Source organism: Cryptomeria japonica, chromosome 5, assembly GCF_030272615.1.
Source record: "Cryptomeria japonica chromosome 5, Sugi_1.0, whole genome shotgun sequence".
Taxonomy (NCBI): Eukaryota; Viridiplantae; Streptophyta; class Pinopsida; order Cupressales; family Cupressaceae; genus Cryptomeria; species Cryptomeria japonica.
Genome location: NC_081409.1, coordinates 845,698,805 through 845,768,830, shown reverse-complemented (window position 1 = coordinate 845,768,830; position 70,026 = coordinate 845,698,805). Strand labels below are relative to the sequence as shown.

The 70,026-nt window shown below is 35.5% G+C and overlaps 1 protein-coding gene across 2 annotated transcripts; it reads right to left on the bottom strand.

The window, feature by feature from the left end:
- Positions 1-12,354: 12,354 nt before the first annotated feature.
- On the bottom strand, positions 12,355-41,124 carry LOC131062728 (disease resistance protein RUN1-like). Of its 2 annotated transcripts, none has more exons than XM_057996451.2 (2): positions 40,832-41,124; positions 12,355-14,806 (listed from the first exon to the last, which is right to left on the bottom strand). In XM_057996451.2, exons 1-2 carry the CDS (start codon positions 40,939-40,941, stop codon positions 12,439-12,441), a joined length of 2,478 nt encoding a protein of 825 aa, XP_057852434.2. In that variant the 5' UTR covers positions 40,942-41,124; the 3' UTR covers positions 12,355-12,438. The 2 variants fall into 2 exon arrangements, with proteins under 2 accessions (XP_057852434.2, XP_057852433.2); XM_057996450.2 differs by lacking the exon at positions 40,832-41,124 and adding an exon at positions 16,374-17,155.
- Positions 41,125-70,026: the final 28,902 nt, after the last annotated feature.

Sequence of the window (70,026 nt, the reverse complement as noted above, 5' to 3'; positions counted from 1 at the left end):
ATACACTTACATGTGTATATATATGTTTAATATATTATTGTATATAAACATATTATATATACAATGTCATATTATACACATATTATATATTACATATATTATATGAATACTACACATATTATACATAGAATATAATATTATACAATAGCGCGTGCACACCGTTTATAGTAAAGATAGCGTGTACGCACTGTTTAATGGGAAACACGCATGTACGTGCTTCTTACACTATAAATACCCCGTATGCACTTTTTAAACCATAAGTACCCTGTACGCGCTTTTGACTTTTTAGGCTTGGAAATAGGCCTGGATGACAAAGCTACGGATTGGAAGTTTGATTTCCCTCCATTTTTTCTCATTTTTGACGTGTTTTATTTTATCAACTTGGTTTATTGACTTTGTCATCATCAGGTTTACACTTCATAAAGTGGGTATTTCTAAAATTTTCACCATATTTTCACCCGTCTTCTGAGCTTTCTAACCATATAATTTTTTTTCAATTTGAACAACAATAACATATTATTATTGAATTTCTTTTACTAGTGTCTCCATAGTTCTCACAGACATAGGTGCACCATTTTTTGAACAACTTTTGATATACGTATCCAAATTTAAAAAACTTCATATATTATTGTAGTGCACTTGATTCTTTACAATTTAAAAAAAATAAATTATATTTTCGATTTGTTTAGTGCAACTTATGCTTTGCGCATGAATAGGTACTGAATTTTCAGGATGTGCTCGATTGGAAAAATCATAAAAAACAAAATACTCAACAAAAAATTACAAAAAAATACAAATCTTCCAGTGCTCACTCTTAACTATCTTTCTTCCAAAGGATTTGTCAAAATACTAAATCTAACTATGAATTTTTTGATGCGCACGTCAGACACTATGTTATGTTTTTCTAGAAAAAAAATAGGGTCATTTTTTCATGCGTGAAGGATTTGACCCCCTTAATCTTATCCAATTTTTGAAAAATTTTAGTAGTTTGGAAACTAGATTCAGAGTACTACAATATTTTTTCTTTGATTATCTTCATATCTTGAGTGGATGATGTTCAAATTTTGCCTCTAAGTTCTAGTTCACCTGATTTCAGAAAAAAAATGTCCACTTATACCCCCCTTTTTGACCACCATCTTTGTGCACTTACCCCCCTCTCTGAATGATAATCTTTTTTTTTCAGAGCCATTATTGTTTTTTTTGCCTCCATTCTTCTCTTGTGACAGGTATTTTTCTTGCAGGTGTTCTTAGGATCTCTGAAGTTGTATTTCTCAACTTCTTCATTCTTCAATGTCTTCAAAGCTCCTAATTGATGTTGAAGATGATTGATGAAGGCTTCATAAATTCTTGATTTTCTGATTGTAGACTCCACATAACTTGCGCTTTCACTTTATAAGAGGCTCTTTCCAAATTACTTGATACCTCAAATCAGGAAAGGAAAGGCTATATGTATGAAACCCTAACTTTTTTTTTGAGTCATAGACCGACCTAGAAATAATATTTTTTGCCAATCTCTTGGATTTGAATATTAAATAACACCAGAACACGCTCCTGCAATTCAAGGAGAAAAAATCGGGACCAGGATGCTAGCTACCTGGTCTGAACACACGGTTCGACCAAATTTTTGCCAAATTTTCAAGGAAGCAAGATATTGTGATTTAAGAGCTAATTCCAAGAGTTTGTGGAAATCTAAGACGTTTAGATAGGCAAAATTGGTCCTTGAAGGTTGAAATAGGACATAATTAGGGTATTTGATGAAATCATTTATTGAGGAATAAAATAAAAAAGGGTACACTTAATGTTACAAAGGGCCCAAATTTATGATGTGTAGAGTGATGAAAGGAGACTTTAGATTTAATTAAATTAATTAATTAAAGCTTAAAGGGAAATTGAAATGTAAGATGCAAACAAACTGAGGTGGGTGCTAACCTATGTGTGTAATTGTACCACACAATTAACGGTGTACAAGTTATGCTGCTACATATCCCTAGAAAAATAATGGATTGTGACCCAATTGTGAGGAACACAACTAGCATAATGTGGTTGATTCAATGCCCATTTTTAGACTTATGGGGTGCAAAAAATTCTTTGAAACATACTCAAACCTGAACAAACCATTTTTCATCATACTTTTCTTCTTTATCGACCCCACATGCAACATTAGTGTAATGATTAGATTTTGTAATTGGTTAGGAATTCAATGATTTTATTTGAACATGCAAAGAAAGTATTAAGAGTTGGACATTTTAATGTCCCTTGGAAAATAATTATTAGATTTGAGAACCCTTTGAAACTTATTATTTAGGATTTGCAAACAATAGAAATTTTACAAACTTGGGATATCAATTGAATTCTAAAAACACCACGAACTTTAGCAAAATTTCATGGAATTGATATATAATTGTTATAACAGATATAAATCATGCAAATAGATCATTTTTCTGTCATAAATTTCTGCTAAGAATAAATTACATCTGATGCAACTTCTCACAAATAGGAAGCAAAATGAAACCCGAACACACATTGAACTTTACACACTTGTAAGAATACTCTCCAAACTCAACATCAAGGTTTATTATGATATAACAATACTAAATACAAATAAATATCATCAAAATAACATCCACAAGGCTTCCAAAAACATTTATAACAAAACGAGCATTCAAATCCCAAATTGCCGCTTCAAACCCTTGCCCTGCAAACCAAAACTCTAAACCATTTAAATTATCGAATCATTGAGCATAATGATATTCTTTGAATTAGATTATTTTATAGTAATCCTTCACTTCCATCTTAGACCACATAGTAATCCTCTGAATCCTATCCTTATCCTATCCTTAGATCACCTGGAAACCTTCAACCACCCCATTCTACAGTCTTCTTCTCCACTGGTTTATCAACCACTGAAGAAACAAGCATAAGATTTGATAAAATATGCAAGATGAATAATGAGAAATGAAGCCAATATCATGTATAATTAAAGCGCTTTCAAATCCATTTTTTGGCACCAAAATCCCACTCCCAAGAAAGGAAACTTTCCTTCTATTCTCCAAACCTCTACAAATTCCAAAGAAACTTCCATTTCCCAAAATCTCTACAACTTCTAAGAAATTTTTCATTTCTCAAAATTGCCAAAAAACTATTAGCTTCCAAAAAGATAAGTCAAGTGAAGTTTCCCAAATGCTCATGCCAAAATGAGGGAAATATTAAGTTTAAATATATTTGGCATTTGAATAATATTCAAATCTCAACCAAACTACCAAATTTATTATTATTTTCTAAACTATCAATTGATCTTGATTTTCTATTTTGGGATTGCCCACTTACTATTTTTAGTAAGCTGCAATTTTAATTTTTTTGAAAAAGGGACATGACAATTCCTCCCTTCCAAAAATTGCTTGTCCTCAAGCAATTTAAACATAATGCACCAAGTTCTTGATTCCCAAAATATCTCATCATTTGAAAATGCAAGTTCTTGTACCTCTTTGATGTTGCTTCTTCCTCTAAAACATTTCTTCAAAAGTATACTTTTTCTCTATAATATTGCGAAGATTAAATCCAATTTGAAAAATAATACTCCACGTCACCTGAAGTTTTATTTACAATTCCTTCCATCTTCTTCATCCATTAACCTCCTTTTATCAACTCCTTTCCAAGATTGAATATGTGCAATGTTGACATGAATGCTCAAACAAAAAATCATGCAATCTTCATCAAACATATAAATCAAACTATTTTAGCCAAGAGGGATTTCTAGACTGAAAATTAAATCTCCATCCAATTGAATACCAATCTTGGAAGTGATTTCTTCAATTACCTTGGAGTTGTGGAGACACTTCTTGTAGGTTATATCACCAATTGCTCCAACTTTGGCCTCTATTTGAAATATATTTGTTGCAGTTGTAAGATTTGATGTGGTATAATAATAACACGTGCATATTAGCCAATGACCATACCACAACATCCTAAACTCCACCAAAATTTGGAAGTTGATTTTGGAAAACAATGGCCTTTATGATAGAAGACTATGCACTTTATGAATCCTTCCACAAGTACAATGTGATCTCCACATAAAATGAAAGTAGAATTTAATTTTATTGCAGCCTCTACCATATGATGTGTCTCACAAATATTCTTGATAACTTTCACCTTGAAACTCTTCCAAGATAATCTCATAAGTGTACAAGACAAAAAGTCTTCTAGATTTCTAGCTAGAGTAACACTGTAATCAAGGAAGTTGTATCTAGAACTTATGATGCAATTGGTAATATCATGAATATTTTTTTTTCTATTATTAGGACTATCATAACAGCCATTGAGTCTTCTACCACAAAAAATGCATCTTTTGGAAACAAATCTTCTAGTTACCTCTACATTGTTGAGATGTACATCATGAAAATGCATAAGACAAGATCCCATCATTCCCTCAACCTGAGAGAAATCTTCTTCAACCTCATGGACTGATCTACATGATCCAAAATGTAGCAGTAGGTGATCATTAAGTAGCAACAATAGTTCCATGGCACTCTAAAAATCCATAGGATCAACAACTTATCCAGTTGGAAGACAATTAACTCCTTAGAATCATTCTTTGGCACAAACTTGTGATTCTTCAAATTTCCATTTAGAATTTTAGTGGCTAAAGAATCATCCACAAAAACATCCATGATGAAAATACCATATCCTCTTTGGAAATAAAAATACCAGGAAACCAAACCCAATCATTCATTGTACTTGATCAAATGACTAACATGAACTGATTTATACTTGAATATTCTGAAAGAAATGCTGATTTTAAACTTCTTATTGTACCTTGCTAATCTTTCCTTTGAAACTCTGAACTTCATGTTGTCAACTTTCTTGATCTCCAATATTTGTGATGAAAACCAAATAATTCTCTTTCTTGTAGCACCACAAAATATAGTAGCTCCATGTGATAAACATAAAATATTATCTTTATGTAGAGAATTAGTTATGTTTTCATCTTCTTCCAACTCTTGAGAAATTCTTTTGAGCAAGCTTTAAGCACCCAAAACTTGTGCCAAGAGTGTAATGTCAATCTCCCAAAAATGTTCCTCAATAAAAAATGCTTGTTGCTGAAATACATCAATAACTCTTTCCATATTTTCCAAAGCATCTTCCCAACCATCATTGGAAGTAAAAATATTATCATCACAAATGAAGTTAGGATTTATCACCTGATTTTCTATGAATTGCAAAATCAAGTCATAAGGCAAGATCTTGTGCCCCATGTGCTTCCTACAAGTGGATGAATGAGAGTAGCATATCATAAACTTAAAATATGTGAAAACGTTATAGATTTTGCAACCAATGACATGTTGGTTTCTCCATTCCAAAGATAAGCCAAGAAGCATATTCTTTAAAACTCCCATTTTTTGATTTGGAAGTAGTAAAAAATTAAAGTGTGATCTATGATACTCATCAAACAATTTTAGAACTTACATACTCCCAATCAACAAACATTTTCCTACCCACTTAGCTTCCACCAGAATACCATACTCTTATATACAAGGATGGATAAAATTAGGAATAAGAATTGGGCAAGTGCAAGGTAATGAGTCATAAATTCACGGAAGTCCGCACGTTGGAAAACGCACTCTTATAAACGGGGGCCCGTTTTCAAAAAATGGGGGCCCATTTATGCTTCGGGCTACCGAGCCGAAAGGTAACGGGGGTCTGAAATAAATGGTCCCCTGTTTTGTTCTAAAATGGGGGCCCGCTTTTAAACAAAATGGGCCCCTGTTTTTTAGAAACGGGGGCCCATTTTTAAAAATGGGGGGCCATTTCTAAATCGCATTTTTCCTTTTTTTTCCACAAGCCGCCCTTGTTTGAAAACAAGGGCCCGTTTTATGGAAGTTGATTCCACAACCCGCCACTTGGCTCAGGATTAGGCCCGGGATAGGCCTGGGATGGCCACACCTGAGACATGGACCTGAAAATTCAAATCTCCATGAATGAAAGCACAAATATGAACTTCTGAAATAGTTTACGTGCCTCTAATCAGAGAATTTTTATATGAAATTAAAACCCATTTCAGATTATACTGTCTAGATTCTAAATATGTAAATTTATTTAAAAATTAATTATTTTAACTATTTTTCATTTAATTTATACTAAATCGGGTCCATAAATTTGAAATATTAACTAATTTTGTTAATTTAATAACTTTTTTATTTTAAAGAATTTTGGAAAAAAAATTATATGTCATCAATCTACACAAAATTCTTTTGTATTTAAAAAAAAATCAAAAAATGTTAAGTTTATATCAAATTATGTGGGTTGTACACATCAAATTTTAAAAAAGATAATTACGGCCATTAAAAATTTAATAAAAAAAAAATATTGGAAAAAAATATAGAAAAATATGCTCATCAATCTTCAGTGTGTTACAAACCATTTCCCAAAACGGTTTGAGAAAATAATTTTAATTGTGTCAAAAAGTGTGGGTCGTACACATGCATGGTATGGTCCTAAAACAGGCATTTTTAAAACATAGTTTTCAGAATTCCATTCAAAAAGTTATTTTTTATTATGTGGGTATTAAAATAAATTACATATTTGGAAAGTACACTCAGAGGGATATCTTTTATATTACTGACTTTTTCCAAGATTCAATCTCTAAGTGTTTCAAAATTTAACCTCAAATGAGACAAAATCTAAAAATCAGGGAAAACACTTCCACTTTTTGGCCAAAAAGTGTACTCATCTTCTTGCACTGACCCAATTGCAAAACTTGTGTTGCTTACCTCCATAGAATCCTCTAATGTCTTCAATGTCATAAACTCTTTCTTGACAAGATTTTGGATGATATAGGTAAAGTATGAAAAATCTAAAACCCAATGTTCATTCAACCACATCACCTTTGCAGCTCCAAAACCCATGATATAGAAGCCTTTATCAAAATTTTGTCCACTCCAAAGGGGGAAAATATCATTTTCTTTTCAAATCTATAATTCTGTAGTATTGCCCTCTTCATGAAACCTCTTATTTACAGGAAAATTGACATCCAAAGCACCAAAGAACATTCAGTCACAAAATCTTGAAAACCAAAAAGATACCAACTTTACTTACCAAGACAATGCTTCAAGCAACTCAAGTTGGTTACCCCCTTCTGGATATCTGTTTTAATTTTATCTCCAAAAATGAAACTTGGATCCCATGAATGTTCAACAAGTTGTGGACATTGTCCCTTCACCATGTGGTTAGAACGCATTAAAGACCCCATGTTAAATCATTTGCAATAGGAAGAGAAATGAACAATGGAGCCTTTTTCAAACGTAATCTTCAAAACATCACTTTGATCCCATATATAAGAACACTCTAAAAATTGAAACAAGTAATAAAATTTACATGTTGATTCTCTTATTATGTCACCCAATTTTATGTTCTCTCCTTGATAGCACCTTTTTTGAAAATGAGAAGGAAGAGGAAATAAATCTGAAATTTGTGAATCTTGAACATACCTTGAGTTACCAATTGATAAGACATCCTTTTCAGCATTACCATGTTTATGTTGTGCTTCCATAGTTCTAAAATTATTATGATCAACTCTCTTTTCTATGAGAGATATTATTGAGATAACCTCAGCCTTTTCATTTGTGTGTCTCCAAACTTCCAACTTAGGGTTGTCCAAAGCAATCAGTCCATCTCCATTTTTGGAATCATCAAGATCTTCTATTGAAACTTCTAAGAGGATAATTTATTCCTCTCCTTATCCCATATATTCTTGCAAGATAACTTTTTCATCCTTATCCTCATCAAGGGTAGATTGAAATAAATTATTTTCAGAATTTGAATTGATATCTTCATTGAAAATATTTTTACCTTCCATTCAGTGGATGCAATCTTCCTATTCTTTCTCTTTGTTTAGCCCAAAGTTTTCCTAAATCTCAACCTTAATCTGTTCTTCCGGATTTTTAGTATTTTCGGCCTTTTCCATCTTAACCCTCGTTTCTTGTTCTCATGAAGTAATCTTCAAATGGTACTTCAAATTTTCCCTTTGAAAGATACCCATCAAAAGCTATGAAAACCTCTCATTTTTGAAGTACATGTTTCCTGGTGAGCTCTGCATATTCATAAAACGTGAGGACTTCCTTAGAAATTATGCATTTGATAAAATATTCATCAAATCATTTTGATATTTTGGATACTAAAATATCAATTTCTAAATCCCCATAAATAGATCTGTAGAAGTCTCCCATGATTGGCATCTTAGAACCCTGCAAGCTAGCAAGATCTTAGATCTGATACCACTGTAATGTCCCTTGGAAAATATTTATTAGATTTGAGAACCCTTTTGAAACTTCTTTTCTAGGATTTTCAAACAATAGAGATTTTACAAACTTGGGATAAAATGAATTCTAAAAACACCACGAATGCTAGCAAACTTTCATGGAATTTATATATAATTGTTATAACAGATATAAGTCATGAAAATACATCATTTTTCTGTCATAAATTTCTGCTAAGAGAAAATTGCATCTGATGCAACTTCTCACAAAATAGGAAGCAAAATGAAACCCGAACACACACTGAACTTTACCCAACTTGTAAGAAAACTCTCCAAATTGCACATCAAGATTTATTATGATATAACAATACTAAATAAAAATAAATATAAAAAAACCACATCCACAAGGCTTCCATAAACATTTATGACAAAAAGAGCATTCAAATCTCAAACTGTTGCTTCAAACCCTTTCCTGCAAGACAAAACTCTAAACCATTGAAATTGTCGAGTCCTTAAGCATGATGATAATCTCTAAATGAGATTATTCTATGGTAATCCTTGACTCTCATCTTAGACTACCTAGTAATCCTCTGACTCCCATCCTTAGACCACCTGGAAACCTTCAAACACCCTGTTCTACACTCTCCTCCTCCATTGGTTTATCAACCATTGAAGAAACAAGAATAAGTTTTGATAAAATCTGCAAGATGAATAATGAGAAATGAAGCCAATATCCTATATAAATTAAAGCACTTTCAAAATCCATGTTTTGGCACCAAAATCCCACTCCCAAGAAAATGAAACTTTCCTTCTATTCTCCAAACTTCTACAAATTCCAAAGAAACTTCCATTTCCCAAAATCTCTACAACTTCCAAGAAATTTTCCATTTCTCAAAGCTGCCAAAAAACCATTTGTTTCCAAAAAGATAAGTCAGGTGAAGTTTCCCAAATGGTCATGCCAAAATTAGGTAAATATTAAATTTAAATATATTAGGTATTTAAATAATATTCAAATCTCAACCAAACAACCAAATTTATTATTATTTTCCAAACTGTTGATTGATCTTGATTTTCTATTTTGGGATTGCACACTTACTATTTTTAGTAAGTTGCAATTTTAGAAATTTTAAAAAAGGGACACGAGAGACATCCTTAGAGTATAAGTGTGAGCAATCTCTGGACATGTGTATATTTGCCCTGATTTGAGAATGTCACATTGTAAAAGCATAGGATCTAGTCTGATGGTGTTTCTTTCTTTTCCCCTTGCACCAAAAAAAATATTACTAGAGACACAAGTAAATAAACAAGGCAAATGACCCATACTTTCATTGAATCACATTGAGGCCTTCGTGTGTTCTTCCCAATTGCCTGACTTGAATGGTCATGACATTAGCAATTGCCTAATTTTTTTTTGGACCCTTTAGAAGAGAATGCAACTCCAAAGTTATCAACATGAGAATTTAAAATAGAAGCTCTAAATTTAGCCAACATGTGTTGATAGTCTCTGAGTGCAGTACACGTTGGAAAAGGAAGGATACTTAAGTAGAGAAACTTTCTCCCTCCTAAGTGTTGGTTGAAAACTATTTGATGAACATCCTCTAGAGATCACCATCAAGGTGGGCGTAAAGGATCTTGCAATATATAGATTGATAATGGGAAATGAAATCACTAAGTTTTTTGCGTGGTTGTTTCTTATAGTGAACATGGTCATCAATAGTGACCTTGTTTCCAATATTTTCTTGAAACCTTAAGAGAATACATCCATCAACTAATTGAAAGAACGGATGGAGTTATTAGATATAGAATAGTACCATTCTAGCACAGTGCCTTAAGGCAACTAAGAGAATAGCTTAGCCAATATGTAACCCTAATGATGGAAATCACTATGTAGAGTGTAGTAAAAGAATTAATATGCATTTATGGATCAGTATCACCATTGAAATTATCAAACTTCGAGATCTCAAACCCTTGGGGTAGGAGAGTATTTAGAATATGGAGCAAGAGATGATCGATTAGCAACATTAGTGAGATTAGCAAGTTGTGATTGCAATTGCCCCATATTTTGCATTATGGTGTTTAGGATTGCAATGCCAAGAGGAGGTGGATTACCCATACCAATAGAAACTTGAGTAGTGGAAACATTTCTAGAACCAATGCCAACACCAACTACAAAAGCATGAACAATGGAAGTAGGAGCAGTGTAGCTAAGAGGTTGAGGTATGTTATAGCCCAAGGGAGTCTGACAAACATTGATACTCGGAATAGTGAAAGTATTGTTTGGATTACTAGATAAATGATCAATAATAGGGCATGTGTCAATCATGTGGACCAATATTCCAAGTATCTTGAAATCCAACTTGGCACTAGCAAAAGTGTACAATCATTATCCCTAGCTAGAGTTAAAGGAGAGCTAGAAGCAATATTGTCTTATTAATGGTTCCTTCACTTTTGTAATAATCAGAGGGCTGGAAAATGGTTTTACAATGAGGTTGTCTATGGAGGAAATCACTAAATTGATAATATGGGAAAATTGATATATTCAATTTAAGACATTTTCCTACATCAAAATTGCTAGTTTTCACAATGAATCCTACAAGCTTCCTCAACATCCAAGCGACAAGTTCATTTTATTAGATCTTTATAGACAATTTGTAGAGATCCAAAGGATGGTGCCAAGCAACGATAAGTCTATATATGTTTTCCTCATTAAGGTGGGGGTATACTCTTGAGCTAACATGTAAAATGCCAAAAGAGAATTAGAGATGGCCCCATTGGCCATGGACTACCTTAATAACATAAGAGCCACCAGATTCAATCTCATTAGAAAGATCAACACATTGATAGGGGCATATAATAAGCATATGTTTTTCTTTGAAGATCACTATGCCAATTTTCTTGATGAACATGAGGTTAGAATCAAGGACCACTATAGGCTAACCATGGAGATGATTAGAGATTATGAGTTAAATATTTTTTATAGAAGGTATATTTTCCTTTACAATATCTTCCAAAAAAAAAATTAAGGTGCAACATAAAAATGTAATTTAGATGGAATTTTTTTGATTAGATATTTCTACAACATAATTATTTATTTTAAATTTTTTGAACAGGAAAATTAAATAGATTTTTAACCTTTTAAATAATTTTAGGCTAACAATATTAAGTCAACGCACTAATCAATATTAATTAGATTAGATATAACAATTGAGACATAATGAAATTGAAATAAATATTCATAAATAAAATGAAATAAATAATGATATTTGAAATTCAAATCAAATATGTCATTACAAATGTCTTAAAATGGCACACAAATGTATAAAAATTTAGTGATGCTTAAAGGAATGCTCTAATTTAAGGAAATGTGTTGTCTATTTGTCTAAGCCATTTTGTATGTGCGTGATCAATCATACACCTATTGATCTATCTTGTGCAATTGGTATATGCTATGGCTACTGAGCTTTGAAAAGCTCTCCATTAAATATTTAATATTGTAGACACATGTTTTAAATCTATATAAAAACTTTTTTGTGTGGTTGGGAGTTTACCAATAAGAGTATGTTGATTCCTTTAGTCAAACTCCTTGAATATTAAGTCAATGGCTTTTTTAAATATTCAAAGACAATATGCAAACATGTGAGAGATGCCCTAAATGTTAATGTTCTAGTAAATGTTTGAAAGATAATTCTATAAGATTCTTCCACAATTACTAGATCTCTCAAAATGAATTAGAAAATTAATCAACACACAATAATAATTTAATAAAGATATAATAAATCCAAATTAAAATTTCTCTTTCTTAATTATCCAATTATATTTATTTTTTATATAATTTTATAAATAAATAAAACTTATTCTTAATATTGTAATAATTTAACATGAATTTTAATCTCTTTTAAAAATATCCTCTAAAAGATTATTTAAGGTTGTTTACTGTAAACTCCTATATGATGTTAAGCTCAAATCACAATGTTAAAAAATAAAAATAAAAAGTAGCACAAAACATGTTCCAGCAATTTGTAATTTTTTGGTGGACGCATGGTTTGCAAAGAAAGAACTAAAATATCATGAATCATTCCAGAGCTATGCAATACTCCCTCTGCACTTAATTTTTATGAATTAAAATATTTGATATTTACCCGCTCTGTAGGACTAAGAATATTTCAATTTCTGTCCATTACAATCTTTCATAATTGTCTAGGAAGCCTACAAACACCAGTGGAATCGTCATAAGACAGCCTGCCAATTCTATCAGGAAGATGGTCAATTGCACTCCAACGTAAGCTCAAGTACCGCAGCTGTGACAGGTTGCCGATGCTATCAGGGAGAATATTTAATCTCCAACAATATGACAAGTCCAACTGTTGCAGCTGTGACAGGTTGCCGATGCTATCGGGGAGAATATTTAATCTCCAACAATATGACAAGTTCAACTGTTGCAGCTGTGACAGGTTGCCAATGCCATCAGGGAGGATATTTAACCCTTCACAATATGTCAAGTCCAAGTGCTGCAGCTGTGATAGGTTGCCAATTGTATCAGGGAGCATATTTAACCTTTTACAATTTGACAAGGCCAAGTGCTGCAGCTGTGACAGGTTGCCAATGCTATCAGGGAGGAAATTTAACCTTTCACAACATGACAATTCCAAGTGCTGAAGCTGTGCCAACTTGCCAATGCTCTCAGGGAGGAAATTTAACCTTTTACAATTTGACAAGTCCAAGTGCTGCAGCTCTGACAGGTTGCCAATGCTATCAGGGAGGAAATTTAACCTTTCACAATATGACAATTCCAAGTGCTGAAGCTGTGCCAACTTGCCAATGCTCTCAGGGAGGATATTTAACCCTCCACATACTGACAAGTCCAAGTGCTGCAGCTGTGCCAGGTTGCCAATGATATCAGGCAGGGTATTTAACCAATCACATCTTGACAAGTCCAAGTGTTGTAACTGTGACAAGTTGCCAATGCTATCAGAGAGGGTATTTGACCATCCACATCTTGACAAGTCCAAATGTTGCAGCTGTGGCAAGTTGCCAATGGTATCAGGGAGGATTCTTAACCCAGGAGATTGTGACAAGTACAAGTACTGCAGCTGTGACAGGTTGCCAATGCTATCAGGCAGGATATTTAAGCCCCAACAAAAGACCAGTTTCAAGTGCTGCAGCTGTATATTAGGAAGTGAAAATAAGGAAGAGATAGAAGGACCGTCCAGATCAATGCAATTTATTACTTCCATGATCTTCAATTGCCAAATGTTACCCAGAAATATGGAATGACGTGGTTTCTTCACCGCTCTACTAATCCCGATTTCAAAGGTGCAATTTTCCAACCTTAACCATATCAAACCTGGAGGAAGCATGGCTAGTGTGTCTTTAGTCATGTCTTCAATGGACAAATTTTGCAAATGAAGATAGCGAAGACGATGACTGTAAAGCAATTCAAGCCTTTGTGGACTGCTTGCTTTGATTCGAAGACGAGAGAAATTGTTGTAGTGTAGGGTGCTTAAATGGGTAGTCTCCCATAATCGGGTACCCTCTTTTGCTGTTTCAGCAATGGTCCGCCCCATATCTCGTAAATGGTCATGCATATCAAATTTTCCTTCGTCATCAATCTTTATCAATGACTTCATTGAAAGATTAACTATGGCAGTGTCTACCATCTTGTACAAGGATTTCCAGAAAACAATGGGAAGTGTTTTGACCTCTCCATTGAAAAAGCAAGCAATGTCCAAAAACACTTCTTTTTCTTCCTCACTAAGACCATTATAGCTGATTTTGAGCCTTTCGTGAATGCCTGGGTGCAGAGTAATGTTGTGAAAGGCTTCCACCCAGCAACCTGTGTCATCCTTTTTATCATACAAGAAGGATCCTATCACTTCCAGTGAAAGAGGATGCCCCTTACAAGCTTCTACAATTTTTTTGGACAGATCCTCGTAACTGGGACTTGGACATGCTTTGAGAAAACCATGCCAGCTGAACAACTGGAGACCTTCATCTATCTTCAATCCACTTATCTCGCGGATGCATTGGACCTGAGCAACATTGAGAATATGTTTGTCTCTGGAAGTTATAATAACTCTACTTCCAGGAGCCATCCAATCCCCAACCAAAGCACCCAATTGTTCATCAGCATCCACATCATCCACAATAACCAGCACACGTTTTCCTCCGAGACGATCCCTCAACAAAGATTTGCCTTCTTCAACGCTGTCTACCTCTCCACCATACTTGCATAAATCTTTAAGAATTTTTCTCTGCAAATCTCTAAACCCTTTGGGCCCTGCTGCGGTCGTGCGGACATTAAATACAACAGAAGCAGCTTCAAACTCAGAATAAAGTTGATTGTACAAGGCCTTGGCAATTGTGGTCTTGCCAATACCACCAATTCCCCATATTCCAAGTTTAATCACCTCATTTGTTGAATTTAGACGCAATTCTTGCATCAGTTCATTCTTCATGCTGTCTATCCCAACTGGATGCTTGGAAACTTCTAATGGCAGTCTATCCAATGTCTGAATCAAGTCATACACTACCTTCTTTACTAGGCGAGCTTCAAAGCTGCAAAAATAATAATGAGATTAGGAGAAGCGCTAATTATTGTCCTCGCCCAGAGATTAGGAAAACACAATATTCATTTTATACATAACATTTAAGAAATATGGGAAAACACAATATTCAATTTATACCTATTAAAGATCATTTGTAAAAAGTAGTTAGTGGTAAAAATAATAAAATTAAAGAAATCAAAAAAATAGAAATAAAAAAAATTTAATCAAATAAAAAATGTAGAAATTAGATATAAAATAAATTATGGTTCTTAATCAATTATGTAAAACTTTGAAAATAATTTTAAACAAATAGTTCTTAAAAGATTTTACATTTAATTAGAAGTGAGAAATTTTATTAACTGATATCATCATTATATATAAATTAATTTTAAATAAAAAAAAGAAATTTAAATAAAAAATATATTATTTTAAGACTCTTTAATATGATTAATACATTTAAATTATATTTGAAGTTGATATGTTTTCTTGAAATGAAACAGTAATATATAATTCTGCAAGCTTAAAATTTTTTCAATTGAAAGAAAACAAAAGGATGTAAAGTAACATAAAGCATTTCAGAATTGATAGTCTTCTAAAAATTTAAAAAATAATATAATAATATAAATAAAATGATTTTTTTTAAACTTTATCTAATCTAATCAAATGAAATATATAAACTTAATCATTCAAATGGAAAAACTATGAATAATTCAGCAATTAATTTTAATTTAAAACAAATAAATGCTAAAGTTTTAAAATATTGTATGAGAAAAATAATTTTATTAGGGACCCATTTATTAAAAATTTTAAATATCAGTTCTTTTGGTAGTGGTCTAAAAACTAACCTTGCCTTTTTATAAATTTATTGGAAAAAATTAATAGCAAATGAAACAGAAGATAAATAAAAAATAAAGACAAGATTATTACCAAATTCTTACTTTTACTTTAACAATGACTATATCATACATGTATTTTTTTTCACCTTGCTAAAAGTCATAGTTTAAGTATTCATTGCTATGCATATGTCATTTGTTTTAATATCCAAATTGAAGAAATAAATAAAAAACAAAAAAATATTTTTGAAAAAGTATAAATAAAGAATAAAATTTAGAAATTATGAAATATATATATAATTTCTTATTTTTACATTATAATATTTTAATAATAATTTGTTTTTCATCATTACTTTAAAAATAACTAAAAGTTAAATATTAAAAAATAGTTATAATAACTGATTGTCAAAATAAAAGGAAAACTCCGATCTTAAATAAAATTCTAATTGTTAAAAATTTAAAAATATTAACAACCAATTAAAATAACTGATCATCCAACCAAAAATAAAAATAAAAAAATTGTTACGCACTAAACCCCCTGAAACTATTTTTATAGGACAGATTCATACTATTTTATTGATTATTAATTATAATTTATTGTTGAAAATAAATCCAAGCCCCTTCCCTCAAACCCTAAGCCCTGGGGGTATATCGATCACCTATTATCCAGTGGTAGCCATGAAATAAGTAACAAAAAAAGTATGGAAAAGCGAGCATGAAGTAAAATTCAAATTCGTTACATACCCTTGAGTGATATCCATGGACCAGCCTGAGCGTTCACAGATCTGTAGAAGGGCATGCTTCCACCTGTCAATCTCTTCTGTTGGGTACCCATCGGACCGGCTATAATGTCTGAGAAAGGATTTGTTATAGGGACTGGAGTGATTGAGAGGATATCTGACATGAGTTGGCTCCACATAATAAAAGAGAGGAATGATCAAACCAGGAGTGGTCACCATTGCAGCAGCCTCCTTGAGACACCAAACTGAGTCTGCATAACCTTTGGAAAATATAGGAATGCGTATGACACTGCCCTCCACCGCTCTTTCCAAGTTGAACCCAATGTTTTCCCCCTTTTCCAATTTCTCGCTATCTAAGAAGACATTGAGTCCTGCTGCAGAGAGAGCTTCATAAAGATGATCAACCAGAGACTTTCTGACATCTGGTCCCCTGAAACTCAGAAATACATGATACCTCTTATCACTGTGGAAGGCAAGCTTAGTTGTGGGAGGCCTGTATGACTCCATCTTAGATCATCTGGATCTGAAGCGAGGAAAGCTTACTAGTGAGTGATAGAGAGAAAACAGAGGAGAAGATTTAACCCAAATTTTTGAGATGTACAACTCAACCATACAAATGTGATTACACATTGCCATGTTATATGTAGTTTTAGATTGCAGATGACAGCCAAAATTGTTCACCCCAGTCAATTGGGGCAGGTAAGTATTTTAGTGCAGCTCCCCTGGCCAGGACAGGGTCAGTATTTTAATGCAGCTTCACTGGCAAGGGCAAGTGTGCTTACTTATTACCACGTCATTTTTGTCCTTCCTCTAGATTCTTTGACTTTTTCAATAGAGGGAACTTTCCTTTCGTATTTCCCTTCGGATTATAGTAAAAAAAAAATAGTTTTCTTTTTATTAACTTTAAGACCAACATATATATATATATATATATATATATATATAAAGAAAGTCCATAAATATCTTAAAAAATATTTTTTATTTTATTTTTATTATCATTTTTAATAATATTTTATCTTTATTAAATTTGTTATACAATTTTTTTTTTCATATAAACAAAAATATAAATTAATTTGAATTAATTTTATCATCCCCACTCCCGCTCTGCAACTTTTGAATTTTGAACCTTCCCTGTCCATGATGGCTCCTGTGGGTGGGGATCATCCCCCCCCCAACCAGCTGACCCTGATCCCCTTCCGGACGCTGCAGTGCTGACATCTACTGTCGCATCCCTTTCTGGCCTTTCGGTGGGTGCGGTTGTAGTTGATAAACTGCTTGTTAACTCCCCCCGAAGGAAGTGACTGTTGACTGTCCTAAAACCGTGGCGGTTTCAAACATACCTGTGGATTCCATCCCTATACCCAAGGATTAGGTTGCTCATGATGAGCTAAGAGATAAAGGGACCTCTGTTGATAGCACGACTATCAAGGGATGGAAAAATGTGCTGATAGGGAAAGCTTTAGGGGAGGTGGACCCCAATCTTGTCCTAGTTTGCTTATAGATTGAAGAAGGAACGGCTATTGAGCTCCCTAATAAAGTCTTGGACCGCATTCTGCTAAACATGAGCAACACTCTAGTGGGAAAAGTTTTCTCCCTCTGACCTACAGTGCAAATGGTTAGGAAATGGGTTTTGGACATAATGGAGATTGAAAGGAAGTGTCTCAATTAGTGCAATGCCTGGGGCTCTCTTCCTATTCAAATTTACTGCAGAGGAAGACGTTGTTATGGTCCTCTCTGGTTGTTGGACCTATGGCAGATGTAACCTATCTCTCTATAAATGGAAGGCTGATTTTGACTCGACCACTGACCTGCATAAGTTAGCTTCGGTTTGGGTCCGCCTTTCGAGGCTCCCTCTTGAATATTGGTATGAAGTCATTTTCAAATGGATTGGCAATACCTTTGGGCACTATGTGGGTGTCGACGAACTAACTAGAACCAAATCCAAACTGGTCTATACGCACTTCTATGTGCAGGCTACGGTCAACGAGAATCTTCCTAACTTCATTACTCTCAAGTCTAGGTTGGGAAGTTGGACCCAGGGCCTGGTCTATGAAAATGCTACCCTCTTTTGCCACAAATGCCACAAGGTGGGTCATATAATCTCTCAATGCAAAGTTTAAGACCCCAAGACCCTACAGTTGAGGAAGGTACCAGCAATGACGTTGCTTCTATGGAGGATCCCGGGACTAGTTGTGAGGACTACCCCTTTACAGAGAGTTTAAACAAAATTCTCTACTCACCTGCTAAAGTAGTTGCGGGAGCCCCCAACCCCTTGTCGAACAAGGTGATGTTATTAGCTCCAAAAGAGGTAAATTTTGAACTCAACCCCTCAAAGGTTCTTATCTCCACCCCTCTAAAGATTATCTCCTCTTGGGAGGAGGGTGAGATTGCTAATGGCTCCATATCCATGATAGCCCATGGGTCCATTGGGTCCCCTCCTGAGATATTACTCCTGAAAGGTTCTTCATGCCCAACTTCTCTGTCGGTTACCCCTTCCTCGGGCAAGGGTTTCTCCTCTCCTGGAGCTTCCTCTAGTGGTTGCCAACTTCCTATTGATGATGGCTAGATCACCCAGAGACGTAAGACTAGGAATGTGAAGACTGATGTTGGGACAGACCTAAAGACGAGCGACTCATCACAAAGACTATCTAGACAAAAGGAAGCAGCAAGGGAAGCTGCTAATGGCATATAGCGGGCCTTGGAAACGACAATAAAAGGTAAGAAATGAAGGCGCTCTCATGGAATATGAGGGGCCTAAACAACCCTCAAAAGCAGTATGCTCTTAAGAATTGTATCTTTCAAAATAAAATTGAGGTCCTCCTCTAGGAGGTCAAAATGACTAAAGCTCCCTTTTCTTTCATTGCTGGGAAAATTTGGCCTGGGGCTGAGTTCTTCATTAGTGATGCTAGCGGAGCCTCTAGCAGTTTAGTCACTATGTGGGACCCAACTAGGTTCTCTGGCAGCCTGATTACCTCTTCTGCCAACTTTGTTGTCTCCAGGCTCTCTTCTGCTCTGGGATCTTGGTTCCTCATTAATGTTTATGCCCGTAATGTTAGATTGGGAAAGCTATCTCTTTGGAATGATATTTATGTCCTTTATAATGATTCCAATTCTCATTGGACGATTGCGAGGGACTTCAATTCTCTGCTTTTCCCCTCTAAAAAAATGAGAGGTACTCAGGAGTACTCTGACAGCATGAAAGACCTAGCAGATTTCATAAGCAAGAATGGTTTATTTGATGTGGATCTAATTGGTCAAAGATTTACCTGGTCCAATCTTAGAAAAGGAAAGGACCTTATCCAGGTCAGATTGGATAGATTTCTTATCTCGGGTAATTGGGGTATTGGTTCTAATGTGAAACTGTCGGCTCTCCCCAAAACGATGTCTGACCATAATCCCCTTTTCCAATTTCTCCAATTGTCATAGGAGAAGTTACCCCTTTAGATATGAAGTTATGTGGAATACCCACCCTGAGTTCAAAGACTGCATTAAACGCTGGTGGAATACTAATTTCCCTGGCACACCTATGTTTCGTGTTGCCTTGAAATTGGACTTGATCAGGTGGAATGTGAGGGGCTAGAACAAAAACACTTTTGGTGATATTTTTGTTCAAAAATAGGAAATCAACAACAAATTGGCGACTATCCAGGAACAAATTGACAATGGGGAACTCCTTATAGAGACCCACCTAGAGGAGGCCTCTTTGAGAAGGAAATGGAAGGAGAACTCTACTAGGGAAGAACCATACTAGAAACAAAAATCTCAGGTCCAATGGTTAAAAGAGGGAGATAAAAATACTGCTTTCTTTCATAGATCAACTAATATCCACAAGAGAAGGAACCACATTTCTTGTTTAAATGATGACCACAATCAGGTTGTCAAAGATAAAGAAAGCTTGGGAAACATGGCAATTGACTATTTCTCCTCCCTGTTCCAGGATGACTATGGAACTAGAGACCCTATCCTTGATGAGAACCTCCTTCATTGCCTCCCATCCCCCCTCATGATGGAAGACAATGAACTTATCATGACCCTGGTCTCTAAGGATGAAGTTAGGAATGTGGTGTTTTCTATGGGGGCATTCAAAGCTTTGACCTGATGGCTTCCCTCTCGATTTTTTCCAAGACTTTTGGGATGTAGTTGGTGATGATGTGGTTCTTGCTACTAAAGATTTCTTCAGATCTAGAAATCTTCTCAAGAAGTTAAATAACACCTTCATTGCTTTGGTCCCTAAAATCCAAGAGTCATCTTTCCTAAAAGACTTTTGCCCAATCAACCTTTGCAACACTATTTACAAAATCTTTACCAAAGTCTTAGTCAATCGACTTAAACCCTTTCTGGACTCCCTCATTAGTTTGAGTCAAAAGGGGTTTGTCCTTGACAGACAAATCCTTGATGCGGCCATCTCCACTCATGAGATCATTCACTCTATGGACAAAAGTCGTAAACCTGGTATGATACTAAAATTAGATATCTCTAAGGCCTATGATAGAGTGAAATGGAGCTTTCTTTTTAAAGTGCTGCAAAATCTTGGTGTTGGGGGTAAGTTGTTGAACCTTGTTAGGGAATGCATAACTACAGTTAACTATTATGTCCTTTTGAATGGGAGCCCTTAGGAGACCTTTGGGGCCTCTAGGGGGCTGAGACAAGGTGACCCCCTTTCACCCTACCTCTTTATTATTTTAGCTAAAGTTCTGACAAAAAAATTTAACTCTATGGTTTACAGAGGGGCCCTCTTGGAGATCAAACCTGCTTCCACTGTTCCTCGTACTATTCTATATTATTTTGTGGATGACACCATTCTCTTTGGGATCTCTTCGATGGTCAAGGCTAAGGGATGGAAATCCTTCCTCAACTAGTATGTGGATGCCTCAGGTCAGCACATTAATTATGATAAAATCAATATCTACTTTTTTCACACTATTGACAAACTTCAAGATAAAATTTGTGTGATCCTTGGTTGTCAAATGGATTCCCTCCTAGGTACTTACCTTGGGTTACCTCTAACTATCAAGGATGTCTCCAACTCCTTTTGGGTGACTATATTGGAAAGATTGCAGAAAACATTGGTTAGGTGGAAGGGAAGGTTTCTCAATAGTTCGGGGAAGCTTCAGTTGTTGGCTTTGTCCTTCTAGGGTATCCCTATCTACTTCCTTTCCCTCTTCAAAATTTCTACTACCATGTCTGACAAACTAAAAATTATCCAAAGAACTTTTCTTTGGACTGGGATGGAAGAGAAAAAAAGGCTTTCTCTTGTGGGTTGGGATAAAGTCTGCTACCCAAAATTGCAAGGGGGATTGGGTATTTGTAAAATTACCCACTTTAACAAGGCTCTCATGATCAAAACGCCCTGGAAGCATGTTCACAAGGACCTAGATTGGGGTCATATGATGAGGGCTAAATACCTTGGCAATGGTAGTTTTCTCTCAGCTTTAAATGGAGATGGACTCCCGAGAGAGTCTAAAATTTGGAATAATATTATCAGTTGTAGGGACCCCATTTCCCAAGGCATGAAGTGGTTTATTGGAAATGACAGAAATATTCTTTTCTAGGAGGATTGTTGGCTTGGGGAAAAGCCCCTCTTAGCTCCCCCCCCTCCGTTAGAAGGATTGAGGTTACTACCAAAAGATTATTTTGGGAAAAGGTCTCTAACTACTTCCTCAACAGTACTTGGAAGACTATGGTGGATTGTTATTTTGACCAACCTCTCCTGCTTTTGGTTTCTAGTGTGCTGTAGAAGCTGCTGGCTAGGACCTTTCTCCCCCTCTTTCCTAGGGAGGACAAATACTTTTAGAAATGGGACCCCTCTGGTGATTTCTCTGTTAAGACTGCTTACAACACCCTACTGCATAAACTTGCCTCGCTTATCAATTGGAAAGAGGTTTGGAATCCTCAACTCATCCCTATGATCAATTTCTTCTAGTGGACTACTCTGCATAACAAAATTATGACTCGGGACAACTTGGCTAAAAGAGGATTCCAGGTCCCTAACAGATGTGTCCTTTGTAAAATGGATGTTGAAAGCTCCCCCCATCTTTTCCTGCACTATGTCTTTGCCAAGGACCTTTGGGGGATGGTTTGTCACAAGCTTAACATTTGCTGGACCATGAATGAAAACATGTTGTATTTGATGCAAGAATTTGGGGGCACCTCTTCCAATCCTCTCGTCCACCAACTTTGGAGACAAATTCCCCCACACCTCTGCTGGAGCATTTAGAAGGAAAGAAATAATAGGATCTTTAGGGATAAGGAGGCCTCTCTAGAATTTGTTTTTGTCGGTTTCCTAAAGCTCATCCTTGAGAATATTTTTGTTACTAGGGTTAAAGTGCCATCCAATCCTCCCTCAAATCAAGACTGGTAGATCACTCGTAGATGGAACCTCCCTAGCTCCTTTGCTCACTTTGATGGCACTAAACGTCTCCTAAGGTAGAATACCTTTTGGTTCCCCCCTATTCTCGACTGCTACAAACTCAATTTTGAGGGGGCTGCTCATCTAGGCCTTGCAGAAGGGGGCGGTGTTATTAGAATTCATAGTGGGGCCTTAGTTGTTTCCTATGAAGTGAATCTAAATGGCCACTCTAGCAATCAAGCAGAATCTATGGCCTTCGCTTGGGGGGTCCAGTTGTCTCTCTCCATGGGCATAAGGAATCTGGAAATTGAAGGGGACTCTAAGCTCATAATTGATGTTGTCGAAGGGCAGAATAGATTCAACTGGACTATTGAAGGTATCGTTAGAGATATTCTTAAGCTCATTTCTAGGTTTGACTCCTGCATCATGCATGTGTATAGGGAAGGCAATGGGGTAGCTGATACCCTGGCAGCCCTAGGATTAGTGAACATGGGCCTAAGATGTTGGAGGAACCATAACTCCTTGCCTTCCCATGTTAACTCCCTCTTGAAAGCTGAAGGTAGTAAAATTCATCCCTATGATGATGCTCTTCTTTAGCCGCCTTTTGTTTTTCCTCTTGACTCTTTGGGGTCTTGGGAGGAATTATTTTTTGAATTTGAATAGGGCAATATGCTGATGACCACTGCCAATAGTTGGATGAGAAGGAATGCCAACATGGACACCAAAGGTGAGGTGTATGAGGCAATCATTTTTTGGTATGCTTTTTGGGGTCATCCCCTTATGATGTTGTGGAAGGGTGATGATATGTTAGGAAATCGGCCTCGCTGGATTGTTTTCAAGGCTCGTCATATGCAATTTAAGCCATGTGCCACCAATATCATTATTAATCAAACTAGCTTCGATTGCAAGATTATTTCCTACTTGCCTAAGGTCTTGTCTCATGTTATGATTAATGACTTGCACAATTTCCCTATTTCCAAGGCCATTAATGGCAATAATTCCATTTTTTTGTGCTTTGATATTCAAATCAGGCTTAATTTATCCGACCCTTGTGAAATAGTTATTTCTATTTCCTTTGAAAGTTGCATTCTTTGTGTGGCTCTACTTATGTCTTCTGCTAATCAAGATTTCTCTGTCTTGGCTATGGGGGTGATAGAGTGCGATACGAACCTAATAAACCAAACAACTTCAAGAATGATTCTTTGGTTTGGAATTGTTGTCTTGAAGGAGGGGTTTCTAATTTCATGGAGTCCCTTTGTGGCCATGATGAGCATCTCTCAACTCGGTTTGCAACCTCTTGGGTGGGGAGAAGGGTCACGATTAGGGGTGTCTCTTTTGAGGTCTCAAAAGACTCAATTTCTAAAACAACATGCCTTTCACTAGAAGGGAGAAGGTGGAAGAGGACCAGCCATGTGTCCAATAGTGAAGGTCTGAAACATTTCTTCAAAAGCAAGGAGGAGCAGGTGAAAATGCAGGGTGGTTTTGCCCATGAGGAGCTAAAACACCCTTGGAATCAAATATGCCTGATGATAATGAAATACTTTATGTTGGAAGGTCGTTTCAAGGTATTTTACGACTACCACCTGCCTTTACTCAACCACTTGCATAATAATGACTTGATTTGTTTACCATTTTTCTTACTGCATTCTCTAGAAATTTCTATTAGAGAAGCCATGGACCCCAAAAATGGTGATAAGCCACCTATCCCGCTTCACCAAGGCCTTATTTACAAGCTCTATAACTTCCATTTGTCTCTCTGCCCACCTAGGAACCTTATGCTGGTTCAACCCTCTATTTCAGCCTTGCACCCTCTTTCGGCCTTCTCTTATGGCCTTGCTATTCCTAGGTTTTTCCAATTCATGCATGATGCCTTTGTGGCCACCCAATTTCCTCCCTCTATCGCTATAACTAAAATTACCCACTTTGTGCCCTTTCCCTCCACTGGTTAAGAGAAGTTTCATACTCCTCCCAAGGGCAGAGGGGAAACTTCGATGAAGCGCAAAATAATTGTTATTGATTACATCTCTTCATCAGAGGAAATGGAGGAGGAAAACCCCTCTCCAAACATGGAAGGAAGGAAGAGATCCCGTAGACTTACGAGGTAAGTGCACAAAGATGGTGGTCAGAAAAGTGGACACACCAAAAAAAACACATGAAAAACACCAAAACGCGTATGGGGTATTTCAAATTTAAAGAACCCCGTACGCGTTTAGGCTCATTTTGCCGAGCCTAACCAAAGCTAAACCGTGTGTGTGGTTTAAAACATACTAATTGCGTATGCGGTATAAAGAATACTAACCGCGTACGCGGTTTAAGTAAAAACTAAAACCGCGTATGCGGTTCTATCTGTCAATAAAATGCAATTCACCTAGCATTCCATTAGGTTTTTCAGTAGGATATATACATAAAATATAACATTTAAGTATAAGTGATATACTTTAAGTTATATTTTATGTATATACTTTCAAGATGTTTGAGAGTGGTTCTCGATCTCTCAGAGTTATAATGGAGATTCTAGTTTTTTGAGTATTCTTATAAATTTCAGACTTAGTCAAATTTCAGTAATCAACATGCTCATATCAGCATTATGTCTCTCATCTCTTCCCTACATTCCCCCTCTCTCTTCCTTAACCCCTACCTTTTTGTCTCTTAGGCATCTCCCTCTCTACTTTCTTCCCTCTCTCGAGTATCTCTCTGTCTCTTTCTCATCTCCCTCACCCTCTTTCTCTCTTTCATATATCCCTCTCTTTCTCTCCCTCTCTCAAATATCTCTATCAAGTTTCTCTCCCTCTCTCAAATATCTCTCCTCTTCTATCAAGTCTCTCTCTCTCTCTCTCTCTCTCTCTCTCTCTCCATACCCCTTCTTCTCTCCCATTCTTTCTCTCTTAAGTCTCTCTCCCTATCTGCCTCTCTATCTCTCTATCTCACTCTCCTCCTCTGTCAAGTGTATCTCTTTCCCACTCTCTACCTACCTCCCCCTCCCCACCTCTCTCTCTCTCTCTCTCTCTCTCTCTCTCTCTCTCTCTCTCTCTCTCTCTCTCTCTCTCTCTCTCTCTCTCTCTCTCTCTCTCTCTCTCTCTCTCTCTCTCTCAAGTCTCTCCCTCTCATCCTCATTCTCTCTATCTCACTCTCTCCTTCTCTCAAGTGTCTCTCTCTCATTCTCTCCCTCTCCCCTCTCCCTCCCTCTCTCCCTTTCTCATTACCTCTCTTTCTCACTCTCTCCCTCTCTCCCTCTCTTCGCACCTCTCTCTCTCTCTCTCTAGTCTCTTGTAATATCCTTCCACCCCTTCCTCCCTCTCACTCAAACTCTCTTTATCTCTCACCCTCTTATATCTCTCTATACCTCCTCTCTCTCTCTCTCACCTTTCCCCCCTTCACCTCTTAGGTCTCTCTTTCTCTCCCTATCCCTCTATCCACCTCTTAGATCTCTCTATACCTCCTCCCTCTCTCTCTCTCTCTCTCTCTCTCTCTCACACACACACACACACACACACACACACACACACACACACACACACATTTATCTCGTCTCTCCCTCTTAGTCTCTATCTCTCTATCTCACTCTCCTCCTCTCTTAGGTGTATCTCTCTCCCATTGCCTCCCTCTCCTCCCCCTCTCTCCCTCTCTAGGGTCAAAAGGTATTCTCAGGCATCATATGATATCCTAGGGATCCATGCATTTGTCCAAAGGGGTCATAGGACACCATATGACTCCTTAGGACACCATATGACCCCTTAGCACACCATACGACCCATAATGACACCAAATGGTATCCTAGGGGGTCATAAAACACTATATGACCTCTTAGGACACCATATGATCGATAACGACACCATATGGAATCTTAAGGGGTCAAATAGTCTCCTAAGGGGTTGTAGGAGACCATATGACCCCTTAGGACACCATATGACCCCTAATGACACCACATGGTGTCCTAAGTGGTCATAAGGTGTCCTAGGGGTCATACAACACCATAAGACACATAACGATACCATATGGTGTCTAATGGGTCATTGGACACCATATGACCCTTAGAATGCAATACGACCCCTAACAAAATCTAAGGGGTCATAGGACACTATATGATCCCTTAGAATACCATAGGACCTATAATGATGCCAAATTGTGTCCTAAGGGGTCATAGAACACCATATGGCCCTTTTGGGTACCATATGGTGGTGTTATGGGTCGTATGATATCTTGAGGGGTCATATGGCATCGTATGACCCCTTAGGACACCATATGATGTCGTTATGGGTCGTATGGTGTCTTAAGGGGTCATATGGTGTCCTAAGGGGTCATAGGACACCATATGACCTCTTAGGAAACAATATGACCTCTAATGACACCTAAGGGATCATATGGTGTCCTAAGAGGTCATAGAAAACCATATGACCCTTTAGGACACCATACAACACATAACACCACCATATGGAGTCCTAAGGGATCATATGGTGTCTTAAGGGATCATAGAACACCATATGACCCGTTAGGACACCATATGACCCATAACGACATGTAAGAGGTCATATGGAGTCCCAAGGGGTCATAAGACACCATATGACCCCTTAGCACACCATACAACCCATAATGACACCAAATGGTGTCTTAAGGGGTCATAAAACACTATATGACCTTTTAGGACACCATATGATCCATAATGACACCATATGGAGTCCTAAGGGGTCAAATAGTGTCCTAAGGGGTCGTAGGAGACCATATGACCCCTAATGACACCATATGGTGTCCTAAGTGGTCATAAGGTGTCCTAGGGGTCATACGACAATATAAGACACATAACGATACCATATGGTGTCCTAATGGCTCATAGGACACCATATGACCCTTAGAACACAATACGACCCCTAACAACATCTAAGGGGTCATATGGTATCCTAAGGGGTCATAGGACACTATATGATCCCTTAGCACACCATAGGACCTATAATGACATGTAAGGGATCATATGGTATCCTAAGGGGTCATAGAATACCATATGACCCTTTAGGACACCATATGACCCATAACAACACCATATGGAGTCCTAAGGGGTCATATGGTGTCCTAAGGAATCATAGAACACCATATGACCCATAATGACACCTAAGGGATCATAATACACCATAGGACCCCTTAGTACACCATATGACCCATAAATATTATCCAAACAACACATCCACACAATCCAAAGAAACCAATACGTTCATTTTCTTCAAATGTTCTACTTTATATCCTATCTTCTTTTAAAAAAAAAAGAAAACCGACCACCTTGTCAATCTTCTTATCACCTTATATATATGCAAAAAAAAGAAGATATATTGGAGGGAGAGGAAGAGAGAGAGAGAGAGAGAGATGGGGTATGGAGGAAGGGAGAAGGGGAGAGAGGTAGAGGGAGTGAGAGAGAGAGGGGGAGAGGGAGAGAGTGGGGGAGAGAGAGCGAGAGAGAGAGAGAGAGAGAGAGAGAGAGAGAGAGAGAGAGAGAGAGAGAGGCACCTTGTATGTGCTTGAGAGTGGGAGAGAGGGAGACAATACACATAGATACACACATATGTGTGTATATATATACTTAATATATTATATATTATTATATACATATATACATATATAAATATTATATATTATTATATACATATATATAAATATTATATATTATATATTTTTATATTATATATAAATTATATATTATATATATACACATATTATATACAATATCATACTATACACACTCCCAAAATTTAAACATTAAAAGCGCGTATGCGCTTTTTATAGTTAAAATAGTGCGTACGTGCTTTTTATAGTAAAAAATGTGCTTCTTACACCATAAGTACCCCATACGCGCTTTTTATACCATAGGTACCCCCGTACGCGCTTTTGACTGTTTAGGCTTGGAAATAGGCCTGGATGACAAAGCTATGGTTTGGAAGTTTGATTTCCCTCCATTTCCCTCCTTTTTGACGTGTTTTATTTTATCAACTTGGTTTCTCAACTTTGTCATCATCAGGTTTACACTTCATCAAGTGGGTGTTTCTAAAATTGCCAACATATTTTCACCCATCTTCTGAGCTTTCTAACCATATAATTTTTTTAAAAATTTGAACAACAATAACATATTATTATTGAATTTCTTTTACCGGTGTCTCCATAGTTCTCACAGACATATGTGCACCATTTTTTTAATAACTTTTGATATACTTATCCAAATTTTTTAAAAATAATATATTATTGTAGTGCACTTGATTCTTTACAATTAAAAAAAATAAAATTGTATTTTTGATTTTTTTAGTGCAACTTATGCTTCGCGCATGAACAGGTACCTAATTTTCAGGATGTGCTCGATTGGAAAAATCATTAAAAAAAAAATACTCAATAAAAAATTACAAAAAAATACATATATTCTAGTGCTCACTCTTAACTATCTTTCTGCTGAAGGATTTGTAAAATAATAAATCTAACTATGACTTTTTTGATGCGCATGTCAGACACTATGTTATGTTTTTCTGAAAAAATTAGGGACTGTTTTTTGTGCACGAAGGATTTGACCCCCTTAATCTTATCCAATTTTGAAAAAGTTTATTAGTTTGGAAACTAGATTCAAAGTACTACAATATTTGTTCTTTGATTATCTTCATATCTTGAGTGGATGACTTTCAAATTTTGCCTCCAAGTTTAGGTTCACCTGATTTCAAAAAAAAAGTGTCCACTTATACCCCCCTTTTTGACCACCATCTTTGTGCACTTACCCTACGTCTAAGGGCTCCTTCGAGAAAAAACCAAAAACTAAATGTGTCTCTGATACCCATGAGGAATGTATTGATGACAAGGAGGGGGGAGATCTTAAGGATGTGGACACTTCTGGCCCCCTATGGATATCGGAAATGCTAAGTTGGAAAGGGAACCTATGGGCTCGATCAATCTAGTGGACTCAGAGGAGGTCATGAAGATGGAAAAACTGGAGAATATGGGAGCCCAAGTTGTTAGTGCTCTGGATGAGGAGGTGGTGAAGATGGATGAGATTACCAAGGAGGATATAGTGGATCTGGTTGCGGATCTGGTTGCGAAGGCTGTGCATAACCATGAACAAAACAGGGAGGGTTTTGTTGTCGAGACTGGAATCCCCTAGGGGACCCCTACCTTGGAGCGAATCTAGAGTATCGGCACGGAGGTCAGGACAATTCTGAAGCGGATTGAAAGCCTAGGGGCTGCTCATGGATGTGAAGGCTATCACTAATGAGGTCACAAACATGAAACATAGGATGGAGGTCTGTAATGCTCAGATTTTCAGCATTAACAATTTTTGCTTGCAAGTCCTTCACAGTTCAGCTTTGACTCTCTCCCTCTTGAGAGAGCGCATTGCAGAAAATGATGTTGATAAAGAGGAGGCCCGAGAACTGTATAAGTTCTTCTTGAATGAATAGAACAGGGTCATAGAAATGACAAGGGTTCACAAGTCGACCCCTTAGGTCTTGTTTTGTTGGTCTTTGGTTGGACTGGTGTCCCTACTATTTTGTTGTTTAGAACTCTTGCTATTTTTTGGTGTTGAAAGACTTTTAGTATTTAAATGTCTTGTGTTGTTCTAGTACTGTAATGGTGTTGTTAATAGTCATGCTATGTAAAGGGTTAGTGACCTAGTTTTCATTGCTTTCATTATAAAAACATTATATAATAAATAAAATAATATACTTATATTTAACATAATAAAAAACATAATATAAAAAATAAATAATATACTTATATTTAATAAGAGTTGCAAAGCAGCGCAGTTACTGCCCAAGGATGCAAGGACTGAGTTTGCAGAAAGGAGCTGGATAATGCTTCAAATGAAAAACTATAAAATGGGTATGTTTTAATGAGTACATATGTTTGCATAATGTTTGTTAGAAGTAGTTTTATTCAGTTTTTCGAGAAGAATGCTGAGGCTTTGCCACAACAAACTCAAAATATTATTGCAAGTGTTTTTCTATTGCAGGGAAGGTTGTCCTTGTTCCAAAGAGAAGCACAAGCAGCCCAATCTATGTTTTAAGAAGACTATTAAGGAAATACTTAATATTGTTATCCAAGTGAATAATGTCATCCTGACAAGGAATAATAATGATTGATCACCGAAAGAAAGTTGTTAAAAGATATAGTCTGAGATGACATATATGGTTACTTGTTTACTGTCATAATGATTGATCACTGAGAGAAAGTGGTTGTCAAAAGTTACAGTCTAAGATGACAAATATATAGTTACTTGTTATCTTTATGACTTCTCAAATTCGAGAAGAGCAATATAGATTTGTTGTCTCATAGTCAAAGAATGCTTGACATTTTTTGACAAAATTCAAGATGGGGGATATAAAAGTTGGCAAAATTACATGTGATCGCGTTATAGAGTTAACAAAAGACACAAGGTACTCTAAGTTTGCATTTTCACTCAAGTGAGGAGGTGAATGCATTGTCCATGGCAACGTAGATTTAGAACAAGTTGGAGGGCTTCAGGTTATGTTTTTTGTATTGAGGGATTTTTTAATCTCATGGTCTTTGAAGAAGCATAATAGTGTTTTAGAATCAATTGGTAAGATCATGCATTTCTAGGGTGAGTTGACCAGCCAATAGCAACTAAACTAACTTGCATCTTGGAGACAATTCAGAAGAAAGTTGTGCAAAGCTGGAGACATTGTTAGCAAAGATGGAAGTAGCAGGGTATGTGGTTGATACAAAATTTGTACTTGATGGTGACCTCTGTTTGAATCTTTGAGGACATAAGCTAAGAATTGATATGACTCATTGTATCAAAAGTTCTTTACTTTAGAAAGGTAGTTAGATTACTAAATAACTATGAGATTTTGTCAAGATCAAGAGCTCAATAAAAAGTACAAAATAGAGAGACAAAATATAGGACAAGAATAAACTGTATTCTCATCAATAGATAAATGATCAATAGTTGTTGTTACATACAATGTAGATGAGCCTGCATATGTAGGAAAGGTTATATGGATAAGTGAGCACACAAACATGATACGTGGCTCAATAAGAAACAAGGGTAGGTAGGAAATAGGTGTGGTAGGTAGGAGAAACAATAAAATATTCCACATGAGATGGATCACCCACCAAAGGTGGAATTATCACTCCACAATAAGTGGATATGATAGTGTAGTAACAAGATCAACACCATAAAAGGTGGAAATCCTCCTACACACACTATCCCAATGTGGCACAAACACCCAAGTGTCTCATACCCAAACTACTATGAAATGCATTTCCTAAGTAAACTTAAGTATAGTGTAATAATATCCAACATGAATAATTATTTACACCAACACCCCCCCTAAGTGCAACTTAGGGGAATGCACTTAAGTCTACAATGCAACTAAGCAATGCAAGATGTGATCTGGCTGCGAGTCCAGGTTAGGTACCCATGTACAAATGCAAATGCATGAAAACCAATGCAATGAAATATCTCACAAAGCAGGGAAAGAGAGAAAAACCCAATGGGAAAAAACCCTCCCCCAAAAGAGATGAAAGCTATACAAGAGAACTCTCATAGAAGTATGTGAGGAACAAAACCCCATGTGAGGAAAAAGTCCCCCCCATATGAGAGAAGAAGAAAAGCTAGGAAGCCCCTCCTCAATGTAGAATCAACACCAATGATAGAAGCTCGAGAATGAATGAAGAAACTACTCCATGAATGTCGAACAACATTATTCCCCTTAGGAAGAAACAAAACCAAAGGTGTATCCATGAAGTCTCCCCAATCATGAAGGGAAGATGTATGGAAAAAACTTATGATTAATGAAGTCTCTGAAAATTGCTCAAGTGTCTCCATGTCGAAGATGAAAGATACCCCCTCCAAAGGTGGTGAACTTCTCCGCACTGCTGAAAAAGGTACTCCAAGATCTACTGGAGAATAAATTAGAACAAGTCCCAAAGACTCACATGTCTCCTCTAAGCATAAATAGACCTCCTCTAACTGTTGTACATAAGTATCCACAATCATGTCAACCTCGAAAGAATGATCATGTAGAGAATGAACAAGAGGGTCAGAGTGTTCCCTCGCAACAATCGAAGAAGGATCATCTTCATCAAAGAGAATTTTAATATTATCAATTATGTCTCCTAAATGTGCAATGTAGGATTCCACAAACAAACCTGCAATGTCTGTCAAGTACTCATCCCATGAAATTGAAGTTGGAAGACACTGAATATCCTATTGCACTGAATCACATGAAGGCAAAACTATCACACTATCTGCATCATCAGGTGCAATAGGTGATGTGATATCAATAGGAGGAGATGAAACACAAGGCTCAAGAACGGGGTCACATGTAAGAATCCCCAAGTTCAAGTACCCAAAGTTCTCCTCAAAATCTGAATCATCACAAGTGTGATCATCATGTGTAGAATCATCATACGTGAAATCATTATCATGAACAAAATCTGAAAAGGAGTACAACCGAGATGCATGATCAACTACCCCAGTCGCAATGATAGCTCTAGTCTCCAAGTCTCTAATGAAAACCAACTCAAGTGTGAACTCCACAATTCTCTTAGTTGCGCCATGTGTGATTTGATAAATGGAAAGGAGATTGTTTGTCAAATGGGGTACACACAACATATCATTGAAGGAGTTATCCCCAATGGCAATAGATCCTTTCCCAATCACATCCATGTATGTATGATTGCCCATCAAAATCTATGGCATGGTGCAAGGCTCAAATGTAGAGAACATAGATTGTGAAGATGCCATATGATGAGAAGCCCCTGAATCTAGAAGCCATCTCCCTGAATCATGACTTGTAGTAGCACAAAGAGATTTTCCTTTTCTTGTCCCAAAAGAGTGAGTCTTCCCGCTTGTAGAAGCCATGAATGCTTTCCCTTTCCCTTTTGATTGTGAGGAAGTAGAAGTTGATGAATCATCCTTCTTGTAGACATTAGGCAAATCAATGTTATGATTTTTGAGGATATGTGTGAGCTCATTAATCTTCTTAGAATGGCAACGACGCTCCTCATGACCAAACTTTTTACAATAGGCACAAGTAGGTCTATCCCTCTTTGGTGAATTGTCTCTCTTGGAAGAGGATGAATCTCCTTGTTGTGGTGAAGATGGTTCTTTGTCCTTAGGCTTTGATTGCCATTTCTTCTTGTTTGAGTTGTCCTTTCCTTGATTTTCTTTGTTCCCTTTATTTGCCACTAATGCTTGAGACTTAGAAGTCTTGAGAATGCCCATGCTTATCAACTTAGTTTGTTCCATCATCAATATTTCGTCGAAAGCATCAAATGTAGGTATTGTGTAGCTTGAACCCGTTGTCATCCTATGGGTTTGGAAACTAGAAACAAATGTTGCATATTCTTGTGGAAGTTTTCCCATCAAATTGAAGATCAATTGAGTATCCTTCTTATCAATGCCACAAGAGTTGTGCCCTCAACTCTTTTGCCTTAGTGGCATAATCTTGTATAGTATCAAAGTTATTGGGATCTAACATGGTGAGATCACTATCAATTTGATATCCCCTAATCTCATCAACTTTACCATACAAGTCTTGAAACTTTTACCAAGCATCCTTAATTAGAGTATATTTCTCAATATGAAAAATGAGATCCTTTGATACATACTTTCTTAAGGTACCAATTGCCATGATATTTTTAGTGATCCAATCCAAGTGACGAACAAGATCAGTGAGAGCAACAATAGTTCCATCAATGTAATGAGTTAGTCCTTTTTCCATAAGTTTACTCCATGCATCAATTTTCCAAGTAGCATAATTATGAGGAGTTAAGAGAGGAAATTTAGGAAAACCCATAGAAGCAAAAAGGAAGGAATACAAGAGCAAAAAATCACAAGAGACACCCCCCCAAATTCAATCAATCAAAGTACTCCCCCTAAAATGATGACTTTGGCACTTATGTAGTGCGTGTACAATAGGCCACTTGCAAACAATGGAAAGGTGGACTTTTGATTTTGTTTTACAACTGCCCCAATAGGCTAAGAACTACAATGCAAAAGACCAGCATGATAGATCTATGCAATATAAGTGCCAAATTGGTCAAAAAAGACCATATGTTGAAAGTACAATTTCTACCCAAAATTAATGCAAATTGATAGCATATTATGAGTGTAGACAAAAAATTATACACTTTAAAAAAAAATGGCACCTAAAGAGGAGTTTGTATGAGCCCAAACGGAGTCCCGGAAGTTACAGAAATGGGGATTGGTTAGGTACAATCACCAAAAATTGAGATTTCTAATAACTATTCCCATCAAAATTATAAAATAATTCCACCACGATAAAGTACACAAAATTCTAGCCCATTTCAAAAAAAATTGCACCAAAAAAGGAGCAAAAATGAACAAGATATGGTCATTTGAAGTTGAACTACAAAATCAAAAAGCTCAATGAGAGGGGCCTACAAAAATTTCAAAAAATTGACAATGTCAGAAAAATGTGAGGTTAAATTTGATGATTGTATGGCTGTTGCAAAAAATTCACCTCCCTACCTACGTGGTATTCGTACTATACGGACGGATGACATAGAAAGTACAAATTAGATGACGTGTGTTGTTGATTGGACTATTGAGATGGCAGAGAGGGTATTGCTGACTTGGCAGCTCAGAAGGTGACGATGTGGCATTGTCCACATGGTAGGGGACTATGGCAATACGTGGTAGGTGACGTGGTCGACCCACGTGGCGAAGGGGCCTGACAAGTGGTGTGGCCGACAAGCTACCATTCAACGGGAAGGAGTCGGTCGGTAGGGCTGTAGCGGAGGTCGGTGGCTAAGGGGCGGGCAAGGAGGCCGGTGGCAAGAGGGGCCAGTGTCGGTTCTGGGAGGAGGAGCTGGTGCCAATGGGAGGTAGCTTGGTGTTGACAGGAGCAGTCGCTGATAAAGAAGGTTATCGGGAAGGACAAGTGCTCGACGGGTGATGCAGCGATCAACAGGCCAGAGCAGTATGGGTGGACGACGTCGGTGATCGTGAAGAACCTTTCAAACACACAGGGATGGTAAGGTGGTATAGGGTAAACCCCACAAAAGTTATTTTTTGATTTTTTTTTTTTTCTTGATTCAAAAACAAATTTTCTACGAAAATAGATAAGATTTTTTTGCATATATATATATATTTTATAATTTTTTTCGAAAGCAAAAATTTTCCTCCAAGCCCGAAATTGGACTTTTATACTCAAAATTCATGGAAATGACCACTTAGACACAATGGTGAGGTCGGATCTGGTCTAGGACACCTCCAAAAGATGCTTCTCCTCATATATACCTCTTGATGTCACAATAATGCCTCTCAAAGATGAATCAATGATGCTCTAATGGCTCTGATACCATGTGATATTTTTTCAAGATCAAGAGCTCAATGAAAAGTACAAAATAGAGAGACAAAATATAGGACAAGAATAAGCTATATTCTCATCAATAGATAAATGATCAATAGTAGTTGTTACATACAATATAGATGAGCCTGCATATATAGGCAAGGCTATATGGATAAGTGAGCACACAAACATGACATGTGGCTCAATGAGAAATAAGGGTAGGTAGGAAATAGATGTCATAGGTAGGAGAAACAATAAAATATTCCACATGAGGTGGATCACCCACCAAAGGTGGAATTATCACTCCACAATAAGTGGATATGATAGAGCAGTAACAAGATCAACACCAAAGAAGGTGGAAATCCTCCTACACACACTATCCCAATGTGGCACAAACACCCAAGTGTCTCATACACAGACTACTATGAAATGCATTTCCTAAGTAAACTTAAGTATAGTGTAATAATATCCAACATGAATAATTAATTACACCAATAATAACAAACATTCTCACCCTTGGAAAATAAAATTATTTTCTCTTCGTTAGATAATAATTTTATTGCTTTACTATATTTAGATTTTATTTATAATATTGCCAAATTAGATAGATACATCTTCACTTAGATTAATTCACATTGAAAATCAAATTTTGAAAATAACAAAAACATAGGAAAATGCATTAGGAAAAATCATCTTGGTTTTTGCACTCATAAAATAATTTTATTTTCAAGTAAGAGATGATTAGATCACATTTACAAATCGAAAAAGTACAAAAAGGAATTTATATAGGGTTAATTGCACTAGAAGCATCATTCAAATCAAAAACATTAAAAATAAGAAGAAAGCCCTCAATTTCATCACAAATCACACAAACAAATAACTCTTCTTCCTGAATTGAATTATCACATCTAATGTGCCTTGAGGGAATAATGGATAAAAGCAAAATCATAGAATAATGGATAAAAGCAAAATCATGGAAAACCTACTAATATAGTTCCTCAATTGAATTATCACACCTAATGTGCCTTGGAATGAGGGAATATTGGATAAAAGAAATACTATATGAAATCATTGAAAACCTACTAATATAGGAAAGCCCTATTTGAGAAATTGTTTAGGAAGAAATCCAAATTCTACAACAAAAGCATTTGATAACCCATATCTTTAGAATATTCCAAATTCAAGGTGAAATGGTAAATTGCTTTTATGAAGCAATAAAGTGAGACTTAGAGATTATAAGGGAAATAACAAATATGAATATGAATATGAATTTACTACGAGGTTCAGTCCCTCAACTTCACTAATCAAATAAAGAAAACCATAACAACCATCAATTCAACCCACAACCTATACAAATTAAACATCTACTATCTATGATGTTATAATTCCTCGCTAATAGAAAAGCTCATTCACCAAGACATTATAATAGGAATTAATGATAACTATATATATATATATATATATATAAATAACAACCATCAATATCTATGATGTTACAATTCCTCGCTAATAGAAAAGTTCATTCACCAAGACACTATAGGAGGAGTGAACGATAGAAACGCCCATTCACCAAGACACTATAGTAGGAGTGAACGATTACTCTCTTTATATATATAATACATGTATATATTTCATTGCAATTGAATTTTGTTTGATAATTCAGGATAACATGAATCATAATACAAGTGCCATTGTATCAACAAGTTCATGTCTTTGATATCATCGGATATCAAGATAACTATATATGCTGTTAATTCAGGATAACGTGAAATGGAATATGTTTTATCAATCATTTCATGTCTCTATATCATCAGATACAAACATAACTATACATATGTATGCTACCTGGATAAGTACGTACCCATACAAGTACATATTTACCATATATGTTAACAATACAGGTGATTAATATTGAAGGCAGCCTATAAATATGCCACTCTTAATAAAGGTTACAACAAGCTTCTAGACTTCAGTTTTTTTGAAGATTAAAATTTCCATCAAGCATAGAACATACACGTCTTTCTAAAATCCAAGGTCGACATCAAATATTTCGTAAGTTTTAGCAAGATCTTTTCAAATATGTACGTCATTCTTTGATTCTGAGAATGATTTTGATGATTTTGAAATCGAGTCTGAAAAATAGTTTACTGTAGATTCAACAGAAGGTAAAGAATTAGTTCTACAACAGAAGGTAAAGAACTAGTTGAAACTGAAGGAAGCACTCCAAGTTCTTTCATTACAGATGGCAATTTTGGTACGTTATCTCTATTATAGATTGTGTTATCTAAAACATATGGTGATGCTTTAGTAGCAGAATGGAAGCCTCCCACATATGGTGTGTAACTAAGCTCTTTTCTATGCTCTGGCAAAGTATGTGATAGCAGTTAAAATATTGTTTTTTCGGGAAAAATTTTGTTTCATGTTCTTTCCTGTTTCTTCTCTTATATATGAACTTGAAAAATATATCAATGTTTCTAGTTACAACTTCAAGTAACTCCTGTTTACAAGTTAGATCAGATGATACTCATTAATTAACATATTGAATGCATTTGTTTAATCACTCCCAAAGACAGACATCAGAATTAACTAGTCCCTTAAAGTTTGATTGCATGCAAGTGCATGTTTTGGTAGCAGGGACAGCTATAAGTTCATCACATCTGTGACAACTATAGTAAATATTCATATTAAATTTTATGCTTTTTCTTAAGATTATGTAAGTTCTTGTCCAATTTTTATTATTGTCCATGAATGTGTTTCTACATGTTCTAAATGCCAGAATTGTACTCTTAATCATGGTACTATGAAATTTCTCAATCTGAATTATGCTTAATACAACATTAGAAATGACATGCACATTTAGACAACTGCTTTTACACACTCGAGGCAAAAAAGAAAGGATCATGTAGTGAAGTTATTTTTTCAACAATCTTTGAACTCTCCTTTTCCTTTGAATCGGGAAAAAGACCAAAAAATACCAAACAAAAAGAATAGTTTCATGTGTTCCACTCTTGTGGCTTTATGAATTTCAGTAGTCGTGACACTGTGAAGGCCACAGTAAACTGGCAAATGGTAGACACTCAGTCCTAAAAATACAAGAATTATATAAAAACAAAGTTTTATTTTTATGATAGATAAGACCAACCAGCCAATACTAAATGACAGATAATTGGTTAATGTAGTGATCCTTGATGGCATTCCCTTTCAATCTAGATACTGCATGGAAAAATGCTTCACAGAAAGAGTAAACTAGCTTTGTTCTTGTCTGTCCAGCCCAGGAAGATGTTTCCGCACTAAAGGCCTACAGTGATAAGACCCTGCACTCTAGTGCCAGTAAAGGGCCACAAGACTTCCTACCAGAAGCTTGTCTTTCGTAAACATATTTACTTTGAAGCCTGAGCTGGAAGTTGTAGATAGTTACACACCTTTGTCACACTTTACTGCTGATGCCATTTGGACAATGAAAGATCTGGTTCACTGATGTGACAACATCTTTAAAATTTAAATAGTCTGCCTCAGTATTAAATGCCACTGAGTCACTATGGACAGCAGGTCAAATAATTTCAGTAATCCTTTCTTCTGCTCCAGCTTCCTCAATGTTGGGGACATCACTTGCCTCTTCCACATTATTATCTTAAAGCAAAAGCAAAATTGCTGTCATATTAGAAAATTTACTGTGCTACACTTTGCTTCTCAAAATATTAGCGATGAAAAGCCTACCAGGCGAAGGAGTTATTTGGCAGAGAAGAGCATAGTGCTTCCGTTTACAGGAAGGGGTGTCATTGCCACTACTGTGCTTTCTTCTGCCCATTCTTGATTACTAAAAATTAATGGTCTTTTTAACTTAGAATAACACAAAAAAAATTTACTTTTTTAACTATAGCAAATGCAAGAGCAAACCATATGAATTATGCCTCTATAGCAAAGCACAAGAGCAAAGAAAGGTAAAGTTTTATGTAACAAGTTCAAGGTGAGCAAATCAGCTAGCAAAGGAAAAACAATTTAAAGTATGAACATTCTAGAATAACTTTCGGTTAGGCAATATAGGAACTGCTGTAATTTTCGAAAAGCCTAGTAGTGATGAGAAAAATCAGAGCAAAAAGAACTAGAAATTTTTAGTTCAAAGGATGAAAGGCGAAGGGACATGATGCTATCTACAAAAACCTTGAAAAATAAAATACGGGTTGTAGATTCTTTTATTGTTCAGCAGCCACCAAGTGTGTCTGAAGAGATAGTATATATTGTTACTCTTTTCGTCAACTCCCTACTAACAGAAGCAAATTTAATTTTCTGAAATTACATACATAAACGACTATAACTTTGCTTGGCGATGAAATTTAAAATGGCTGCTGAAAAAAATTTAACACAACGATCGGCAATATTATCCCTCCAAACCGAGCATTGGGAGAGGCGAACAAGGCTTACAGACTGCTAAACCTAGCATCTAACCCACTACAAAAACTAGCCTGGCGATCACAACGATCAATACCAGAACAGAAGTCGCATCCAGCAGGAAGGGAACAGGTCTCGCGGGGAGCTTATAAGCCCTTACAAACATAGCACTTGATGTACGAGGTCTTTCAGAAACGTGCTACTATTTGGGTACACCAAATCCACACCCTTCTACAGGCCATACTAATTTTTTCTCAATGCAAGCAAGCTCTCAAACAATGCGAAAAGAACCAGTAGGCTTTGAAAATAAGACCACACCAATGTGCGGAAGGGTGCATAGAATCAGAGCATATATACAGAATACCCATGAAGGGTTCATGTGGTCTCCAGATAAAGCATGTGAGACGGAGAAAAGGAATAACTTACAGTTGTGAACCGCGAAATTGCCAAATGTTGCATGTCGAAACCACCACGCTCCTCCGCTGATATTCTTTAAAGGGCCTTGCATTTGTAATGCCACTGTTAGTCAGATCCATGCAACAGCGTTAGGAACCCTAACCTCTCCAAGTGTGATCTGCACTCTGCAAAATCCTTCACAACCCGAGACCTCGAAGGCTGAGTCTATTCTGGTTCTAAAACAAATCTTTCATTGTTAGCGACAGGTTAGTCAATCACAGTTGTTAATTACAAAATCGAACAGTGTAAAACGTACGACTAACAACTAACACGCGTGTTAGTCAATCTGTACTGTCGTTTTGAGCCCAAAATAGAGGCCTCAGTTTGACTAACCTGTCACTAACATGTTGTACTAAAAGTTTCATTTGAAACCAAAATAGCTACAGCCAATCAAATGAAAGATTAAAAAATTTACTTCAAAACTTCTAACCAAATTTATGTAAAAACTATAACCATTTGATTGGACGACAGACAAACATTTAATAACGGGTTAGTGTTTTAGCCCTCCGCTATAGTTCCAGTAGGCAGGAACTAATAATAATAATAATAATTTGTAATATAAAACAAACATATAATTTAAAACTAAATTACATTATATACTTCGTCATAATGATGTCAAAGAAACCAAAAATGGACTCTAATTGCAAGACAAAATATTCACCGGAATAATGTTAAGCCCGTTTCTTTTTAAAAAAACAAATTAACACTGCCATTTAATGATTTTAGCGATTTAAGCGGCAGGCTTTGATATTTTCTTAAATTAACGTTGTCATTTAATAATTTTCACCGTGGGTTAAAATATTACCGCACAATTTATGGATTTGATAGTGGCTGCAAGGTGGGTTAAAATATTTCTGCACACTTCACGGATTTGATGGCGGTTTTTTAATATTTTTAATGGTTTGGATGTATAGATTATAACGAGATTCCCGGATATTAATAGGATTATAGTCAAAACTAGTCCTATAAATATAAGATAAATAAACATTTTTAAATTAAGAGAAATACGGAAAGAAATTTTTCTCTATTGTAAAAGTTAAAGAATCTAAAGAAAAGATAAACAATAAACCTAACGTGGGAAAAAGTAAGCACACCTGCTACTTAATTATTGCTATTTAGAATCGATTGAAAATTACTAATTTTAATATTTTATTATTAATAATATAAAAATTATTTTTCACATATAAATTTATTTAAAATATTATATCTCAAAATTTATTTGACTAGAAAGACATGTTTTTATTGTAATTTTAATATAAATTAAAAAACTATTAATTAGTAGAGGTATCTTAAATATCTATTTAAAAAACATTAAGACATATTAGTTTTGAGTTATTTTATTTATTTGTGAATTACTTTGTTATTGGATAGTGAGACTTTAATACAAGCCACAATTAGGTTACTAGTACATTCTAGAATTCATAAAATTGGATACACTCAACTGAAGTTATTAGAATGTTGTAACAAGAATTTGCATGAAGCATTTCATATCATCCTCATCTACCATCATCTTTCCTCCTAGTTACTATTTTGAATGACCCTCGTTTTCAGAAAACTAACCATTTTCTTGCAAGCTCTATGTCCTACTATTCTTTGAACGATGCTACTTTGTAATACTATCTCAAAGAGGGGCAAAATGTAGACACCTTAAATTGACTACCTCTCACCAATTTACCCCTATTTTATATAATTCACAATCATTTATATAAATAAAATAATATCTTATTATTTAATTAATATTACACATTTTTCTCTAATTATTCCTATGTCCTAGCCTTAGGTAATTAATTACCTTTATTTATTTACTTTTACATTAGTCCACTTCTTCCAAATAAATTCAATAAATAATTTTATTTATTTAATTTCCCCTCACATGTCACGTCCTCCTACCCATCCACTCAACTATGTGAACACACTTAATCTTTGATTAAGTAAAGTCAACTCATCCCATCACACCAAACACATGGGCCCCTTATAAAATCACATGAGCTTGTCCCCTCAACTACCCAAAAGGAATTTTTAATTCCTTTGATTCTCTCCATCATCCTCCACAATAGATCTTATCATGCAAACTTAACCATCCATTCAATCTTACCTTCAATATCATATATTTAAAATTTAGCTATTATTATCACTCTCTCACCCATTTTCCATTTGAGTGTCATTATGATGTCAGATTTTTGAGTTTTCACACACCCAAATGGAATATCTTGGACAAAGTATTCCAATGAGAGGCTTAAAATAGTTTAATTTTGTTAAATTATATGCTTCTTGACCTTTTTTGCCTTATCTTGAGTCTTGTATTGTTTTGTGTTTTCAAGTTGATTTCTTTGTTATATACTGTGTTTGAACACACATTTCATTTCACACATTCTAACACACCCACGTTCTCTTGAACTCACATTTCCTGTAAGGGGGCCTCCTCATCCTCATCTACCATCACCTTTCCTCCTAGTCACTCTTTTGAATGATGTAGGAGCATCCAAGTTCACAAGCAATCTTGCATCACCAAAAAATGATTTTCTTTTCATGTTCAAGTTTTTCATTTTTTTTTGGTGTAGGTTGGAGATTCAAGAGCATATCTTGGAGTGTTGAAGAAGAAAACATTAATTTTATCAAGACTTGACTTTCATTTTAAAAATCAAAGGCAAATAGAGTGTTTAATGTGATTTTACCAATATTATATTCCAGAATTTCAAGGTTTTAAAGGTTAAAGAGATTAATTGGTATTGTAGGCATCTAAAAATCTTCAATGCTTGTGGTGCAATACTTTAACATGTTTGTGTTACCTTTTTTTAGATTTTTCACGATTACTAATACTTCTTATATGTCACACATTTGATCTTTATCATTTGTTGGTATTGTGTCATTTTTCTGCATTCTTTTTTTATTCAATTTCATTTTCTCGAATTTGATTTATGTCTTATCGATATCAATCCTTATTCTCTATCTATGATCATGATCAACCTTCTATATCAATGGGATATCATTTTAACTCTAATTAGCATCAATTAGGGTTTGTCTTTCAATCAATTTGGATCAATTTGTATCATTATCAAACTTGATCTATTCATCATCGGTCCTAATCAATTATCAATCATCATCAATCCTTATCAATCTTGATCGATTTGTCATTGATCTTTATCAATTATCAACCTTTATTTACGAAATCAATCCTTGTCAATCTTGATTGATTTGTCATAAATCATTTATCAATCATCCTTTACCAAATCACCTTTGTAAATTTCAATCGATTTGTCATCAGTCTCTATCCTTATCAACCTAATCAATTGTTGGCATATGACACTGTTCCAATGAAGCTCTGATGAAGATTGGTGGTATCTGATGCATGTAGATTCTTAGGGGTTTTCATTGATGGCAACTTAGCCTATTAATCTAATTCGGTATGAATTTTGGCTAACCGGATATCTTAAGTGCTTTTGGCATAAGTCTGGCAGTGATACTCAGTGATCAGTTTTGTGTGCATTTCTCATTTTCGGTGAAGCAGATTTTGGTTTCACTGATCAAAGTTAGTTGGTTGAGTATACGAAATAGCTAATTGTCACATAAATCTACCCTCTAGTGTTGATTCCTATGCTTGGTTGAAGGTCCGGTATCTGGTAGAGCAACAAAACAGTGTTATCTTCATTATTGTTGGTGTACATAACATGTGGTCTGAATTTATTGGATAGATTTTCGTGATTGGTGATGTGTTCGAGATGATTGGTGAGACCTATCGGAAGTGTGTGACCATGAATTTTGGGTCTGGAATATGTTTTGGAAAAGATTTGAGCCAACTTGCAACATTGCACGTTTCATTTTTTATATTTTGTGAAGTCGACTTGTGGGAGATCAATCTTGTTGGTGTGAATATATGATATTGACTTGGTTGACGTTTTTGGTGATGAAAATGATATGCTGGATTATTTTTTGTGTGATTGAGCGGAGTTTCACTTGCGTACTTTGAATTTTGTTGATCTGGTAAGTAGAGCAGATTATTAGATCATTCATAAGCGGATCACTTTGTGCCTAACCGAAACTATCACTTGGCATGTTTAGATGCTTTTCTTCAGTTCACTATTCATTGTAATCATTTTGTAATTGCTTGTAAGCCAATGAGCCTTCCTTTGGGGTTGTCGCCCTATTTTTGTAATTGAGTAGTGAGCTCTAGGTAGTGTGCCTGAATGCAAGTGCATTCCTCTCATGTAATATTATTTTTCTACTGGCCATAGTGGAATAATATTATGGGTTAAAATCCCACCATGGTTAAATTTCCCTTTTGGGTTTCCACCTAAAAATATTGGTGTTTGTAGGCTTTTGTAGGCACCCCTCCGAAAAAATGTTGCCCTAAGAAAACTACTCCGAATCTTGAAAAACCAAGATAGGTTTTTGTAGGCACCCCTCTCATGACCCCATAGGTTCAAATGATTCATTCACAAGTTCCATGGATTATGAGATAGGGCCTGTCAAAGTTTAATATTTTTTTCGCACTTAGGGCGCTCAAGGGATGACGTCGGCAAGGTATGGCCCCGAGCGTTCGATTGAGTTGGGGGGGGGGGGGGAATAGGAGCATGCCTAGGATAAGAATGCCTAACCAAACGTGTTGGAATTGACGGTTTGTGCTCACGATGAGCAGAACAAGAAATTGGCCTTGTGACAACTTTTCATTAAATGAAACTGATGATTTTTTTGCCAGCTAAAAAAACGTTGCCCTAAGAAAACCGCTTCAAATCTTGAAAAAAATAGATAAGATTTTGTAGTCACCCCTCACATGACCTCCTAGGTTCAAACAAATCATTTGCAGGTGCCATGAATTCTGAGATAGGGCCTATCAAAATTTGATAATTTTTCGCACTTAGGGCACTCAAGGGACGACACCGATAGGGTATGGCCCCGAGCGTTTGACCGAGTGGGGGGGCAAAATAGGAGCATGCCTAGGGTAATAATTCCTAAATGGGCCTCTTTACAATATCTCCCTGCTGAGAGGACTTTAATGATAGTGGATTGTTGCTAAATGTAACTAAACGAATGCACGAAAAATTGCATTCTATTGTACAAGATGTTGTGCTACTTTTTATTTGTTATTACTAAGTATCCATGTTGTCATTATTACCAGCACTAATATGGTCATTAAATTTGGTGAAGTTTCCAAAGGCAACCAAATTTAACGCTTAGGATTTAGATGAAATGAATTATATACAATCTCAAGGTTATACAACAACATTCTATTGTTCATTAATTAACCATTGTTAATTATTGGATTGAAGATTAACGTTTAAAATAATAACACCATGCACATGAGGAACAATTTATATCAAATCTCCATTTCTATATATATCAAAATGTCAAATAATTACAAGTGTATGTCTATATACAAAGATGCAATAAACACCAACTCAAACAAAATGTATGTCAATATGTGTAAATGTATGTCCATATATAAAATATACATGCCAACTAGACATGTAAGTATCCCAAAATGATCTATAAAATCCTAAACTATTGATGGATCATCAAAATCGATCTTCTTCGCCGCACTGCTTGGCTCTGAAGGATCCTACACAAGAAAAAACAAACCACAATTAAATATTAGTTATACTATATAAAGTTCACATTTGAAAAGTTAACATAAAAATCAATTAATATTGAACCATAATTGAACTCTAAATTGAATTCTTGTTTACCTCATCTCCATGTTTCCTCTCATCTTTAAAGGATTCTTGATATGTCTTCGCTAGAGGAGGTATGTTATCAAGATTTTCATACACAACCTACATATGTTCACAAACATAACATTGATACAAGTTAGCATATAATCATCACTGATAAGAATGAATTATATCTACTAAACACAAAATAAAATAAACGCATGTACATGAGGTATCTCTTCTTCTTCTTCTTCTTCTTCAGGTATAGTGGGTGTAGTCAACAAGGATGTGAAGCCAACAATTTTTTGTACATAAAGACAACAAGTATGTGAGACTATCAATCTATGTAGACATATATAATCATTATAAGTTATTTTAACTCTTAATTCAATCATGTTTGCATTCAATTACCTTTCCCTTGTCTCCAAATGCACTACTAGAGCTTGAATCGCACGACACTGCACTCGCACTACTTGTGTCCTACAAGAGTAAAATAAGATAAACATGCAAGTTACTACATAATCTAATTAATGCCAATATAAATGATGAGCATGTATGTATAGTAAAATGTAAATGACTAGGTGCAATAATATATGTACCGTATAGTTGTCAAGGCCAAATGAAATGGTCGTCAAGGTGTCATCATGGACCTATGTCAACTCCTCCTCTATCATCAGTTGTTAAATAGACCATGTATATAAATATTAGTACTTAATACTATCTATATTATAAATATTCATTTAAAATAAAATGCACTATGAAAATACAACTCTTACCACTACATCGTTAGTGTATGATGAAGGTACCTCCTCGCCTCTATCATGTGAGGACTCTCCAGGGTATACTCCAGTCCCTATCATCACATCTAGTGCATCATGTATTTCATGCACCTCATAATCTGCAGTGTCTACGGGAGGATCAACAAGTTAGTCGGGTACCCTCTTTTTTGTTTCAGCAATGGTCTACCCCATATCTCATAAATGGTCATGCATATCAAATATTCCATCAATATTTATCAAGGACTTCATTAAAAGATTAAATATGGTAGTGTCTACCATTTTGTATAAGGATTTCTAGAAAACAATGGGATATGTTTTGTCCTCTCCAATGAAAAAGAAAGGAATGTCCAAAAATATTTCTTTTTCTTCCTCTCTAAGACCATTATAATTGATTTTGATCCTTTCATGAATACCTGGGTGTAGAGTAATGTTGTGAAAGGCTTCCATCCAGCAACATGTGTCATCATTCTTATCATACAAGAAAGATCCAATCACTTCCAATGAAAGAGGATGCCCCTTGCAAGCTTCTACAATTCTTTTGGACAAATCCTAGTAATTGCTACTTGGGCATGCTCTAAGAAAAGCGTGCCAGCTAAACAACTGAAGAAATTCATTTATCTCCAATCCACTTATCTCGTTGATGCATTGGACCTAAGAAACATTGAGAATATGTTTGTCTCTAGAAGTTATAATAACTCTGCTTGCAGGAGCCAACCAAAGCATCCAATATTTCAACAACATCCACACAGGGATAACTCTAAGAAACCACCCCCCTCGGGCAACTATGTAAAATCCTGGCAAATCAAACATTATTTTCAGGGGAAAATTTTCATATGGATGGCGAATTTTTTTTCAGAATAGGGCAAAAAATTATTTTGTATTGGCGATTTTTTCTAGGGTACGAAAATTCCATAAATTTTTGGCGAATTATACCTTGTTCTATGGGGAAAATATATATTGTAGGAGGCGAATAATTTTTGTTAAAAGGAACAAATATATAATTGTATGGGAGAAAAGTTTTACTCCGAAGGAAAAATTATTTAAATGTATTGGTGATTTTTATCCACCGCTTGAAAATTATTGAATTTGTTTTGGCGAATATTTTATATAATTTATTGGCGATTTCATGAATTCATTGCAATTAATAGACAAGGCACATCACATTGAGTCCAAACTCTGCACGATGTATCAATAAGTGTGGCCTCTTTGACATGTGAAGGGTGACACATACCTAAAATCCATCAATGATTTTAAACCGTTCGATGATCGTAGATCAATGGCTGAAGTTTTATTTCGGCCCAATTTTCTCAAGATAACATAGCTCACCAGAAAGTGCCCGAAATGGAATTGGATTCAAAAGACACGTATCAAATGTCACAAATCACGGTCGATAATTTCGGTCATTTAATATATATCTATTCACTTACTGCAATCCACTTTGTCCCCATGACTTCCAATGTGGTACTTGCCAACTTGGTACTGGTTTATACCTGTTTCCAATTTCCCACACCCATGCATTTATGAGAAATATTTACAGAGATATGAAAGATTTTAAAAAATTTAAAGAAATTAATATGGTTAGAGAAGTAATTATTACAATCAAGAGCTTTATTTATATAGGATCTCTACTTCTTTCATCTTCAATTAACCTTTGCCATTAGGTAGATAAATCGTCGGAGCTCACTGTATTTAAATTCTTCCTTTGGTTTAGGTTTGTAGGCTTAGGTTGTTTAATTTGTTAATCTATTTTCTCAAGATGGACACTCTCATCCACTTGGGAAGCATTTTTGCAGAGGACCAGAGGGCCTTTCTGGGCTCTGTTAAGGACCAAACCCTCCAATCAGTCTGCAAGGAGGTCGGGTCGTTCACCAATGAGGTTGTGCGGATGGTGCTGGACAAAGAGTTTCTGTGAAACGAAAAATAGATACCATGTTAACACGGACATTACATCCCAGTTCTTAGCATCTCTTCTGGACCTTGGAGGAAACAAGGTGGATATGCTAATGATGTTGAGGAAGGTTTTTAAGAAAGACTTCCTTGGAGACGACATTACTGTTGCCATCCTTGTAGAAGTAGGGGTAGGGATCCCTTGGGCAAGTGAATTATCCAATCTTCTCCTCCCTGACCAAATAGTGCCAGTGGCCAGGCAACCGTTTCTCCTGAACCTGAATGCAGAGCACTTGACGCATCACAGGAAATGGGCGCGGATTGGTAGGGACTTCCTCTGGAAATGGTTGCTCCTGGATGACTTTCCAAACTACACGTGGCTTGAAGAATTCTCTTAGCTTATGTTGTCTGAAGAATTCTACATGGAAGGAGGGCCAGATTCTTAGGGCAAAGTTGTAAACCATCCACTACTTGTGCCCTAGCCCCGCCCCCCTGGGCCCCTAGTAGTTTTTTCTTCCTATGTCCTCGAAATGTAACAGGCTCAGTGGCTCACTCATTTTAGCTTTTAAGTTTTTGAGGGACTCAAGTCTCAGACTTCAGACGTTAAAATTATAAATTTCCAAAGCATAAATATTAATGATAATTTTTCAAATTCCAGTTTGTTTCAGTTTGCCTCTTAGAGTCTTATGGATATAAAAATGCTTTCTATAATTCTCTTTCATTTTTATTAAATAATTAATTAATTAATTAATTATTTGTTAAACAATGGAAATAAATTTAATGTTGTGATATTTTTTATGTAATGCTTCTTCCTCTATATTTAATATATAAAAAAAAAATTCAGTTTGTTCCATTAATTATTTGTACATTGATTATGGTTGATTATAATTTTATAAATATATAGTTAAAATTTGAACTAAAACTCCAACTTAGTTATCTTAAACTAAAATTAATTATATTAAATTTACTTGTTTTAATTATATTAAACTTACTTATTTTATTTATATTAAATTAAAATTTATATTAAACTAAATTTATGTTGAACTTTTATATATATTTTTAGTCTTTATTTATTTATTAAATTAAAATTTATATTACACTAAATTTATGTTGAACTTTTATATATATTTTAAAACTATTTTTTAAAATTATATATCGTAAACATATTTTTAAAGAATTTTTTTAAACTTTAAATTAATACACGGAATTTATGTTGAACTTTTATATATATTTTTAAACTATTTTTTTAAATTATATATCATAAACATATTTTTAAAGAGTTTTGTTAAACTTTAAATTAATATTTTAGATTTAATATTGAATGTTTTCTTTTTTATATTAAACTTTTACCTTTCAAATTGTATATCAAAATTTATATTTTTATTTAGTTATTTGTTTTATTCTAGAAACTAAGTTTCATGTTTTATACTATTTTTTAATTTTAAATTTTTACAATTAATATTAACATTATATTTAATAGTTATCTCAAACTATTGCACATCTTTAAAATTTAAATGTCTCTTATTATGGGACCGACGACATCTAACAACACTCAACAGGTACCATCATTCGTTGGATGAGCAAAGATCAACGACTTAGGGTGGATTTCGACCCAAATGTGGGGAGTGAACACAATTGTGAGAACTTCGCTTGGAATTGAACATTTTAAATTTAATTAAATATAATTAAGTCTATAAAACTCTTTTTTGGGCAAAAGTTTAAAATGATTAAATAGAATAAAAAAACAAACCCGAAAAGTGACACGAGTATGGTGACGTGCCAAAAAATGGCAGAAGTCATGGGACCCATGACATCTGAAAATAGGTACCATCATCTGTTGGATGAACAAAGATCAACGACTTAGAGTGGATTTCAGCCCGAATGTGGGAAGTGAACACATTTGTGAGAACTTCGCCCGAAATTAAACATTTTAAATTTAATTAAAAATAATTAAGTCTATAAAGCTCTTTTTCGGGTGGAAGTTTAAAATGATTAAATAGACTTAAAAAACAGACCCAAAAAGTGACATGAGTATGGTGATGTGCCTAGAAAAATGGTAGAAGTCATGGGACCCATGACATCAAAAAATAGGTACCATCGTCCATTGGATGAACAAAGATCAATTGCTTAGGGTGGATTTCGGCCTGAATGTGGGAAGTAAACACATTTGTGAGAACTTCACCTGGAATTGAAAATTTTTAATTTAATTAAATATAATGAAGTCTATAAAGCTCTTTTTCGGGCGGAAGTTTAAAATGAGTAAATAGATTTAAAAAACAGACCCGAAAAGTGACACGAGTATGGTGACATGCCAGAAAAATGGCAAAAGTCATGGGACCCACGACATCTAAAAATAGGTACCATTGTCCATTGGATGAATAAAGATCAACGGCTTAGGGTGGATTTTGGCCCAAATGTGGGAAGTGACCACATTTGTGAGAACTTTTCCTGGAATTGAATATTTTAAATTTAATTAAATATAATTAAGTCTATAAAGCTCTTTTTCGGGCGGAAGTTTAAAATGATTACATAGACTTAAAAAATAGACCTAAAAAGTGACACGAGTATGGTGATGTGCCCGAAAAATGGCAGAAGTCATGGGACCCACAACATCTAAAAATAGTTACCATCGTCCGTTGGATGAACAAAGATCAACGTCTTAGGGTGGATTTCGGCCTGAGTGTGGGAAGTGAACACATTTGTGATAACTTTGCCCGGAATTGAACATTTTAAATTTAATTAAATATAATTAAGTCTATAAAGCTCTTTTTTGAGTAGAAGTTTAAAATGATTAAACAAACTTAAAAACAGACCCGAAAAGTGACACGAGTATGGTGACATGCCTGAAAACTGACATAAGACATGGAACCCACAACAACTGACAACAAGTACCATCATCTGTTGGATGAGCAAAGATCAATGGCTTAGGGTGGATTTCGGCCCGAATGTGGGAAGTGAACACATTTGTGAGAACTTCGCCTGGAATTGAAACGTTTTACATTTAATTAAATACAATTAAGTCTATAAAGCTCTTTTTCGGGTGGAAGTTTAAAAATATTAAACAGATTTTAAAAACAGACCCGTAAAGTCACACGAGTATGGTGACGTGCCCGAAAAATGGCAGAAGTCATGGGACCCACGACATCTGACAATAGGTACCCTCATCCATTGGATGAGAAAAGATCAACGGCTTAGGGTGGATTTCAGCTTGAATGTGGGAAGTGAACACATTTGTGAGAACTTCGCCCGGAATTGAATGTTTTACATTTAATGTCCTCAGAATTTATACTGAAGAAATGAATTTTTGTCCTTCGGCATCGAATAGTTATTAATAATAATTAATAAAATTACAACATGATTCTTAATGTCCTCAGAATTTATACTGAAGTAATGAATGTTTTGTCCTTCGGCATCGAATAGTTATTAATAGTAATTAATAAAATTACAACATGATTCTAGATATTTTGACCTTTAAGTATTACTTTTGTACTTTTCAAAGTTTTCAAAATAAGAGACTCATAAATCATAATCGTATTTAATTTCATTGACAAACCTGTAAATCGAGGGAGATTCAGAAATAGCTACTAGATTGAGGAATGCAAGTTGCAACAGAGACTGTATGTGCCAATCTAGTGAAATAGAAATTCCGGGTAAAATCTAGAACACCTACATCCTGCCTTTTTTGCTTTTTTTAATCTCATGGTCCAATTTGAGGGTTAGCATTTTCAAGTTTTTATCTAGTATTATTTTGAATTATTAACAATAACAGCGATGGGGAAAATGGCAAGCAGTAGTTCAACATGAAGCTAAATGAAAAACAAAATGTACCTAATTGAACTGATTAAAACACCAGGTTTCACTGATGAATACCATGATATTTATGACCCTACTATCCATGGTGAAAAGCGTATCATAGATATTAGATATGCATTATCTAGTAAGGCGGTAGATGCATGCAGGGCAAAATTTACTATTTTCAACCCAATGTTAAAACAAAGAACATATAAAATCGCATCATGGGATGCTGGATTGGGAAGCATGGTGTTACTTGAAGTATTCTCTTTCCCTAATTTTGTCATGGTCTGTGCCAAAAATTATGATGAAGATAAAAACAATTGTCAATAAAAATACAAAAGAGGAAATTATATCCATAAACGAGGGATAATTTGCTTGTTTGTTGAACCTAGGATTTGAAGCCCAAAACTCAAATGTCCAAATTGGCCTTCGAAAGCTGACAGGGAATTATGAGAAACTCGATCCAATTCACAGAGATTCATTTATCAAAGCTCTAATAAAGAGTGGTACTGGTATTGTGTTGGATCAGAATCATAAGCATCCTTATGTTTCTAACTTTTTTGTTCCATGGGTTGGGGATACTATTTCCTTGCTATCGTTTTGCTCGGGATTGGAAAATGATAGGGAAGTGGGTGCAAGCCTTCTTGAAATGATTTATAATATCCATTGTATAGGTCATCTATTAAGATATAATTTTATTGAGCACATTGTTCAATCCATGCAAGAACAATTACTAATGATCAAAAAAGGTTCATGTAACACATTTAGGTTCTCATCCTACTTGTGCTATCTCCTTCTATCCAAGTATCATGCAATATTCAAGACCAACAAGCTTCAAATTGTGAACTATAAGATTGATGAGAAGACTCGGAAGATAACAGAGTGTCCAATATATGAATAGACACCAAAGATAAGGATGCATGATAACAAAAAGAACTACAACCATTTTGTAGACTTCTTTTTCACACCAATGTATAATGAAATTACAAGCACTCCAATGCCTAGGTTGCATATCTCTTGTAGAGATTGCATTCAACTCGAAAGTCAAATAGAATTGGTTGATTGGTTCTTCATTTTAGAATTCACTTTGTTAAGGTTTTACGGATCGGCAGTAAAACCATATAGACTTCCAATACATGTAACGGAGAGGGTATTTGCATTGGAGTATGTACGGCAATTGGAGAGCACAGATAGGCACTTCCATGGTCAGCAAAAGAAGAGAATATTTCCCTCCTTTCCTTTCTCATGTGGAGGGTTCACATTTGAGAGAAAAGCATTCAATGTGGCACATGATTTTTTGACAGTTTTTAACTTTGGTGATGAGGGTCTCTGGTAGTATGATCCAATTAGTGTAGTTCAAACAAGGCTTAAGAAAAATAGGAACTCTTCAGCGTTATGTCAACATGAAAGTAAACCATTGCTATAAAAGGTTAGAAACATGGACTCCTGAGATGAGGTTAAAAAAGAGAGGGAGAAAATTGTAGCTAACAATAACATTTCAATAGAAGAAATTTCATCACAAATTATGGCATTGCACACATAGAGGACAATAGAGGAGGGCCAGGGCATCCAAAATAGGAGGTCCTACAATTTCTACCTAAAATTTACTAATCCATCTAAGAAATCTATTCCCAAATCAATTATGCAAGAATGTAAAGAGAGTTTTTGGACTCAAACTAAAATAAATGATTTTTGGACTATGAGGAAGAATCTCAGTGAATAAAAGACCAGTGCAGAATTTGAGACCATCGATGAGGATGGAGAGTTTAGCAAATTGTGGAATATGGAGCATCCCACAACAACATATGATAGGATTGAAGATGATGATGATTATGAGGTTTATCCCACTCCAACAAATACTACAGTCCCTAAAATATTAGGTGCAGTCAATGAGTCCATGAAAGAAAAATATAGCAAAGGGGCAAGCATTGTGGAAAAAATGGGTTTTGAAAGTGGTGGTCTAGGTGCCAGAGGAGAGAGCATTTGGTATCCACTTCAGGTACAAATTCCATCAGAGTCAAAATCAAAATCTCATGTTAAACCAGTCATTAGACTTGATTCTTCAGATTCATCACGGATAGGTACTACTCATTACCCTCAGGGTCCACATACATTTGTTTCAGGTTAAAATCCACAACCACCACCACACCATGGTATTCCCATTGGTGGTGAACCAAGTGCCACTGCCATGGGTGGGGAATATGGGGATAGTATTCCCATTATTGTTCAGTCAAGTGATGTTGTGATTGGTGGGGTTGGCATGGGTACTACTAGTACTACCAATACTAGTTGTCATGTTGTTGGACAAGGGCTACAAAAAAATATCTCTCGCAAGAGGCCACTAGTGGTAGATACTAATACTATTCAGAATCCTATATCAAGTGCCACTGACGCTACAAAATAATCATTTGCAGCTTTAGATGACACACCTAAAAAGATTATGAAAACTACACATGAAAGTGTCAATGGGAGTGGGATAGGATCAGGAATTGTTGTTGGTAATCCTAGTCAAGCATTAGTTAAAACCATAGGAATAAGTGGAACTGGAGCCTCTGGCATTCCTATGCCACCTTTCAAACATTCAATTTCTTCAGCAAGCCCAAATTTTCAATTTCGTGATTACTATGAAAAATATGAACACACAACAAAAGCAAATAAAGAAAAAAAGAAAGCATTTCATAGGGTTTCCTGACTGAAGTTTTAAACAAATATCCTGTAAGGAACATGGTATTTCCAACATATGACCCACAGAAAGATATGATGGAGTTCATGGTTGTTATGCCCCCGGCCCCAACTAAAGACAAAAATCCACCACACAGTCAGATAGATCCCTCTGAATTTCAAGTTAGCACCCTCCAAATGGATTTTTCCAAAGTACATAATGTGGACAAAATTAGTGTGTCAAAAAGGACTAACGAATTGGTCTACACTTCACTGCTAAAGGTTGAGAGAGAAAAAAATAAATTGGAGAAACAAATAGAAAACTTACAGGCAGACCTGGCAAATGAAAAATCAAGGAGGAAAGCAGCAAATAGCAAGTGCAATGATTTACAGAAAAGGATAAAAAATTTGGGCTCTATAGTAGAAATTGCAGAGCAGGAGAAGATGGATGCAGAATTGAAGGACCTAACAGAAAAATTGTCTAAAAGCAGTAAAACAATTGATGAGGAAAGAGCCAGTTTTTAAAAATTATACAAAAGTTATGAGTCTGCTGCTGCCGAAATGAGAAAATTACAAGACCTATTAGATCGTGGGAAGGAAAAAGAAAAACATTTACAAGAGGAAGTAGAGGAAGAAAGAAAAAAATGTGCACAAATGAAAGAAGACCTGTACAATGCAAATGATAAAATAAAAACTTTGGAGGATAGATTGAAAGATAATATGAAAAATACAACGAAGTATATACAAGAAAACATTTGGTGGCAAATAATGCAGAGCAGTGACAAGTTGTGTGAATGGTTTGAATTGACTGAAAGTCTGAGAGTAATTTATATGAAAATCAAAGGGCACTTTGAGAAGAGCATGCATGTTTATTCAAAAGAGGATATGGCAAAAGAGATTTTGCAAGTAGTCTACAGTTCCAGTGACAACTACTTGGCATCCAAGGGAATTAAGAGCCGCATTGATGCCACAGTTAAGACATCATCTATCATTCAAAAATGCCATAAACTAAGGGAAACATCAGAAGTTATGGAAAATTGTGAAAAAAAGATATTGAAGCTGCAAGAAAAGAAAAATAATTTGATTAAACTTGGTTTGCCTAAGACCGTTAACCCATCAAATAAATTCATTGGAAAAGAAGCTTACAAAAAAAGCATGGAAATAAAAATGAAGTCTGATTTAGACTTGCTTCCTAAGGACACAACTCCCCAAAGCTTTCTGGGATTCATCCAACCATTTACAACTCTAAATTCGGTATTGGATGAAACAGTGATGTCAAGTCAATCTTCTAAGTATGGAATGTTGATGAAGTTGCAGTTGACTTTCCATAGTTTACAGAATATTGACCTTCCATCAGACGAAGAATGGAGCACCCTACAAAAATTGGCATAGAAATCTTAAGAATCATAGTATGTATTGCACAATTTTCTTCTTTTACTCTTAATTTCAAGGTTTTATGTTTTTTCTGTTTGGAATTTGGCATCGCTTGAAATAACTTTGTTTTGTGAATAGGAAAAAACCAGCACTCTCTATTGCTATTTTGCTAATCCAGCCTATGAATCTATGATGCACAGTGCAAAACTTCAGCCAGTAAATTTGTATTCTCAAATTCTCCCTTGCTTTAACATTTATGCATTTCTCTATTTCTGATTATTAGGTTTTAGCGGCACTACTATTATCTATATTTAATTTGTCATGGTGTGAATTAATATTTAATTTTGAACTCTATTTTTTGAATAGGAGACATCAGACATGTAGCATATGTTAAATTGCTAATATGGCATGTGATGGCCATATAAATATGTGTTGAGTTTGTGATTTTGATGTTGAGTCTTCACATGTTGCAAACTTGCAATTCGACCTGAAACTATTGTTGCTCCCTTGTTTCTATAAAAGGGAATTTAGGGTCATTTGCAAAGGGTTCTAAAACTTTGTATTCACTTTTGCATGGACATTGGAGAATCACATAGGAGTTGTTGTTGCTCTCTTGTTTCTATAAAAGGGAATTCAGGGTCATTTGCAAAGGGTTCTAAAACTTTGTATTCACTTTTGCAATTTGCATGGAGAATCACACAGATTGGTGTATTACTATTGAATGAATTGTATCATATGGCCATATTTTGAAAGAATTAATGAAAATCTAAGTTCTCGACATGTGTATTACTATTGAATGAATTGTATCATATGGTTCTAAAATGTATCATGCAAATTTGAGACTAAAACATGTCTAAATAAACAATAAACATCTCTGTATCAATAAACACATCATGGTCTTTTTTTTTATTATGCTATTTTAAATCTGGAAATAGAAAGTTTAAAAATACAATTACAAATCAATATTAAATTCTAATTGCAAAAAGTAATATGCTTTTGTAATATGAATGATGAGATACAGTAATAAAATTAATAAATACCAATCTCTTACATTTGCCATTCATCCTCATCAAATTCAGAGCTTTCTTGATTCTTGTCTGTGGTTTCTTCACTTTGAATCTGCATACCTTCATTGAATTGCATCTCAATGCTACTAGTAGGTCCAGTACATGAGTCAATAGTCCCACTAGCACTTTGGTTTGAAGTGTTGCCCAAACCTCTTCTTTCACATTTGGACCTCCAGATTTCCAGTGTCGTATCATAAGGAAAAGTGTGGACATCATACCTAAATGTATATAGCCTCAAGAAATTTTCCAAATTTTTGTCTAGTTTGTTTCTTAGCTTTGATTTTAGGAACCCCAAAGCACAGAAAACTCTCTCATCTTCCACCGAACCCAATATCATGGTAAGACATAAATCAACAAGCTTCAAATATTCTATCATTGAATCACACAATGCTGAGTTCTCAACTATAGTTTTCCAAAGCCTTGTTACTGATCCCTCTTCGCAAGGGTTCTCCATTTTTCCATTTTGTTCTCTCATAGTGTATGCAAAATGAGATGATTTCTCTCGAAGATGAGTTTATACTAATATTCCATTTATAGTTACTCCATTCAATTCTCTGGATATGCAAAATTGTTTTATCAAAATCAGTAGCTTACTTCGAAAATCAGATGCAATGTTGAGTCTCCAAAAATGAGGACACACAATAGATAGCGCTTCAAGAAGGTTCTCAAGAGGTAATCTACTTCTAATTTGTGAGGAAAGATCATATGCAATTTTCTTCACAGAAGTAGTTACAATTTTAACAATCTTGTCGAAATATTCCCTTGTAACTCTTGCTAGTTTCTTCTTGGGGTGCTTTCCTGGTTCCTCATGTTGATATGTGGCAACTGATCAGCAAAGTATTCTACACTCAACACGTATTCTCGCCGAGGTCTGGGGTCGGGTCGGGCCCCAGGAAAGCGGGCAAAGCCTGCTGCGGGGGTTCCGGGGCGGCAGCCTCCGAGAAATAATTTTTTTGTCATTTTTGTTGATAAAAACCAACATTGTAATAAAACCCTAAAAAGGCCGACTTTGTTTATTGCCCTAAAAATGCATGTTATAAGCGGTTGGGATGCTTAAGGCATGGTGAGGTTTATGTACTATTTTTGCTGGATAATAAGAAAGATTGGGCAACTGTGTATGGTGGATGTAACCCATTTTGGGTGAACCACGTTAAATCTTTGTGTTATCTATGTTCTGTTTTATTTACTTATCTTTTGTATTTAAATCTGCATATAATTGTTAGTTTATATTTGCTTCGGATCTGCTTGAAACCCTAACAATTGGTATCAGAGTGAGGTTTTCTGTAAATTGGTTGGACTTTCATATTTGAGTGGGAGCAATGGAGGATTCCAAATTCAAGATCGAAAGTTTAACAACCAGAATTATCAGTTATGGAAAATGCAGATGGAGGATTACTTGTATCAAAAGGATTTGTGGCAGTCGTTGGAAGGAAAGGCAAAGAAAGCGACCACAATGTCAGATGAAGAGTGGGACATTTTAGATAGAAAGGCACTGGGATCCATTCGATTGTGTCTTGCACCGTCTATAGCTTTCAATATAACATAAGCAAAAATGACTACAGATTTGATGGCGACATTGGCTAAGTTGTATGAGAAACCCTCGACTTCGAATAAGGTATTTCTTATGAAGCGTTTGTTTAATTTGAAAATGAGTGAGGGAGGATCTATAGCGGAGCACTTAAATGAATTTAATATAATTACCAGTCAATTGTCTTCGGTAAAAATTACCTTTGCGGAAGAGGTTAGGGCTCTCTTGATTTTATGTTCTTTGCTAGAAAGCTAGAATAGCTTGGTTATGGTTGTAACTAACTCTGTCTCTAGTAAAAATACTTTGGTATTTGATGATATTGTTGGTGTTATCCTAAGCGAGGAAATGCAAAGGAAAAGCATAGGTGAGACTCCAACATCATCAAGTAGTGTTTTGAATGTGGAGAACAGAGGAAGATCAAAGGAAAGAGGAAAAGGCCCTTGGAATGAGAAGTCACAAGGGAAGTCAAAGAAAGGACGCTCTCAATCTAGAGGAAAGAAAGATTGCCGGTACTGCGGAAAGCCTAGTCATCTAAAGAAAGACTGTTGGTCTCGAAAAAACAAAGAAGGAGACAAAAATGAAAATGACAGTAAGGAAGCTAATATTGCAAGTAATACTTTACAAGATGCTTTAATCTTATGTTTGGATAACGTTAATGATTCCTGGGTAATAGATTCTAGGGCTTCATTTCATGTTACACCCCATAGAAAATATTTTCTAGATTATGTTCAAGGTGATTTTGGACAGGTATATTTGGCTGATGATGAGCCCTGTCAAATTGTTGGAAAAGGAAAGATAAAGATCAAGTTGCAGAATGGAAATAACTGGTTTCTGCAAGAGGCAAGCCATGTTCGTAACTTAAGAAGAAATTTAATTTCTGCAGGGCAACTAGGTAGTGAAGGTTGCATAGTTACCTTCTCAGACAGTATCTGGAAGGTCACTAAAGGATCATTAGTAGTAGCTAAAGGTGCGAAGGTAGGCACATTTACTCTACCTTAGTTTCTATAGATAAAGTTACTGTAGGGACAACAACAATAGATGTTGCAAGAACAAATTCGTTAATGTGGCACCATAGGCTTGGGCACATGAGTGAGAAAGGGATGAAAGTCCTTCACTCCAAAAATCTATTGCTAGGACTAAAGAAGATTGATTTAGAGTTTTGTGAAAACTGTGTTTATGGAAAATAGAAAAGAGTCACATTTCTCAAGGTTGGGAAAGAGAAGAAGAGTGAGAAGTTAGAGCTTGTGCATTCAGATGTATGGGGACCGGCTCAGGTATCATCTCTGGGTGGCTCTTATTATTATGTTATTTTTATTCATGACTCAACCAGAAAAACATGGGTATATTTCCTAAAACAAAAATAAGATGTTTTTGAAACTTTTAAGAAATGGAAAGCTTTGGTTGAGAATGAGACAGGAAAAAAGTTGAAGTGTCTCAGATCAGATAATGGAGGTGCGTATTGCAGCAAAGAATTTGAAGATTACTACTCCTTAAATGGGATTCGAAAGTAGAAGATAGTTCTAGGAACTCCACAGGAAAATGGTGTGTCAGAGAGAATGAATAGGACTATCATGGAATGCGCGAGGAGCATGAGATTGCATGTTGGATTGCCCTTACATTTTTGGGCAGATGTTGTACATACTATTTTCTATTTGACAAATAGAGGACCTTCAACCCCTTTGGATGGTGTTATTTCAGAGGAGGCATGGATTGGTAAAAAGGTAAATTATTCTTTTCTGAAAACCTTTGGTTGTGAAGCTTTTGTCCATGTTGATAAAGAAAACAAAACCAAGCTTGATGCTAAATCTCAGAAATGTACCTTCATTGGATATGGGTTAGATGAATATGGCTATCGGTTATGGGATTTTAAAAATAAGAAAATAACTAGAAGTAGAGATGTTAAATTCAATGAGAAGGTTATATATAAAGAACAGATGCAGGAAAAGAAGCATGAACAGGACAAGCAAGAATATGTGGTGTTGGATGAGATTCCTGAAAATGAAATGCCACAAGTACTTAATGCTTAGCAACAACAGAGTGTCCCACAAACTCCTACAAGTGTTAGACATTCTATGAGGTCAAGTAGACCCCCTGAAAGATTTTCTCCTTCTTTGTATTCTATATTATTAACTAATTCTGGTGAACCAAAAGAATATGAAGAAGCAATGCAAGTGGATGCCAAACAACAGTGGGAGCTAGGCATGAAAGAGGAGATGGACTCCTTGATGAAAAATAAGACTTGGGACTTAGTCCCTTTACCTGCAGAAAAAGAGCCTTGCCTAATAAATGGGTTTATCGGTCGAAGGAGGAGGAAGGAGATCAGAAAAGATATAAGGCCAGACTTGTGGTAAAAGGTTTTGCACATAAAAAGGGTATAGATTATGATGAAATATTTTCTCCAGTTGTAAAAATGACTTCAATTAGAACTGTACTTAATCTTGTGGCTGCAGATGATTTACATCTCGAACAATTAGATGTCAAAATAGCTTTTCTCCATGGAGATTTGGAGGAGGAAATTTACATGTTGCAACCACAGGGATATGAGGTCAAAGGTAAGGAGAACTTGGTGTGCAGGTTGAAGAAAAGTTTTTATGGCCTAAAGCAAGCACCTCGACAATGGTATTTAAAATTTGATAGTTTCATGGTTGAACACAGTTATCATAGATGTCATTCTGATCATTGTGTATATTTTAAGAGATTTGATAATGGCAGTTATATTATGTTGTTGCTTTATGTTGATGACATGCTTGTTGCTGGGTCTAACATGCAACACATAAATGATCTTAAATAGAAATTAGCTAGGTCATTTGCTATGAAGGATTTGGGTGCATCTAAGCAAATTCTCAGTATGAGGATTACACGGGACAGGAAAAATAGAACCTTGAATTTATCCCAAAGCGAGTATATAAAGAAGGTGTTGAAAAGATTTAACATGCAGGATGCAAAAACAGTTAGTACACCTTTGGCTAGTCATTGCAAATTGACTAAGGAGATGTGCCCAACGGCACAGGAAGAGGTAAATAAAATGTCTAACATCCTGTATTCATCAACTATTGGCAGTCTGATGTATGCAATGGTATGCACAAGGCTAGATATTGCACATGCAGTGGGAGTTGTGAGCAGGTTTATGAGTAATCCGGGTATGGAACATTGGAATGTTGTGAAATGGATTTTTCGATATTTGAAAGGAACTACTATGAAGGCATTATGTTTCAAAGGATCTAATGCTGCTCTGAGTGGATTTGTTGACTCTGATCTGGCAGGTGATATTGATTCATGGAGGAGTACTACAGGGTATGTTTTTACTATAGGAGGAACTGCAATCAGTTGGATTTCTAGGCTGCAAAAGGTTGTTGCACTTTCAACCATTGAAGTTGAGTATGTTGCCGCTACAGAAGCCAACAAGGAGATGATTTGGTTACAATGTTTTCTGGAGGAATTGGGTTAGACATAGGAGGATCGCCCATTGTATACCGATAGCCAGAGTGTCATTCATCTTGAAAAGAACTCTACTTTTCATTCAAGGACAGAGCACATTCAGCTCAGGTACCACTTCATCTGGACTATTTTGGAGGAGGGTTAGTTACGGCTTGAGAAGATTCACACAAGTGAGAATCCTGCCGATATGTTCACGAAGGCAGTTCCACAGGAGAAGCTGATTTCTTCATTAGTTTCTATTGGTCTTCTTGATTGAAAATTGTGGAATTTATACTAGTCGAGTCCTAGTGTTTTATCCAGCGGATGTTGCAAGTATAGTGGTGTCATCTAGTATCAGTCTCCAAGTGGGAGATTGTTTGGTGTGGAGCTTGATCAATCTCCAAGTGGGAGATTGTTGATATGTGGCGACTGATCAGCAAAGTACTATACACTCAGCATGTATTCTCGCCGGGGTCTGGGGCCGGGCTGGGCTGGGTCGGGCCCCGGGAAAGTGGGCAAAGCCCGCTGTGGGGGTTTAGGGGCGGCAGCCCCTGAGAAAATTTTTTTTGCCATTTTTGTTGATGAAAACTGACATTGTAATAAAACCCTAAAAAGGTCGACTTTGTTTATTGCCCTAAAAACACATGTTATAAGCGACTGGGATGCTTAAGGCATGGTGAGGTTTATGTACTATTTTTGCTGGATAATAAGAAAGAATGCATGGCTGTGTATGGTGGACGTAACCCATTCTGGGTGAACCACGTTAAATCTCTGTATTATCTGTGTTCTGTTTTATTTCTTTATATTTTGTATTTAAATTTGCATATAATTGTTAGTTCATATTTTCTTCAGATTTGCTTGAAACCCTAACACCTCGGGGTCGACCGTGGCGTAGAAGTGCATTGGTATCTCAACTCCCCATACATTGGCACATACCTCCCCGTCTGCATCGACTTGTAAAAAGTTATCAGGATTGTTCAAATCTATGAGTGTTCACCACGTAACAATTTTTTCATCAAATAGTGTTGGTTGATTTCGATAGAGATTGTTGAGCGTCATGCATGTCATCTTACGCAGCGTAGCATATTCTGCAATATACAGAGCTCTTTTTTGGGAAGCCTTCATAATATTCATCATTTCCTCTAGCATGGGAAGAAGAGCTGCTAAAGTTAAGAGTGTCTCTAAATTACTTAACCTCCGAAGAAGGTCAAGAAATTTTGGTTGATCTGATTCGTCGCGAGTTGTGTGAAATAGTCCAATCAAGGATGGATATTCTGAAAACACTTGATGCACTGGACCATCCAAAGAGATCCATTTGGTATCATTATCCTTGAGAATATTGTTCCCATCAGTTATTCCATCAACAAAGTGTTGAAATTCCATAAATCGCTTGGGACTTCAACGGAAGTGTGAGTAAAGCTCTTTGATTAAAATTTCATTTTTTTTAACCGAAGCAAACTTGCTCACAATTCCAAAAGCTAGATTCATTATGTGAGCCATGCAGTGAATTACAGTAATGTACAGTGCAAATGAAGTTTCAATCTTTGTAAAAAGACCGTTCCTATGACCTTGCATTACTGAAGCTCCATCTGCTCCAACACAAACCAATTTTTTGGCTACCGTCATGTCATCCATACCTCCATATTCAATTAAACTTCTCTTTACTAGTTGAAATAAATTTTCCATTGTCGCACTCTCCTTCATTTTAGCAACAGATAGTAGATGAGGTTGGCAGGTATGATTCTCTACAATATAAACATGCATGCATACCCATGAAGTATTGTCTACTTCTGTAACTTCATCTAAAGAAAATGCAATAAAGTTTGACTCTCTTATTTTTTCCTTTACATCTTCTTTTTCAACCTCAGCAAGACAACTTGCCCATTCCCATCCACTGTTTACTGACCACTGTCTATTAGGATAGTTAGGAACTTTCAAAAAGTGTAATAAACCACTAATTGATGGGAAATCTGTAATAGCACACCCTCTGCTCAAAATATAAAAAACAACGCTTAACTAAATAGCTTTTCCCAGTTGTTCTATTTGCATTGCTTTTCCAAAACTAGCTTCAATAGAACCTTTAACTTTAGTAGGCTTCATCTGTATTTTCTCATGAAAATAATACTCTTCGGCATTCCTCACATGCTTACATTCCTCCTTTGTTTTCCATCTTATCACTGATTTTTCAACGCCGTCTATCATTTGTTTTCATAAACTTCACCCATATGCTTTTCTATGGTGTCAAATTTTAGCTGCAACCTAATTTCCTTGTTATGTTTCCAAGTACAAATCTTAAACCTGCATTCTATTGGAGGCTCACCTTCAATTGGATTCTCCACTAGTTCAATGAATGGATACTTTGATGTCCAATTAATTTGAAAATTCCTCACTGACATATCCCACTCCCGATCCTTTTTTGATTGTGGTTCACCCTTTTTTGATATGGCTTTTCTTTTCCCCTTTCGTGCATTATCATCAATGGCATTATCACCCAAGTCGATTATATCATTTCGGCTAACTTGGGCATCTACTAGATAATCTTCTTCAAGATCATCCTGATCTGAGATATCAGGTTCGCCGTCGTCTTCAACATGTGGTGCAGGTGGTGAATTTTGTACTTGTATTTGTGATGATGTACCTTCCTGATTTTCACCACAATCTTTTCCAATGCCAAAGTACGAAGACAACGTTCTACTTTTTGTTGGCCTCTCATGGCCTTCCCCACATTCAGGATTCCTACCCCTCTTCCTGTTCGACATCTCCAACGAAATAAAGGCTGCCAAAAAAATATCAATTTGTTGAAGAAGCAATAATAGACTATAATGTATGATATATGTTTCATTGGCCCTACAACCTACAATCTAGATGTCTAGGGTCTGAATGTCGCCCCTGAGTCCTAACTACTTAGCACTGATGGGTCGCCACTGAATAAAAATGAACTCAACAATGCAAACAAATATAGATAAATTTCGAATAATATTATAACACTTCAAAAATATGATCGCTCACCTTTAGGTCACTAGCAGACACCAATGCAGTCAACAACAATGATTTTCCTTGGTCTGAAACTTTGCTATTGATCATAATTCAGAGCCTAGAACCCACCAAATTGTGTTGAGATAGATCTGATCTTTGCATGTATTTATACCAATTCTTATATGGCGAATTCCACGGGAATTTTATATGGTATACAAATATTTGGTGAATCCCGCGTAACTATAACACAACTTATGTAATTTTTGAGGTGATTATAGGTCGTCCAAATACGACTTGTGTAATTTTTGAGGCGATTATAAGTCGTCCAAATAATTGGCGAATACCATATAGTTGGCGAAAGTTCAGGTGAATGGAGACACACGTCGGCAAGATGTCGATCGAATTGGGTCCTCCTGGTTAACAAATCTTCACATGCCTATAGGCAAATTAAGGTCATTTATTAAGGCAACCTCAGAGAGTGTAGGTGAAAAAATTAAATTTACCATGTGTCCAACGTATATTGTGTTGGCAAAATCATCGCATAGAAACATTTAATTGCATAAAACATATGGTGATCTAGCTGTGACTTTGACGTAAATTGATAATGTTCTGGCAACATGGCCACCCCTAGTCGGTACAAAATATTCGCCATTTCCCATATCACCAATGTGAAAAATTTGCCATTAGCGAATATTTGCCACTAAAGTAATGGCTACATCCACATCATCCACAATAAATAGCACATTTTCCCTCCCAAATGAAGCAAATATTTGTAAAACCAACTTCAACGTTGTTCACTTTTCCATCATATGTAACTAAATATTTGAGAATCTATTTTTGCAACTTTGTAAGCCCTTTGGGATCTGTGGCAGTTGCAAGAACATTAGAATAAAAAAGTAGTAGCTTCAAAATCAGAATAAACTTGAGTGTACAAGGCCTTGGCAATTGTGGTCTTACCAATACCACCAATACCCAATATTTCAATTTTAACCACCTTATTCACTAAATTGAGACACAATTTTCTGAATCAATGTATTCTTCATGCTCTCTTTTCCAACTAGATACTTGGAAACTTCTAATGGCACTATCCAATGTATGAATCAAGTCATACCCTACCTTCTTTACTAGGTGAACTTCAATACTGCAAAAATAATAATGAGATTAGGTGAAGAACTAGTTATTATTGTCCTCACCTAGAAATGCAATAGAGCTAAGAGGAATATGGGAAAACGCATTATTCTTTGTATACATGTATTAAAGATCATTTGTAAAAAAATAGTCAGTGGTAAACATAATAACATTTATAAAATCTTTCGGCACTCTAATATGTAATTAAGACTTACAAAATTAAAGTTGTACTTAATTCAAATTACAGATTTTTCTCGATCGCAAACAAAATTGTGTGGCTATGTCTTTTAACTGTTGAAATTACATAATATAAGTTCACTTAATTATTTACACAACTTAATAACATAAATAAGGAATTAAAACTAGAAAGGATTAGTGAGAATTATAAGACAAAAGAAAAGAAGAGAGATCATGAGCTTGATAACGGAGTTCACTCAACATGAGCTATGTCTTTGGGTTCGCTTCTTAATGTAGGACCACTTTATTAACGACAACAAGCATAAAATGCCATTTTACATCATCCAAGATTCAAACCTACATTACAAAATCTCTCACAGTCTCCTCTTGCACTTAAAGACACTTGCGTACTCTCCTTTATGGGCTAGGCTTCAATTGCCTCTTAACCCAATTACACTAAAGAGTATTACAAATTGACAAATGTCTTTGTGCTTACAAAATCATCAAGACTCATAATCTCCAATATGACTATTTCCTCCCAAGACAAATTGATTGCCTCCACAAACTCAAAACTCCCCTTTATATACATTCTCATATGCTAAATAGGGGTTAACAATAATATATTTCATATTTTCCCTACCTCCTAATTCAAGCCCTTAAAATTTTAAAAATTGATTAATATCTTATAACATGGGCTCTCCTTCATTTCGGGTTTGTATGGTGGTGAGCAACTACCACAATGAGGATGTCAGGGGTTCAAACCCATATGATCCCCTTTTTATCGGATTTGGCACCGATTGGTACTTGACAAAACAAACACGCCTCATAAATGATGTGCGCTTGAGAATAGGAAGTGAGTGGAACCTGGATATTTGAATTTAAATGTTATCGAGTCTCCAAGATACAATTTGACGAATAAAAGTATCCATAGAACTATGCAAGACAAAATTTGAAAATAAAATAATTATAAATTGAAAACTATTGAAAAAAATATATATGAAAAAAATTAATTTAAAAATTAAGAATTAAGTAATTCGAAAGTATTTATCTACTATTATTCTGGGTTTGTTCTTGTTATTTTTTACTTTATTCTACATTGATTATTTTTATTAATAAAAAATTTAATAAAATAATCAAATAAAAAAACTAGAAATGTAGAAATAAAATATAAAATAAATCTTGTTTCTTAATCAATTATGTAAAATTTTGAATTTTTTTTTAAACAAATAGTTTTTAAAAGATTTTAAATTTAATTAGAAATGAGAAATTTTATTAAATAATATCATTATTATATATAAGTTAATTTTAAGTAAAAATAAGAAATTTAAATAACAGATATATTATTTTAAGACTCTTTAAAATGATTAATACATTTAAATTATATTTGAAGTTGAAGTATATTTTATGAAATGAAACATATATGATTATGTAAGCTTAAATATTAATCAAATGAAAGAAAACAAAAAATGTAAAGTAACATAAAGCATTTTAGAATTGGTATTCTTCTAATTTTATTTTATTTAAATAGTATAATAATATAAACAAAATGATTTAAAAAAAAAAAACTTTATCTAGTCCAATCAAATGAAATACCATTAACTCAATCATTCAAATGGCAAAACTATGACTGAATAATTTATAAATTAATTCTAATTTAAAATTGTATGCTAGAAATGTGGGATCATCCTACAAATGGAAGAAAACACCTCAAACACGCACATGAAACATTGCATTAGAGTTAGTAATCACAAAACATGTTAGTGAACTAAAAACTCTCAAAATCATTCCATGCTCCTCTATCTCTAAAGATCCTTAAGATTCAAGTTGGCCCTCACTTGGAAGAGCACTCGATCTCTTGGATGTCAACCTAGAGAACGAGATTTAAATGATGATTCTAGGATCAAAATGAATGCAACTAAGATCCTAGTGAATGGTGAGATGATGATATGAATAAAAGCTAAGGATGCAAGATGAAAAGCTAGTGATGATCAAGATGGTGGAAATGATATGAGGCTAAGTTAATTCTAAATTGAAGATTATGGCAAGCTAATTAAGCTAGATAAATATGAAAAAGCATGTAATTGATATGATCAAAACATAATGCAATTAAGCTAAATGATATGATGATAATGATAAAAGGCTTGGATGCTTGAAGGTGACCAATGAGATCCTTTAATAACCTGCAAAAGACTATAATTTTGATGCACAAGATTGGGATCCTTGAATTGAAGAAATGAGCTCTATTTATAGGCAAAATGGATAAATGGATGGTTGAGATTGAGTAATCTCAACAACAACTAGGATTGAAAGTTATCAATCCATGGGAGAGATTCAATCCAATCCCAAGTTGACAAATCTCACCTTGAGAGGGCTTGAGAGGATGCTAAACAAGCATTAGATGCTAAGAAAGCAATTAGGGATAACCTCAAGGAGTGACATCAATGGATAATGCCATTAACCAGGGAGGCATGTTATTACCCAATAGGTAAACTCTTGTGCAACATGGGAAAATGGTTAAAGGGACAACCATCATGGCTAAGGGGTGTGGTCTTGTAAGAGGCATTAAATGCCTTTTGAAGACTTTGGAGGATAACTTGCCTAAAGAGAAAAACCACTAGTGGTTTATGTAAGAGCCTTACATGTTTGGAAGACTCAAGAAGTTAACTTGTTGAAATAGATAAAGTTTTAAATGCATTTTGAAGACTTTCTTCCAAATTTGGACAAGTGA

Coding starts and splice junctions, on each gene's coding strand:
- LOC131062728 (XM_057996450.2), bottom strand. CDS start 16,876: ATGGAGTCATACAGGCCTCCCACAACTAAGCTTGCCTTCCACAGTGAT. Junction 14,807..16,373: donor TCCATGGATATCACTCAAGG/GTATGTAACGAA, acceptor TTATTTTTGCAG/CTTTGAAGCTCGCCTAGTAA.